Here is a 72,089-nt window from a genome sequence, read left to right on the forward strand (position 1 = left end):
TATTTATCCCTAAACTCTGCATCTTCTGAAACCTGCCCACTTTATCAACCAAAAACACACTTCTTCAATATCTGAATTGTAACTGTTTTACTTCATTTTACTAGTATTATGCTACCATGTATATACTACTACCAACTATGCTAATATGTCTATACTACTACAGTATGTACTCAGAGTATAACACTCAAGCTTGACACTGACAAACAATACTACTTATCCTTGGCTGCTAGATATGTACCACTCCTGCTGACTTGTTGTACACAATTTGTAAGTTGCTTTGAATGAAAGTGTCAGCTAAATGACCAAATGTATTTAAATATGTAACTCACAAAACATTCCATGGCCCCAAAATCATGTGGGGACCCCCCCTGGGGGTCCTGTCCCACAGGTTGAGAACCACTGCTTTTCCCTCTTTTTTCTTTTCTCCACCCCCATAATATTGTTCATTTTCTGCCTACAGTGAAACATCATCATGATAGCAGCTATCTGTTAGTTAAAGCTGTTGACAAAAAGTGTACTGACTTGTGTGCTGTTTGGGAACAGTTGATTTTCATCAGCTCACCTGAATGTGTTCTCAAGTTAGTGCTGGGCGTGTGGGAAGTTGAGAGCAGCATATGTTTTAGCCGTTTTTTCAGTCAAACTCATAAATGTGTCCAGATAGGGCCATGGAGAGGCATTGTTGTTATTGACATCATCATCTTCATCAATGCCATCGAACCCCTCTGCCGCGGACTGGTTCATGTAATCCGTTAAATTGCATTCATTCATTCAGTACGTCTGTGTTTTGATTTTCACTTCCTGATTTGCGGGTTGGAGTCCCGCCCTATCCTGCCTCTGATTGGCCTACCCGTATTGTTTTGGCCTACCATACCCAATCGTGAGTCGTCATACTCTTATCTAAACCAACCAACCAATCATAGTGGGTTTTTTACGGGGATTTTTTTTTCTCCTCACAAATCTTTATACTAGTCTAGTCTGTTTCTCCCGACAGTAGCGTGTAGCGTTTCCTCGTTGCTACGTCACTACTTCGTTCTATAAATAGCTCCGCTACAGAGACCGCTACCCTGGTTAAAAAGTAGCGACGCTACCATCACGCTACTGAGAATTGTAGTTAAAACCCTTAGGGGTCACGCTGGAGCTTTGAACCCGTCGGCGGACAACAAAAGAATTAGAATCCCTCTTAAATGCTCAAAAAGGACATCTTTTCAGAAATCGATAAAAATAGAAAAATGGCCATTTCTAGTGCTTTGACATGTAAGGTATATGTCCCCCAACTTGCTAAACCTAATACGACTTGTAAATACGTTTAATTCTTGCTAGATGGTATGATTGTAATAATCTCCATTTGCGATAAGAACTACATCGCGTCACGAAACGCACATACATGGACGCGCGCACACACACAATAGCGGCGTGTGCGCTGTGAATAGGTGTTACACGCCCGCAGAGGCGTGAGACTGGTATCAGAGCCTACCCCCCCATCCAAATTCTAAACATAATATGTATGAATTATCTGTTGCAATAATATCCACGGGACTCGACTTTCGTCGTTTCTCCTGCGTGAGGAGTCTGAGGACATTCGCGGACATTCTCTCAGATAAAGAAAAAAAAAAGCTTACATACACACACACACTCTCGCTCTCTCTCTCTCAATTCAAATGGGCTTTATTTAACATTAACTACTGTATGGCAGAGTGTGTCTGTGTATACGAGGTATGAATGATCACTGGCTGCTGTGTGACGAGTTTGCTCACCCGCGCTGTCTAAACACGGACCGCTTTAGTTGACAAGCTTACATAAATTTCGGGTCATTTCATAATAGCAGTGTGGACCAGCTCTGTAACCAGCTCTGTAACAACGCATCTCGCTAGTTGACAGCTTACGCATGATGTAAAAATTGCAACGTTTCAACTAGAAAGGTAGGCTCAGTAGAGCCCAAATCTCTACCAGACGGGAGCTTTCTCTCTCTCTCTCTCTCTCTCTCTCTCTCTCTCTCTCTCTCTCTCTCTCTCTCTCTCTCTCTCTCTCTCTCTCTCTCTGTCTGTCTGTCTGTCTGTCTGTCTCTCTCTTTCTCTGTCTGTCTGTCTGTCTGTCTGTCTGTCTGTCTGTCTGTCTGTCTGTCTGTCTGTCTGTCTGTCTGTCTGTCTGTCTGTCTGTCTGTCTGTCTGTCTGTCTGTCTGTCTGTCTGTCTGTCTGTCTGTCTGTCTGTCTGTCTGTCTGTCTGTCTGAGAACCCAGGTTGCTTTCTAACCTATACTAAAGACATGCCTGTGAAGTGTCATCAATCACTATGGCAAGCGCACATCCGTGGACATGTACACACACACACACACACACACACACACACACACACACACACACACACACACACACACACACACACACACACACACACACACACACACACACAAAAAAGCTTACATACACACACACACACACACACTCTCGCTCTCTCTCTCAATTCAAATGGGCTTTATTTAACATTAACTACTGTATGGCAGAGTACACAAGAAAGAAAATCAGTACATTACAGAAGGAATTTCTTGTACAGTCTTCTTGTACAGTGGGTGACAATATTGTCACAAGGAAAGATGAAATTACATACCTAGGTTTCATCCTAGAGGCAAATCTTTCCTGTGACAAAATGGAATCCAATGTAATAAAAAAAGTAGAGAGGTGAATACATACCTGTTTTCCAGTTGGAATGTTCTTATTATGATGCCACTGTGAAGCAGCTTAGATTAGACTCTCTGCCCAGCATCCCTCATAGTCAGGCCATGGTTGATGACATGGTCCACCAAAGTTGCTCTTATATCATAATTATGCCCCCCCCCCATAACTTTTGTTTGGTACATTTTAAAGTTAAATGTACCTATACGTTTTAGGCATGGTCATATAATATGCTATCTAGCTTGTGTGTCAGTTTTGCATGATGATGCAGAAGCCCTCGAAGGCTTATGGCGGCACACGATGTGATATTTCTCTGAATCCATCCACGTGGTACTGATACAATAGTGCATATTCAGAGAGAGATATAGGGAGAGGGAGATAGAGCAAGACACACACACACTCTCTCTCTCTCTCTCTCTCTCTCTCTCTCTCTCTCTCTCTCTCTCTCTCTCTCTCTCTCTCTCTCTCTCTCTCTCTCTCTCTCTCTCTCTCTCTCTCTCTCTCTCTCTCTCTCTCTCTCTCTGTTGTGGGTGTGGGTGTGGGTGTGTGGTATGTGTGTGTGTGTGTGTGTGTGTGTGTGTGTGTGTGTGTGTGTGTGTGTGTGTGTGTGTGTGTGTGTGTGTGTGTGTGTGTGTGTGTGTGTGTGTGTGTGTGTGTGATTTTCAATTGCAAATATAGCACTTATAGTGAAATACCAGAGCCAATGGCCCATGATTAGGTATGCAGATGGAGTTTCTTTTCTTTCAGCAGAGGAAGAAGCAGAGGTTTCCAGAGGCCCATGTCTTCCTGCGGTCAAGCGCGGTGGCCCTCGTCGGCGGCCTGGAGCAAACACACCCAGGCCCAGAGCGACAGCAGCCATACCCTGGAATGAACCCTGGAAAACAGAAAAGGACCACGACACAGCTCCGCAGCCTATACGGTTCACACCAGCAAGAGAACCTGGACATAAACTGAACCCAAGCTGCAAGTATACACCACTGGACCTATTCAAATTGTACATAGACAACGATGCAGTGGAAACACTTGTCAGGAACACAAACAAAAAAGCTGCAAAGAGCAAGGCAAGTGGCAAAAAATATAAATGGACTGACATCAACACCAATGAGTTGTACACATTTTTCGGACTGATTCTCTACATGGCAATTCTGAAACTGCCAGGAGTACAACAGTACTGGAAAAATAACACCATTTTCAGCATATCATTTCCACCCACTGGCATGGCAAGGGACAGGTTCCGAACGATATCTTGGAACGTCCACATGAGTGATCCGGACGAGGATGTTGTGAATGACAGAAAGAAGGGGACAGCAGACTATGACCGCCTGTTCAAACTGAAGCCCCTTATGGAGACCATCAGGTCTGCATGCAAAGCGCTCTACCACCCCAGGCAAAACATTTCCATTGCAAAGCGCTCTACCACCCCAGGCAAAACATTTCCATTGATGAGAGGATGGTTGCAAGCAAGGCCCATACTTCTATGAAGCAGTACATGAAAGCCAAGCCAACGAAGTGGGGCTTCAAACTTTTTGTTTTGGCTGACAGTAGCAATGCCTACACTTTGGACTTTGCTGTTTACGCCGGGAAGTCAAAGTTCAAATCAGGCATTGGACTGGCGTATGACTCTGTCATGTCCCTGATAAAGCCAGCACACCTCAAGCAAGTACCCATGGGCAAGGGATATCATTTGTATGTCGATAACTTTTATACAAGTCCAAAGCTTTTCAGGGATCTGCATAGCCTGGGTGTCGGAGCATGTGGAACGTACAGAGACAACAGAAAAGAATGCCCCCGCACAGAGGTGAATGCTCTCAAAAAGAAGGATGCTAGGGGCACCATCAGGTAGCTACGTGATGGCCCACTGGTCTTTGTGAAGTGGATGGACACACGTGAAGTCTCTGTTTGCTCCACAATCCACGAGTCATTCGCTGGAAAAACTGTGCTGAGGAGAATAAAAAACAAGCGCAGTGAGACCTGGTCCATTGAGAACATTGCATGCCCAACACCTGTCCTGGAGTACAACAAGTACATGGGAGGCGTTGATTTGTCTGACCAACTCATCCAGTACTACTCTGCACACCACAAGACCATGCGATGGTACAGGACTTTGCTCTATCATTATCTGGACATTGCCGCCACTAACTCCTACCTTCTTCACATGGAGCTCTGCAGAGAGCAGCAGGTGCAGCCGATGACCCACCTGGTCTTCCAGCAGGAGCTGGTAGCTGAGCTGTGTGGCGTCACAGTTGTACAGGTGCCAGTGGAAAACCTACCCACGGCAGTGGACAATCTACCCACAGCACCAGTGGACAACCTACCCACGGCGGTGGACAATCTACCCACAGCACCAGTGGACCGCCTACCAAGGAACCATTCACCTGTTGCGATCACGCAACAGGCAGATAAATCCCAGAAGGCCACGGCTGGCTGCCTGTTTTGCGTACATTGTAAGATGAAGACCCCCTGGAAGTGCTGTGAATGTGGTATGGCCCTCTGTATCATTCCAGACAGGAACTGCTTTTTCACATATCACTTAGTGTGATACAGAACAGGCAGATACAACCATGAGGAGACACCTATTTCTTTTTTTTATACATGTGCATCATTACATTTTTTTGTAGATTTTGCCTAAATTCATTGTGGTCGCGCTCTCTGCCAAATATCATATGAGGCACCTTGTATTACTATTGTAATCCAAAAGTGATATATAGGGTTGTTCATTGTACAATACAATTGATACAGTTGATGTTTCTTGTTGATTATTATTCTCTATGTGTTTTTAATAAAATTGTGTGATATTCTATTCCAGTTGTCTTTGGTCTTTGTTTTCTCCCACATTGAGTTTCTCCACCACTCTCTCAACAAAATTACGCATAGCTGGCAATCCATTCCTTGTGCCGTCAGAACCATCTAGAAGGAATACTACATCCTTTCTGGCAGTGTCATGATCAACTATAATGGTGGTTGGTACAGTACTGTAAATACCATCTGAGTAGAGTAGAAAGTAGAGAGGTGAAGACCTGTTCTCTCTCTCTCTCTCTCTCTCTCTCTCTCTCTCTCTCTCTCTCTCTCTCTCTCTCTCTCTCTCTCTCTCTCTCTCTCTCTCTCTCTCTCTCATTCAAATGGGCTTTATTGACATGAAATCTGCTACATGTGCTGTCAGGGTCAAACCAGTCTGGATTGATGTTGTAGTCTGAAAAAATGCCAGGAAATGCTCAGATAATTGTTGCATATATAGAACACAAATGTTCTAGAATGTTCGATTATGAAATCATACTGTGACATACTCCTCCTGTAGTGTGAAAAAACATGCATTCTCATAAATATTACGATCAAATGTATTTTGTACTTGATGATACATTTGAAATTGGTTTGGTTATGATCATGTTATTAGTGTGTGTGTGTGTGTGTGTGTGTGTGTGTGTAAAAAACGAATTAATAATATAATTATTATAAATGTCTCTCTCTGTATATATCTCTGTATCTCTTTCTTTCTTTCTTTCTTTCTTTCTTTCTTTCTTTCTTTCTTTCTTTCTTTCTTTCTTTCTTTCTTTCTTTCTTTCTTTCTTTCTTTCTTTCTTTCTTTCTTTCTTTCTTTCTTTCTTTCTTTCTTTCTTTCTTTCTTTCTCTCTCTCTCTCTCTCTCTCTCTCTCTCTCTCTCTCTCTCTCTCTCTCTCTCTATTTATTACTATACTATTATATATCTATATATATATATCTGAATGTCTAAACTTTGGTCTATCTAGTGTGTGTATACACCAGTATCACTGACTACAACGGCAAGCCTATAGAAAATTATTCTATTTAATAATAATAATAATAATTATTATTATTATAAATGTCTCTCTCTCTCTGTATCTTTCCTTTCTGTCTTTCTTTCTTTCTGTCTTTCTTTCTTTCTTTCTTTCTTTCTTTCTTTCTTTCTTTCTTTCTTTCTTTCTTTCTTTCTTTCTTTCTTTCTTTCTTTCTTTCTTTCTTTCTTTCTTTCTTTCTTTCTTTCTTTCTATCTCTCTCTCTCTTTCTATTATATTACTATACTATTATATATCTATCTAAATATCTAAACCTCTGTCTATCTAGTGTGTGTGTGTGTGTATGCATGGCATCAAATCAAAGTGTGTGTTGCTGTAGGCCTGCCTGTATTGATCAGTCACACTATACCCCCATTCAGCTGTAATTGTTCCCTGCTGGGCCTTTGTTTCATGGTGTGAATTAGTCATTGACATTGACATTGACATCACATTGCATTCTGGGAAGGAGTGTAGTTCCCTTATCATTAGCTGAATTCACTGAATTCTCTTCAGAGGCTCCTGCTGCAAATTGGTAATGACTGTACCAGAATGTTTGATAGGACATTGATTGAAAACTATCGGCTAAAATTTTACAATTGATGGCTTACTTTGAAGGTATGAATCTGTAATTTTATATTATGTAACAAAAAAAGGGGGAAATTCTCAGGAGGAGGAGCTCTTGAGGTTAGACTCCTAAGGGTTTAAGCTATGCAGCGACGCTACTTGTAGCTAGCTACTGCCCATCACTGCTTATACGTCAATTCTACTATAACCGTTGGCGTTTCTTGCCTGGACACGCTACTATTCCCAAAATCAAATCTATATAGTAGGTATTATGTTTCATCATGAATGCCTGAATGGGGGGGGGGTAGTTTTTTGATGCTTTGATCGTCACCAACAGCATATGTTGTGGAGTAATGTTACACATACACGTTGCGATCGAGATGAAGACATGGTTGGATCAATACAGGATGTATATCATATAGTCCTTACCTTCAATAGGATGTACCCCAAAACAATATTCCATACATACAAGGTTTCAAAGGGTGCTCGATACCGCCGTCTAGCTGGATGCGGCCGGTATTGCACTTTGGCGATCTCAGACTCATTCCCTATGGTAACACCAAGGTCCCTGGATGAATAATGAATAAATATCTTGGGTCTGGCAGCCAACGCATGTCGAGTTAACCCATCAAACATTAACATCAAACATCCTGACGCGGCGACGATCGTAGCTGGTGATTTCAACCAAGCGAATTTGAAAAAAGTGATGCCGTCCTTTTTTCAACACATCGCCTGCTCCACTAGAGGGGGAAACACACTCGACCATTGTTACACCCCGTTCAGAGCCGGCTACAAGGCTGTAGCGGCTCCACCATTGATGGGTGCTACAAGCTCAAGCGATCACGACTCCATCTTGTTAATTCTGGCTTACAAACAAAGATCACGTGACGCCGTCGTGTCACGTGAGACAAAAGAATGGACCGGCGAATCAGAGGCCACGCTTCAGGACGCGCTCGCAGACACGGATTGGAATATGTTTCAAGGAAGCGCCAGTGACGTCAGCGAGCTCGCGGACACCGTGGTGAGCTACATAACAACAATAGCTGATAGTATTGTCCCCACGAAAAAGGTGCAGGTTTTCCCAAACCAGAAACCGTGGGTGGACAGTACTATCAGAGCAGCTCTGAACTCTCGCACCACTGCTTACAACTGGGGCAGATAGTCAGGAAACATGGAGGAGTATAAGGCTTCAGTCTATACTCTGCGCAAGGCTGTAAAACTTGCAAAACGGACATATGCTGATAAACTGGAGACACAAATGGCACAAAACGACACAAGAGGCTTATGGCGGGGACTGAGGACAATAACTGATTACAAAGTCAGCGCCCCCTCAATGGGGAGCGACAACGCCTCTCTCACGGACAAACTCAACTCTTTCTACGCTTGGTTTGGTGTAGACGGTGGCGCCGCTGGCTCAACGGCTAGTGACGTCACTGGCGCGCCGGCTGTTGTGGAGGGGGGGGGCAACCGCGGGGGGGGGGGGGGGGACGCTCTCTCGTTGTCGGAACACAGTGTGAGAAGAGCATTTATGCAGGTGAACACCAGGAAAGCGGCTGGCCCAGATGGTATAACAGGACGCATACTTAAGTCCTGTGCCAACCAGCTAGCCCCGGTGTTCACCGCCATATTTAATCAATCCCTGGCGGAGTCAGTGGTCCCTGCCTGCTTCAAGATGTCTACCATCATCCCTGTACTGAAGAAACCCTCCCCAACATGTCTCAATGACTACAGACCGGTGGCACTCACCTCTGTGGTCATGAAATGTTTCGAGAGGCTGGTCAAGGATCACATTTGTGCCTCCCTCCCCAGTGGTATGGACCCTATGCAATTTGCATACAGGACAAACAGGTCCACTGACGACGCGGTCTCCCAGGTACTGCACAGCACCCTCTCTCACCTTGACCGCCAGAAGGGGGGCTATGTGAGACTGTTGTTCATTGACTACAGCTCAGCGTTCAACAACATAGTCCCCACCAGACTGGTGGACAAGCTGATCGAGCTGGGTCTGAGCTCCGCCCTGAGCGCCTGGGTACTGGAATTTCTGAGTGAAAGACCCCAGGCGGTCAGGGTGGGGGGTCAGACCTCCAACACCATCACCCTGAGCATCGGGTCCCCCCAGGGCTGTGTTCTGAGCCCCCTGCTGTACTCACTCTACACACACGATTGTGTGGCCAAGTTCAGCTCCAACTCCATAGTGAAGTTTGCAGACGACACGGTGGTGGTGGGGCTGATCTCGGACAACGACGAGAAGGCCTACCGGGAGGAGGTTGAGGTACTGGAACGCTGGTGCCAGGACAACAGCCTGCTCCTGAACATTGGTAAAACCAAGGAGCTGATCGTGGATTATAGGAGAGGACAGCAGGAGACACACACACCACTGATGATAAACGGGGCTACCGTGGACAGGGTGAGCAGCTTTAAGTACCTGGGGGTCCACATCTCAGAGGATCTGACATGGTCAACACACATAGACACAGTCGTAAAAAAGGCGAAGCAGCGCCTCTACCACCTGAGAAAGTTAAGGAAGTTCAGAGGGAAGATACTCCAGTCCTTCTACTCCGGAGCTGTAGAGAGCATCCTGACTGGAAACATCACTGCCTGGTATGGAAACAGCATGGCACAGGACAAGAAGGTCCTACAGAGAGTGGTGCGCTCAGCCGAGCGTACCACGGGTATTGCACTACCTCCCCTGCAGGTTCTATACAACAAGAGGTGCAAATCCAGAGCCTGCAGAATAATGAAAGACCCCCACCACGCCAATAACAGCCTGTTCCAGCTGCTGAGGTCAGGCAGACGCCTGCAAACCCCAGCTACTAGGACAGAGAGGCTTCGGCTCAGCTTCTTCCCCCAGGCCATCAGAGCCTTGAACAATGAACACTGAGTGCCACAGAACACTGAACTCTCCACACACAAGCACACATGAGCACACACACGACACGCACACACTGTACACACTCACACACTAGCAGCCACTTGAGCAAGCACACACTCATGCTGCACACGCCCACACTTATGGCCACTAAGGAAAGGTCACTTTAAAAATAGTATAGTAACAGTAACAGTGTATTGCATTACCAAAGGACCTAGCATGTCCTCCATGCTCTGTAAATAACTTATGTACAAATACCGATATGCCCTACTATGTTACCTGTTTATTGCACAATGTTGTTTTATTGGATTCTATTATATGTTGTTACTACTGTATTGCACATCATTGCGGGCAAGACCACCCACATTTCATTGTATACTTGTATGCCGTGACAAATAAAACTCTTGACTTGACTCATGCCAATCTCTGCCACCACTCTAAGCCTATGGAGATGTTCACCTTCTTTGCAGGGCTATAACTTTTTAAATTGTATTGCTAAATTGACATTACTATTACTTTTTCATTCAAACATTCATACCAAAATACCGTCTAGAATATAAGTATGTTTTTATCGTTTTCTGTAGTAATTCCTAGAACGCTAGTTATAGGCCTAAACGCATATATAGATTATCGATTGCCGTTTATTCGCGATACACGCTATATTAAAAAATCCAACTGAATACGATCCTATACGTTATGACTCATCATGCGCGGATGAACGGGGGGGGGGGGGTCGTTTATAATTCCGTGATCGTCAGTAAATGCTTTATGTAGTATGGGTTGATTTATTGATCAGATGGTTTGTAAATAAAGAAATGTACAATCGCCTTGAAAATAACGTTACTGTCCTCTTACCGTTCGCCGATGAGACTGGAGGAAAAAGATTCCACTTATTTGACGTCGATCAACTAAATCCATTTCCGGTTTGTATGGCGCAATAAACGCCCAAATCATATCGATTATTGAGTTACATATACACGGATGTGTGTCTAGAGTCCCGCAACGATATTTGACTGCCGGACGGATTTCCCAGATGCACCGAGATCACCAGATCCAATTCCGGTTGTAACTCGCCCGATCATCCACCAGGCGGCAGTATTGAAGCGTTGCACTGTTGTGCAGGCTCCCACTGTATCAGCAGAGGCTGCGTGGCGGAATTATGAATGCCATGGCGAAAAAATTTAATATGATCTCAATAACGTTGTACAGCGTGGTTTGGCAGAATTAGCATGGACATCAAACACGTCGTACGCCGTTTTTGGCGGCGGATGTGTTAAACAGAATGAAAAAAAAAATGTATGAACAAAAAAGAATTTGAATGTTGATTTAGTTAATGGGGAAAGAGTAGGAGCCATATGTTTCTGTGAGTGTGTGTGTGTGTGTGTGTGTGTGTGTGTGTGTGTGTGTGTGTGTGTGTGTGTGTGTGTGTGTGTGTGTGTGTGTGTGTGTGTGTGTGTGTGTGTGTGTGTGTGTGTGTGTGTGTGTGTGTGTGTGTGTGTGTGTGTAGGGCCGCCTGGGAGAAATGCGAGGCCCTGTGCGAGATTTAAATAATAGCGCTGCCCGAGGCTGGGCATGATACAGTCAACATATAGCAAGAGAGAGAGAGAAAGATAACGAGAGAGAGCTCCCTTTCTACAGTCAATATACAGTGTTATCGCTTTGTAACACTGTACAAATTTCTCCACAACACACATGTACAGTGGCAGTAATGCAGAAAATCCAGCAAGGGAAGAAGCAGTGTAGAAAACAGGTGGAGTTTTTGCCTAACAATGGAATGCTTTGGCTGTACTGTGTAGATAGAAGTACACACTCTAGTGTTGATGTCTTTGTTTACAAGGCTTCAGGTATGGTTGCTCTGCTACAAACACAGTAGAGCAGCTGTGTGCACATCCAACCTGTTTTAGGCCAGGTGCAGGATAAAACTAAATGTGACTGAAGGAAAAATTGCAATGTCTGACCGACACAATTGACAACTATAAGCAATGCAATGCTCAGAGAGAGAGAGAGAGAGAGAGAGAGAGAGAGAGAGAGAGAGAGAGAGAGAGAGAGAGAGAGAGAGAGAGAGAGAGAGAGAGAGAGAGAGAGAGAGTCTGTGATCCAGACAGAGAGAGTATGTGGTCCAGAGAGAGAGAGATGAGTCTGTGGTCCAGACAGAGAGAGAGAGAGAGAGAGAGAGAGAGAGAGAGAGAGAGAGAGAGAGAGAGAGAGAGATGGGTCTGTGGTCCAGACAGAGAGAGAGAGAGAGAGAGAGATAAGCAAGACAGCTAAGATGAGCCCCTGAAGGATATTCAACTTTTAATGGAAGAACAAAACAGAAGGAAAAGATAACTTCACAAAGGCAACATGAATATACATAGATCCAAAAGGACAAAGATCAACACTTAAATCCAAAGAGAAGAGGGTCTATACCAGAGAAAACAAAGTAGCAAGGATCCAACGGCCGACATCAGCTAAATAGGCTAACTGCAAATAGAGTAGCCAGGTACTGACACCAGGTACACACCGTTAGCTACGACAGCTAGCCGGCCCATTTGGCTCAATATAACGTTAGCTACGTTAGCTAGCCGGCCCGCTTTGGCTCAATATAACATTAGCTACGACAGCTAGCCGGCCCGTTTGGCTCAATATAACGTTAGCTACGTTAGCTAGCCGGCCCGCTTGGCTCAACATAACGTCTACGACAGCTAGCCGGCCCGCTAGCTCAACATAAGGTTAGCTACGATAGCTAGCCGGCCCGCTGGTCCAACAGAACGTCAGCTACGATAGCTAGCCGGCCCGCTGGCTCCACATAACGTTAGCCAACATAACGTTAGCCTTAGCCACGATAGCTAGCTGGCCCGAGAGAGAGAGATATATCTCCACGGCGGGAATAGAATAGAGTGCATTAAAAACTCACCAAACGTCCAAGAGGATGGAGACAACCGCGTGGAGTTGACAAAGTTCATCTGCCGAACGACCGTCCTCTTCATCTTGGCATAACAATGCTGCACGCGCTCTCTCTAGGTTAGCTAACGCTAGTTAGCCTTTAGCTAAGCTACTAGCCGACCTGGCTATCCCGACTGAACCACACGTTAGCACTCGATATTATAATGTAACTAAAGCTAACTAGCTGTCCCTGCCTTTAGCTAAGCCGACATGGCTAGCCTGACTAAACTTTCTAACATGCAACAACTTTCATCTTCAGTCCATCTGCCGAACGACCGTCCTCTTCGTCTTGGCTGGCATAACCTCCAATGCTGCATGCGCGAAATAGTCAGACGCAGCTGACGCACGCCGGCCGACTGTACACATGTAACCTCTCCCTTCGTTTAAACCAATATTATGTCTGCTGCAGAGCCCCAGAGCTCCAATCATAGACGCCTGCGTAATGGAGCATTCGGAGCATCTGCTCTTCCACTATTGAACTTGGGGGAGCAAAGGTATGCTCTTGCTCCACCACTTTTTTGATCAAAATATGATATATCCCCCCCAATATATAAATGTAACCATAACTACGTAATTTCAATCAAATTAATAATACGCAATGACACTTAATAGCAAGTTTCCAACGATTGCGATCCCCCCCGTGCCCCCCCATATGGTTTGATCCAGTGCCTCTCCCACCCCCAGCAGAGCAGACAGTGGCGCACGGCGCTGGCACTGCAGGTAGGCTGAGTGTAAATATCATGACCGTGAATCCTCTATAATAATATAATAATAATAATAACAAAGTTTCCCTCTGGTTGGCGTTAGCTTTAGTGCTAGCCGCTAGCTAACGTTGTCATATTATCTAGATATGTGGTGTCAGCTGGATAACGTTGACTTCGTTTGCAAATTTTAACGTTCGCTATCTATATGGCAGACGAGCAGGGCCGGATTAACGACGGCCGCGGCCCGTGGGCCTCTAGTATAATTATAATAAAATAATAATGCAATAAAAGTCTGAAAATGAAGGGATTATGTCCATGAGTGTCATTTTTAGAAATTAAGGCCTGCCTCTTATATAAGCCTCTCTAATAAAGGCCTGGTGCTCTTTGCAGCTGAGGTAAATAGAAGACCCGTCCTATATTTGAGGATTTACGGTAAATCAAGATGTTCAATTATCTTAAGGTACAATACCTGAAATGAAAATGTGTGTGTGTCCAGCCAACCAGGTAACATGGCAGAAAAAAGAAAGAATACAGACATCAGAGCATTTTTCAGTACACCAAAACGCAAAGTAAGAACCCTAGTAGCCTAATAGCTCAAAGACTTAAAGGGCGGGCTCCACAAATAATGGATTGCACGGTGTTAATTGCACCCTTACTTACAATTCATTATGAATTGAAAATGGGGGACCCTGATGTAAACAAAACAAAAGTCTTTCTCTGGTCTGCATCCACTTAACAATTGTGTGTATTGAGCTGTACTATATTGTACCCATTCTGCAATATGTTAATAACATTTTTAATCAATCAATAACAGATTGCAGAATGGGTACAGTACAGTACGGCTCAATACACACAATTGTTAAGGAAAATAGGCTATATTTACAGCAGACCCTGTTATTGTTCCTTGTTGGTATTTTTTCTCTTTCTTATTAAAAACTTTGCCTATTTGAAAGGAGATTGATTTAATAAAAATAAAAGAGCGAAAAATCAATATACAGTATATATACAGTATATATATATTAATATATTATTATTATTATAGTAATTGGCTATCATACTGCAATATAAACTGAGTTTTATAGTGAAAAGAGCAGCTTTATTGGTCAAGATTGAAGGCTCTATATTGCAGGAAATTGCACGTACAGGTTCATTAAATGAAAGAAATATCTGCCGTGGAGGGGGTCATGCCGGACACCCTCCAAACCACCCATTGCCTGTCCCAAAAAAAAAAAAAAAAAAGAATAATAATATTAAAAAAATAAATAAAAAAATAAGTTAAAATAAAAAAAAATGCACCCCCACTTTCAACTATAACTAGGCGGCCATGGCTCCAATAGTCTATCTGCAGAGCCTCTACAAACGTGTCTAATGTGAAATATATAAGCAAAACTAGATTTTAGGTCTGTGATGAAAAAGGTCCTCGCGGGAAGGTGGGCCTTATTATAAAAAAAATATAAAAAAAATATATATATTTTTTATTTTTATTTTTATTTTTTGTGCGAGGCCCCCCTTCCCGCGAGGTCCTGTGCGACCACACTGCTCGCACACCCCCTGAGGCGGCCCTGTGTGTGTGTGTGTGTGTGTGTGTGTGTGTGTGTGTGTGTGTGTGTGTGTGTGTGTGTGTGTGTGTGTGTGTGTGTGTGTGTGTGTGTGTGTGTGTGTGTGTGTGTGTGTGTGTGTGTGTGTGTGTGTGTGTGTGTGTGTGTGTGTGTGTGTGTGTGTGTGTGTGCGTGCGTGCGTGCGTGCGTGCGTGCGTGCGTGCGTGTGTGTGTGTGTGTGTGTGTGTGTGTGTGTGTGTGTGTGTGTGTGTGTGTGTGTGTGTGTGTGTGTGTGTGTGTGTGTGTGCGCACGCGGCCGGTCGCAGCTGAATGCTGGGGCGCACCGTTCTTAACATCGCAAACACCTGTCGTAACTGCCGCCGTTAACATAGTAATGTGCAATATGTTCTTGTGGAGATTGTTCTCGACTATGTGTCTGGTCTCTGCGGTCAACGTTGCCTACAATCGAGCGCTCCAAAGTGGGAGAATCTAGCAACAACAATGGATTCCCCATGATGACCCGACGCCAATCCACCTGTCGGGCCTGAAGCTGCCGCGCCACACGGACTTCTCTGACGCGGCCCAGCCCTTGGACGAGCAGCGGTGGTCAGAATATCAAGCCCGCGAGAGAGCCTTCAGGAAAAGCCTGGATTCGTAACACCGTGACGAGAAACACCACTACGTTTCATCGGGAGATCCTGGAGTTTGGATCCGACTCTTTACCATCTCATGAACAGAATAGTTTTCAGGAACGGGGACGCCCACGTGGATGCCCTCTTCTGAAATACGTTGCTCGGGTTCTGAAAAGGTTCCCGGTGAAAGAATCACTCCCAGACGCACTAACACCCGCACTAGTCACCACCTGGATTGAATCGCAATTGCGGTTTATCCGAGAGACAGTGCAGCCGTCATCAACATCAGTGGGAGGCGACCAACGGAGGAGGAAGTGTGGGCTAAAATCTATTTATTTATGTCCCTAGATACATTTATCCATGTCTTTTATTATCATGTCTCAGCCTGTATACATCTACATACTACTGAGGTGGTCAAAATCTATTTGTGACCGGAAGGGTCAGTGCAGCTGTTGCTAAAAGCCACATGCCCACAGGCCCAAGAACTGATGAGGTGACGATTTTGGCTGACCAGGCAGAATTATCAGGATCTACAATATGTATAACTAGTCAAGCCATTCAATTGTAAGAATGTATAGACAAATATCTACAAATGTGTGTACTATATTGTGTAATGTGTGTTATTATATTGTATTAAAACAAGCAAAGGCCTATGTGTCCCCATGACTCCTGCCTGTCCTTCTGGAACCACCAGGAGACAGACGTAATTATAGATCCTTGCTATTTCAACTGTTTACCTTATATAGTCATTTGTTAAGCCGTGAACCATGCTGCTAATTTGGAAGAGAGCCACCTCATTCGCTTAAGAACACCAACCAGGAAAGTATGAATGGCAGTGTGATGGAAGGGGCTGGACACCCTTCTGCCGTGCCCCACAAGCTAAGTAGAACCCGTGTCCACTCTCAGCTGTTTGTGTAAATACTCTGTAATATTGAATATTCACTCTGTAATCAATATTTGATTGCTAACACCCTCTCCTCATCTTTCAAGGTCAATTAAACGAACGCGACAGAAGGTGAGCCGAAACAAACTGTCCTGCCTCTGGCAACACAAACGTTCTAAAGCCATTCAGATTGTGTTAAACAACAGTGAATATCCCAGCCCCGCTCTGTGCCCCAGTAACTGTGATCCCAGCCCCCCTCTGTGCCCCAGTAACTGTGTTAAACAACAGTGAATATCCCAGCCCCCCTCTGTGCCCCAGTAACTGTGTTAAACAACAGTGAACATCCCAGCCCCCCTCTGTGCCCCAGTAACTGTGTTAAACAACAGTGAACATCCCAGCCCCCCTCTGTGCCCCAGTAACTGTGAGCAACTGCAGTCTTATTATGTCAGGGAGAAATGCGCATTGGTGACCCTCTCCCTTTACCACCATGGCATCACACACTATCCCCCACGGAGCTGGCCTGTTCCCTGAACACCGCGCATGTTACACAGGAGGAGGTGGAGACAGCACTCTCCCTAACAATAAATCGAGTGGCATGGACGGTGGCACTTATGAGTCACTCCAAAGCCACGCAGCCAGGTATTTTAACATTCATCTTTAATGCCTGCCTGGAAAACAAAAAAGTGCCTGAGTGATGGAAGGGTGCTCTCGTCCACAGAATTCCCAAAAAGGACAATATCCCGGACAATCCATCAACCTGGAGAGACATTTCACTTCTTCCTACCATCTACAAGGTATTTATGAAATGTATCATTGACGGTGTCTTGCCTTGGCTTGTGGATGAAAACATACTGTCTCCCAAACAAGAGGCCTATATCAACAGGCAGGGCATGAATAAGCATGTGTTCTGTCTCAAAACAGGCATTGATGATTTCAAACACGAGTCCAGTACATTTTATTCAGTGTTTCTGGATTTCCGTGATGCTTTTGGAACCCTAGCACACAATGTCATGCTGACAGCCCCTGAGGAAATACATCTACCCCAGGTTTTCATTGACATTGTTAGGGATGTTTACTCTGGTTCATACATACAGGTGATGTGTGGCAAACAGCTCACAGACCCAATCCCACTCCAAGTAGGTATAAAGACAGGCTGTCCATGGAGTGCAGTCAACTTTGTACTCGCTATCAACTCATGGTTAAAATGGCTTTGTAGTTGCACTCCCCCCAATGTCATCATCATCATCATCATCATCATCATCATCATCATCATCATCATCATCATCATCATCATCATCATCATCATCATCATCATCGTCATCATCATCATCATCATCATCATCATCATTTATTTATTCATACATGGAATTACCACAGTCCAACAGTACATATTAATATAATCCACCAAATTCCATGGCCGAAAGGAACAGGAAGAAGAAAAAATCGTATATATACCTGCCCCTACACACATACAGCACACCGATAGACTTATTGCGTAAAACCAAACAGAATATACCCATTTTGCAAAAATGGAAACATCAACACAACTAAATTAAATCAACATAAATAAACCCATGTTAGGTAGTCAGTCAAACTACATTATTTAGGTTAATTAATTTACACAGACACACACACACATGTATCTATACATTTATATAATGTATTATTCTATATTATACTTCTATACTATATAATTTTTATTTTATTATAATATAACTAAATCATACTATTTATACTACACCATATTGGTACAGTATTATACAATAGTTTAATTTATTAATATTCCATGTTACGCTGCTACATACTATACTCATACTGGCCTATACTGCAATTCTATGCTATGTTATGCTAAACTGCAATATTATACTAAACTGTGCTATACTGTCTATTTATCTTTTCCCCTAACACCGTCCAGGGGTATGCAGATGACGTAATAATAGCCTCCAGACAGGAGGATGTCATAAACACCATGCTCTCCAGAACCGACTCCTTCCTAGAGTGGTCTGGATTAGAGGTCAAATATGCTAAATGTGCTGTATTCTATGAGAGGCGGAGCGGGGGAAACCGCTGGTACCGGACAAAATCAGATATAATTCCCACATTTACAGTTGATAACAAGCCACAGAAAGTCTACGCACGTCATGAAACATATACCTATCTGGGTCATAAATGTAATGTGGCAGGTGAATGGGAACAACAAGTGAGTGAAATTATCTCTGATTACTCAACCAGATTAGATTTAATTGATTCATCGCCCCTGCCACTCAACATGAAACTTGAAGCAGTCAGACAGATAGCCCTGGTCAAATTTCAGCACTTATTCTCAAATGAACATATTCCTCGCAAATGTCTTTGTGAGATGAACAATAAAACCGTACAGATGGTGAGACAATGTGGACTGGACTGAACACTCACTCAACACGGGACATCATATTCCATACCATGCGGAGGGGCTGCCTGGGTGTTCCCAACTTTGAATGGACGTACATCGCCACGAGACTTAGTCATCTTGTCAACATGCTGAACAGTGATGACCAGCACGTCAGAGAGCAGGCCAGAGCCTCTCTGTTCTTAGACCTGCAGAGACGCAAGGTCCCCCTGGTGTGTGGGTCGGATCCAAACTTCCTGGGTTACAAGAAGAAACCAAGTGGAAAGCTGGACAGCCGCGCCCCCGGATTCGGGGTGTGGTCTGACTGGCCAGACCTGAATGACATACGTGGCCCTGGAGTGGGTGGGGCCGGACTGAGGAGATAATCTCTGACCCTACCATCTCCGTGAAGGCCACCATTGACATATGTGGAACGTGGCATGAACTGCCACTTACCAATGCCCGTGGCCATCTCATGTCGGCACAACAACAGCGCCAACATCAACACTGGACTGAGCTTAAACTGCAAGGGAAGCTTGCCTGTCTCCCTGCCACTGACCACTGTGTCTCGCACGCAGTTTAAAAAAATGTAGCTATTGATGAGAGCATCATCATCTTCACTTTAAAAGCTAGGCTACAGGTTTAACCATCGAAGCTCAAACTTTCCATCTGCTTCCCTGGCAGCCATAGCCCACACTGCATACACCACGGTCATGAACAGACAAGAGAAACCATGTCTCACATAATAATAATAATCTTCATTTATATAGCACCTTTCATACACGGAGTGCAACTCAAAGTGCTTAACAGAGACACGTCTTCTTTAAACAAGTCAAGAAGAAACAACACAATAAGTCAAGAAAAAACAAGAATACCATAAGGTCCAAAAAATGATAATAAACTCAAAATAAATAAATTAATGCATGCATGCAACACTCCCAGACATACCCCACGCGAAGGTAAGGAAAAACTCTCTAAAACCTAACAATAGGAAAAAATGCACCACAGGCAATGTGGAGGAGAGAAACCTCAGAAGGGCCGTTCAAGGGGGGATCTGCCTTCTTAGATGTCGGTGATATTAGTGTTGCATGTTGCATTAAAAACAGGCGAACAGTTGGTAAGCATACATACTCAATGGTTGTCATGCATACAAATGGCTCTACATTTGTAGGCCTGATAGGATCGTGGATCTGATTGCAGACAGTGTCAGTTCCACACTCGGGTCACCTGCAACAGTGCTGTATAAACACACCAGTGTGAAGCCATGTATGTTCAATCTGTTTAGTGACAATTCACTGTTCTCTGATATTTCAGCAAACACCCCCGATGTTGTTGTTGTTAATGAGAATAACAGAGAGGTTCTCATCCTAGAAGTTGGCTGTACGTATGACTACAGTCTAGAAGAAGCCTTTACAACCACAATGCTGAAGTATCAACTGTTAGAGCAGCATACCATGGCACAACTGGGCTACAACAGTCTTCATATTTGGAAGCCTGGGTCATGTTCATAAGTTGGGTGTTAGAGGCCTTCAGAGGGCCGGTCTTCCGAAGGGAAGAGCCAAACAGTTAGCAAGATATTGCTCAGTGTCAGCTATTATTGGCAGCAGCGCAATTTGGAGAAGACACTGCTATCTGTACCCATGAGCTGTGTGTTGATTGTCCGGTTCATCATCCTATGTGTGTGTGTAACTGTACAAGTGCACTGATGTACAAGTGCACTGATAATATTTGTGATAACATATACTTTTTCAAGGGTGATCTGGCCAAGAAGGCAAGCACAAATCATGTCAATATACATAACAAAGCAAAATACACTTACAAGTTGTCAGTAGAGACTACCATACAAGTGAAATTGAAAAATAAAATTCAGCTTAATACAATACAGAGGTCAGAGGTAAAGTAGAAAAGTGCTACAGATCACAGCAGGAGCAGCAGGTGGCGATGATTTCAGATATGTTGTGTCTAAAGCAACACAAAGAGAGGAGAGGTCGATTTGAGACGTGGCTGGAGGTCCTTCCAGGACCAAGAACCGAAATAAAATAGGCTTCTTTTACTTGCCTCAGTCCGCATTTTGAAGCGCATCCAGGTGCTGGACAACTAGAAATACATGACCCCATTTCCGGGTAGCGGTGGCCAGGAGGTTAGAGAAGTGGGCTTGTGACCTGCAGGGAGGTCGCCTGTTCCATCCCCCTGGACCGGCAGGACAACTCTGGGTGGGAAAGTGAATGAATAACTCTGTCCCGTGTCTCAATACCAACCCCTGAAGCAGATGTGTGGACTCGAGTCACATGACTTGGACTCGAGTCAGAATCGAGTCACGAATTTGATGACCTTAGACTTGACTTGACCAAATCAAAAAAGACTTGCAACTCGACTTTGACTTTAATACCAATGACTTGTGACTTCACTTGGACTTGATCCTTTTGACTTGAGAAGACTTGATACCTTCCCCCATGCCCAACGATTAAAAATGATGTATTAAATACTGAATGGTTCGTTATAGATTGGTAGCGGAAAAACTAGCGTTTCTACAGATGGATATTCTCACTATTTCTCTTTTGTCGAGCACAAAGAAAAGAACGTTTTAGTTAAATGTAATTTGTGTCTTGGCTCAAAGATCCTATCTACTGCCCATGCGTCAACGAAGCTAGTAGCTGAGTCTAACGTTAACAGGACTCATCCGAAGCCTTCAGGGATCTAGTTGGCATGTGATACCAGGTGCCACACGGCAAATGGGACGGAACACTTTTTCCAACTACTTGGAGAGAGAATATACTAAATGGAAATGAGCTAAAGAAAATGTTTGAGGGGCTGGACTACATCTCGACAGAACCACAGAAGAAGAGCTAACATTACAATTCAGAACGACGGATCCAGTGGAAAATTATACCAAAAGATTATTTTGTTTACTTATAAAAAACTACGTGGTGGTCAACAAAAAATGTATTGCAATATGCAAAACGTGCGGGTCGAAAATCACAGACGGAGACGCAACAACTTCCAACTCCGTTCGTCATTTGAAGCTGCACAAAGAACGGTAAGTAACTTGGCTTGCTACTGTAGCTACAGTAGTTAAAGCCATCGACACAGTCAGTGTGGTAACTTTATCATTGCATCCAACATTGATACACGGCAGTTGGTAGTCATAGTCTGGTCTTATAAAATAAACAATCAGCAATGTCTCACTTAACATTACTGCTCCTCCAAAAAATATATACAATTTACAAATGTTAACGAGAGAGAGAGAGAGAGAGAGAGAGAGAGAGAGAGAGAGAGAGAGAGAGAGAGAGAGAGAGAGAGAGAGAGAGAGAGAGAGAGAGAGAGAGAGAGAGAGAGAGAGAGAGAGAGAGAGAGAGAGAGAGAGAGAGAGAGAGAGAGAGAGAGAGAGAGAGAGAGAGAGAGAGAGAGAGAGAGAGAGAGAGAGAGAGAGAGAGAGAGAGAGAGAGTAACCTATCTTACCTGTAGTAGACAGCAGCAGGTGAACAGCAGTGGTGGTGGTTGGGAGAGGGAGAGAGGGAGAGAGAGAGAAAGAGAGACACAGTTAGTTAGGAACTTTAATGCATGCATTCATTTTGAGGAGGGAGCTGAAAGAGAGAAAAAGAAAGAAAAAGTACTCACACACAAATTCAGCCCTACCTAATTCTATTACCTAATAAACTGCCTAATATACGAAATATTTGACATTTATTTGAAGGATAAACCCCTTGAGATATGCTATCTCGTTTTCGAGGGGGTCCTTAACATAGGATACAAAACATACAATACAATACAATACATAACAAAACAAAAAACAAGACAACAAATGCACTTATACACTGACAGACGCTCTCCCAAGCTCACTTCCACAATCCACACTGTTTCCTCCCAAGAGGATCACCAATATATATATATATATATATGTTCCCTTATAAAACACAAACAAAATTATAATTTGATCTGAAAACGACATTTAAGCCCTAACACAGTAAATCAATAACAGGTGCAAGTAGTCTGTAGATGAGTGAACAAAGATATCTTGAATAACCGGTAAGAAGTAAGAGATCTGAGTGAACTAGGCAGTTTGTTCCAATCAGCTGGTGCTTTATATTTAAAGGCAAGTCGACCGATAGCTTTGATGGTTCGAGGTATACTAAAGAAAGGAAGATCCGTGTGTCTTAAATTATAAGTTGAACTATATGGTGTTAAGAACTGCTTTAGATAGGGGGGATAATTAAAGTAAATACATTTGTAAACAAAAAGCAACCAATGAAAATGTCTTCTGAATTGGGGAGAAAGCCAGTTTAACAACTCAAACATAAGACAGTGATGGGTTCTATAAGGACACCTCAATATAAATCTGCAAACACTATTATAAGTAACATTTAAAGGACGGAGATTTGTTAGTGTGGTGTTTTGATAGACTATGTCTGCGTAATCCATTATTGGAAGTACCAGCTGTATAATGATTCTTTTCCTAACCTGAAGAGAAAAACAGTTAATAGAACGATATAATATTCTCAGGCTACAATTTGTTTTCTTCATCACAGCATCAATATGTGACTTGAAGGTGAGTTGAGAATCAAGCCAAAGACCCAGATACTTATATTCATCGACATTTTCAAGAGGAGCATCATCTAAAAACTTAATCAACAACTGATTTGATATTTGCACCAGATTTGATCTAGTACCAAACAGCATACTATAGGACTTCTTCTTATTTAATAAAAGTTTGTTAATAGATAACCATTTCTGGACAGCATCAAAATGAGTCTGTAAAGAGTACTGAATTTGTTGAATATCAGACTTAGAAGAATAAATCACTGTATCGTCAGCATACAATTGAGTAAGACAGTCAGATGGTATCAGGGTGAGATCATTAACAAATATAGAAAATAATAATGGTCCTAAAGATGATCCTTGAGGAACACCTTTATCCATAATCAAAAAAAATCAGACTGTTTACCCTGATATGATACACACTGACGTCTCTGGTGGAGATAGGAATTGAACCAAAGTAAATAATTATTAGAGACACCAATAGCACACAGTTTGTCAAGAAGAAGATAATGATCAACCAAATCAAAAGCCTTTGTGAGATCTATAAATATTGCACCAGTAACCATGTTATTGTCCATTGCTGAGTGAACATCATTGGTCAACTTCAGAAGGGCTGTAGTTGTGGAGTAGTTTGGCCTGAAACCAGATTGGCATGGTGATAAAATATGAGAATCATTAACATAATGGGATAATTGATTACAAATTTGTTTTTCAAATACTTTTGCTATACTATTAATAATTGAAATTGGTCTATAATTATTGAGATCAGAAGGATCACCACCTTTATGCAATGGAATTACTTTTGCACATTTCCAGCTTAATGGAGTTTCATTAGTTGTTAAAGATAAATTAAATAAATCAGACAAAGGATATGATAATACATGAGGTGCAAGTTTGATGAATTTGATCTCCATACCATCTGAACCACAGCTAGTACCCAATCTTAATTCATCAATGACCTTCTGAACATCAAGCGGACGGATACTTCTAAAGGAAAAAGAGCTGTTGCATCTGGTGTTATTAAGAGGCACATTGGAATATGAGGAGTCATTAAATTTGAGTCTGCAGACAGAATTAAAGTGCTGATTAAAGGCAAGTGCAATTGAGGAGGGATCATTGACAACTTCATTATTAATTCTAATATGAGTGGGATTTATAGATGACTTCTTAGTAATGCTGTTGATTCTTTTCCAAAACTGTTTTGGATTGCTAAATTCATTGCTTAAACAATCTTTGAAATAGTTGGATTTAGTATTTCTTGTTTTAGTTGTACATAAGTTCCGTATTTGTTTATATGCAATGAAGTCGGCAGAATCCTTTGTCAGACGATGCTTTTCCCAAGCCTTATCTCTTTATTTATACAGATTTATAAGTTCACTATTAATCCAGGGCAAGTGTCTACCCTTTACTTTGAGCATCTTCCAGGGAGCATGATGGTCAATAACATTAGTAAGCTCAGTGTAGAAGAAATTCCATGCATCTTCAACAAATGGAATCAATTTAAACCTGTCCCAATTTATAGATGTTATATCTTGAATAAAGTGCTCAATATTCAAATTCCTACATTGTCTTATCCTGATACATTTTGGTGGTAGTCGTGGTAACTTTATCTTCCAAATGCAGAAGATGATAGAATGGTCGCTGAAACTATCAGGTAACACACCAGAGTTTGAAATTCTGTCCGGGTGTGAGACGAGAATCCAATCTAGCAGAGACTTGGATCTAGTATCAACTCTAGTAGGCTCACTAATGAGTTGAGTTAAATTGACACTGCCAAATAGGTTTCGAGCATTACTAGATGATCGATCTAGCCAGTTGATGTTAAAGTCACCCAAGATAATAATTTCATTTGGACGATCTAAAGAGTTAATGGTGGATAATATATCATTTGTAGATTCAAAGGGAGAATCAGGAGGTCTATAAATATTTCCTATGGTCAACTGCTTATTTTCATGAAAAGAAATTTTAATAAAAAGACACTCAAAGTTTAAAGGGTTTACCCTTGGCCTGAGGAGCTCAGATGTCAGATTTGATTTGACATATGTAGCCACTCCTCCACCTCTAGTACCCCTATCAGCTCTGTACAGAACATAGTTGTCAAGTTCAACTTCACTGTCAGAGATTGCACTATGCAACCACGTCTCAGACACAGTAATTACACTGGGATTATTGTAGACAAGCCAAGCTCTAAGTAGATCGATTTTACAGACTCCTTATATTCAGGTGAATAACATTTAAACCTTTAGAAGTATTCATCATACCAGAGTTGTATTAAAAGAAGAAAAAAAAGAAACAAAAACAACGGGATATATAATCTTGTGCAAGGAGGAACAATGGATAATGAGCAGGGAGCAGGAGAGCGACATACATTCAAGTACACACACACACAACATAACATAAATACATAACACAAAACTAAATCCCAGCATGTCCCAGCAGTACCTGGCATGTCTATGGGAATTCACTAAACTCAAAGCTCTGTCTGTATTCTTAGAGAAAGAAAAAGAAAAGAAAGTTTGTAGCCTGAAATTTACAGGCGGCATCAAAGACTTTAAATCTTTCATTCTGATAAATCTCTACTATGAATTAGTCACAGTATTAACGTGACGTACGCACGTAGGCGCTACCGGAAGTGACGCATTTACGCTACGGCATTCAGAATGTAAACACAACAGCATGTAACATTAATGAAGCCAGAAAGAAAAAGAAAAAGAAAATTTGTAGCCTGATATTTACAGGCGGCATCAAAGACTTTAAATCTTTCATTCTGATAAATCTCTACTATGAATTTGTCACGGTATTAACGTCACGTAAGCACGTAGGCGCTACCGGAAGTGATGCATTTACGCTACGACATTCAGAATGTAAACACAACAGCATGTACCATTAATGAAGCCATGTAGTAAAAAAAATAGGCAAAACGGCGTTACAGGGATAAAGTTGAACTTCAGTTCGAACAGGCTGACTCTAGAGGCATGTGGCAGGGCCTCAGAACAATGAAAGATTACAAAGGCACCTCCCTCAAACTGAATAATGACATCTCCTTAGCAAATGATCTCAATTCCTTCTATGCGAGGTTTGAGGCTGTGAATAAAAACACCAGCCTACAAACCACGGCAATGGGGGGGGGGGGTCTGCTGATGGAGACTCAGTGTTCAGGGTAACAGAGCATGAGGTGAGACGGATCTTTAAAAAAGTGAATATCAGGAAGGCAGCAGGACCGGACGGCATCCCCGGCCGCGTCCTAAAAGTCTGTGCCGACCAACTGGCCCCGGTATTCACTGACATCTTCAACCTGTCCTTGGAACAGGCTGTCATCCCCACCTGTCTGAAGAAGTCCACCATCATCCCTGTACCCAAAAAATCTACGCCCGCTTGCCTCAACGACTACCGCCCTGTAGCCCTCACCTCCATAGCCATGAAGTGCTTTGAGAAGCTAGTGAAGGGCTACATCTGTTCCTCCCTCCCCATCAACCTGGACCCTCTGCAATTTGCATATCGCCCCAACAGGTCACAGCAGCATCACACCTGGACAAGAGGCAGGGGAACTATGTGAGAATCCTGTTCATCGACTACAGCTCAGCATTCAATACCATAGTCCCCTCCAAACTCATAGCCAAGCTCAGGGACCTGGGCTTGAACTATGACCTCTGCCAGTGGGTCTTGGACTTCCTGACGGGCAGACCCCAGGTGGTAAGAGCAGGCAACTGCACCTCCTCATCCATCACGCTCAACATAGGGGCCCCCCAGGGCTGTGTTCTGAGCCCCCTCCTCTACTCCCTGTACACACATGACTGCGTAGCACAGCGGAACAACAACACCATCATCAAATTTGCTGATGACACAGTAGTGGTGGGCCTGATCTCTGCCAACGACGAAAGGGCCTACCTGGAAGAGAGAACTGTCAGGAGAACTGCCTCTCCCTGAACGTCAGCAAAACAAAAGAGATGATTGTGGACTTCAGGAGGTCGGGGGTCAAGGACTACAGCCCCCTCAGCATTGACGGGGCACCGGTTGAGAGAGTGAACAGTTTCAAGTACCTCGTAGCCCACATATCCGAGGATTTGACATGGACCACACACATTGACAGTGTTGTGAAGAAGGCACGACAACGCCTCTACTTCCTCAGGCGCCTAAGGAAGTTCCAAGTCAGTCAGAAGATCCTTAGGAACTTCTACTCATGTACAATAGAGATCATCCTGACTGGCAACATCACCTCCTGGTTTGGGAATAGCACTGCACAAGACCGTAGCAGACTACAAAGAGTGACACGTTCAGCCGAACGCACAATTGGAGGGGGGCTTCCCACCCTCCAGAACATTTACAACAAGCGGTGCAAGGGGAAGGCTAAGAGAATTATTAAGGACTCGAGCCACCCGAACAACTGCCTCTTTGAACTGCTGCGGTCAGGCAAGCGATACCGGAGTCTTAAGGCGAGCACAGAAATACTCAGAAGAAGCTTCTATCCCCAGGCCATCAGGCTGCTAAACGAACAATAAACACTATGCAACAACCATCAAATGCACACAGCACACACACCCACACGCACACACTCACTTAAACAAACAACACACTGCAGCACCCACTCTCCACACTTTAGATCACACAAACACACCTTATATTTATTGATAAAGGATTTGCACTACAACTTGTACACCTACTGTAAATTGTACCTAAATTGCACCTCATCCTATTTCTGCCTTGCACTATATAGTATTGTATATTAGTACACTACACACCAATATTGTATATTATATGGTAACTCAGTTACGTCTACTCTGCATCGAACATTGTACATATGTCTATACTGAACACTGTGACCTCATTTTTTTACTTCTAATTTACATGCTATACTATGTTATTTTATTTCATACTTATCTTGTCTTGCACAGTCTCTGGAGCGTAACAGTAAGAATCATTTTGTATAAAAGTATTCTGTACTTCTGTATGACAACTATTAAAGAAACTTGAAACTAGTAGGCTCACGCTAACATTGAGCACATATTTCCAAATCATAAACATGGCACAAATAGAACAAAACTCATAATGCAGAGGCATCACTTCATATGAAGGAACAAAGGATAATTAAGAAGAAGAGAGGGCACGGCCAATTAATTAATACGCCGGCTCGGACCATAAGAAGAGTTACCGAGCACTATCTCAGTCATAAACATCATCATTCGTACCGCATATCTTCTGGAGAGTTCGGTAAAGATATCAAGGCATTTTCAGCAAGCTTGGGACAGTTAAATCTTTCTTCTTTGCCATCAATGGTGACACACAATGTACATGGATAGCGAACAAAGTTTCAAGTTTTCAAGTTTCAAGTTTCTTTAATAGTTGTCATACAGAAGTACAGAATACTTTTGTACAAAATGCTTCTTACTGTTGCGCTCCAGAGACTGTGCAAGACAAGATAAGTATGAAATAAAAACATAGTAAAATTAGAAGTAAAAAAAAAGAGGTCACAGTGTTCAGTTTAGACATATGTACAATGTTTCGATGCAGAATAGACGTAGTTACCATACAATATACAATACTGTGCAGTGTACTAATATACAATACTATATAGTGCAAGGCAGAAATGGAGAAATGGGACGAGGTGCAATTTAGGGTACAATTCACAGTAGGTGTACGAGTTGTAGTGCAAATCCGTTATCAATAAATATAAAGTGTAAGTGTGTTTGTGTGATCTAAAGTGTGGAGAGTGGGTGCTGCAGTGTGTTGTTTGTTTGAGTGAGTGTGTGCGTGTGGGTGTGTGTGCTGTGTGCATTTGATGGTTGTTGCATAGTGATTATTGTTCGTTTAGCGATTATTGTTCGTTTAGCAGCCTGATGGCCTGGGGATAGATCTTACGCTCGCGGAGCTTGCGTTTGATGGTGGCGAAGCTCTTGTGACACCTCGCCAAGTCTGCGCTGAGGTCTGGGTTGAAGTAGACACGAGACCCGTTGAATTCCACTCTCTTACTCTCTCTGGCAAGTCAAAGGATTTTCACCTTGTCCTGGAAGTAGAGCAACTTTATGATGATGGGCCTAGGCGTGCCACGCTCGTTCTGATGATTTGTCGGTGAGCGATGGGCTCTTTCAATGATTGGAGCGGTGGGGAAGTTATCCGGACCCAGGAGCGATGGAATTACTTTGGACATGAACCCAATCACATCGGTGCCTTCAGCAGACTCAGGGATTCCGACGACACAAAGATTCAGTTGACGACTCCGATTCTCCAGGTCATCAGTCTTCTCACGTAGGTAAGCATTGTGTTCCTCTAGAAGTTTCACCCGAACAAGTAGATTATCGACATTACTCTCGTTCTTGCCGACTCTCTCCTCAATTAACTCGACTTGACCTCCCAACATCTCCAGGGAGTTCTGAACATTAGTCAAGCCAGCCTGAACTGTATCCACTTTTGAGTCAATGTGTCTCAGCGTTTGAAGCGTTTCAGTCTTGCTCTTCTCGATGGCGTCCATCAAACTTTGCAGTGTAATAATTGTCATTTTCACGAACAAACGAGGAAAAAAACCACCGCAATTAAACTGAAATGGTTAAACTGCTCAAACTAATTAAAGTGGATCAAATTAGTAGTATTATCGGCTACAAACTGCGACAAACAGACGAGCAATTGAGACACAGAGAGATGCAGAGATGCCTTGTCATTTCAGTACAGATTTTGTATACCCCAAAATGGGTTAAGGTAGACTAGTCAGTTGAACCGAGGTCTGCTATTTGTTTTTGTTGTCAGATGCCTTTCTCATGGCTACCCATGTATTTCCATGGAATTATTGGAAGTTTATTTGGAAAGTAATAAATACACATTTTAAAAACCATTCATGCACTACATTGTGTAAATGTAATTATTACTCTGTTGTTAAAATGGTACTACATTTGGTGAAGCGCGCATGACATGACTCGGGACTTGACTGTCTTGACTCGGGACTTGAGTATCAAGACTTGAGACTGACTTGAGACTTGCAAAACAATGACTTGGTCCCACCTCTGCCCTGAAGTGCCATTGAGCAAGGCACGTAAACCCCCAACTGATCCAGTGTAATTTATTAGTGGTCAACAGTGTCAGACTGTGGTTGTACTGAGCAGCTCCTAGTGGTCAACAGTGTCAGACTGTGGTTGTACTGGGCAGCACTTAGTGGTCAACAGTGTCAGACTGTGGTTGTACTGGGCATCACTTAGTGGTCAACAGTGTCAGACTGTGGTTGTACTGGGCAGCTCCTAGTGGTCAACAGTGTCAGACTGTGGTTGTACTGGGCAGCTCCTAGTGGTCAACAGTGTCAGACTGTGGTTGTACTGGGCAGCTCCTAGTGGTCAACAGTGTCAGACTGTGGTTGTACTGGGCAGCTCCTAGTGGTCAACAGTGTCAGACTGTGGTTGTACTGGACAGCTCCTAGTGGTCAACAGTGTCAGACTGTGGTTGTACTGGGCAGCTCCTAGTGGTCAACAGTGTCAGACTGTGGTTGTACTGGGCAGCTCCTAGTCGTCAACAGTGTCAGACTGTGGTTGTACTGGGCAGCTCCTAGTGGTCAACAGTGTCAGACTGTGGTTGTACTGGGCAGCTCCTAGTGGTCAACAGTGTCAGACTGTGGTTGTACTGGGCAGCTCCTAGTGGTCAACAGTGTCAGACTGTGGTTGTACTGGGCAGCTCCTAGTGGTCAACAGTGTCAGACTGTGGTTGTACTGGGCAGCTCCTAGTGGTCAACAGTGTCAGACTGTGGTTGTACTGGGCAGCTCCTAGTGGTCAACAGTGTCAGACTGTGGTTGTACTGGACAGCTCCTAGTGGTCAACAGTGTCAGACTGTGGTTGTACTGGACAGCTCCTAGTGGTCAACAGTGTCAGACTGTGGTTGTACTGGGCAGCTCCTAGTGGTCAACAGTGTCAGACTGTGGTTGTACTGGGCAGCTCCTAGTGGTCAACAGTGTCAGCCTGTGGTTGTACTGGACAGCTCCTAGTGGTCAACAGTGTCAGCCTGTGGTTGTACTGGACAGCTCCTAGTGGTCAACAGTGTCAGACTGTCGTGTAATGGGCAGGGGGGGGAATTGGAAACACGAAATTGGGATGGGAGAAAAATAGAAAATAAGGAGAAAAAGTGGATAAAAAAAACATATTCTGTACATTCACTCACTAGGCATTCGTGCATCTATAAAAAACAGTGTACAGGGTGCTGCAGTATGATATTATAGAGCATGTGTACAGTATGATATTATAGATCGCTATATTTGATTTTAGCGATGTAATCTACCGCTTGGCCCGTAAAGGTGATCTAGAGCGCTTAGATATTCTATATCACTCCGCCATTTGCTTCGCTACCAATGCCCCCTACAGGACCCACCACTGCGAGCTATACTCCCTAGTAAACGGGCCCTCCCTGGAGATTAGACGCAACATCCACTGGCTGGCCTTTGTATATAAAACACTTCTAGGCCGTACTCCCCCTTACCGTACTCGCCTAGTCCACCCTCGTCCACTCCCGAATTACCACACCCGGTCAGCCACACATATCCTGGTAAACGCCCCCGATGCCAACTCCTCACAAGGCCGTTCCTCCTTTCAGTACGCAGCAGCTGATAGCTGGAACACACTACAAAAAACCTTAAATATGGAAATATTTATTTCAATTGGATTGTTTAAGGAAACTTTAACAAACTCCCTAGCGCACTCATGTAGATGTTTCTCCGTGTGTTAACACCATGCTGCCACTATTGTTCTGTTCTCCGCCAGTTGTTGTTCAGTTCAGTTGTTGCTCTGTATGTATGTCCTGCCTTTTTAATAATGTTCCTTTGTGTTTTATTTTTATTTATTTTATTTTATCCCCCATCCCCTTTCCCCTAGGGGGCTTTTTACCCCCAAATAGGCCATTATTGAAAATAAGAACTTGTTCTTAATTAACCTGCCTATTCAAATAAAGGTTTGATGATGATGATGATAGAGCATGCGTACAGTATGATATTATAGAGCATGTGTACAGTATGATATTATAGAGCACGTGTACAGTATGATATTATATATCATGTGTACACTATGATATTATAGACCATGTGTACAGTATGATATTATAGAGCATGTGTACAGTATGGTATTATAGAGCATGTGTACAGTATGATATTATAGAGCATGTGTACAGTATGATATTATAGATCATGTGTACAGTATGATATTATAGAGTGTGTACAGTATGATATTATATAGCATGTGTACAGTATGATATTATAGAGCATGTGTACAGTATGATATTATAGAGCATGTGTACAGTATGATATTATAGAGCATGTGTACAGTATGATATTATAGAGCGTGTGTACAGTATGATATTATAGATCATGTGTACAGTATGATATTATAGAGCATGTGTACATTATTATATTATAGAGCGTGTGTACAGTATGATATTATAGAGCATGTGTACAGTATGATATTATAGAGCATGTGTACAGTATGATATTATAGAGCATGTGTACAGTATGATACTATAGAGCATATGTACAGTATGATATTATAGAGCATGTGTACATTATGATATTATAGATTGTGTGTACAGTATGATATTATAGAGCATGTGTACAGTATGATATTATAGATTGTGTGTACAGTATGATATTATAGAGCATGTATACAGTATGATATTATAGATTGTGTGTACAGTATGATATTATAGAGCATGTGTACAGTATGATATTATATAGCATGTGTACAGTATGATATTATATATCATGTGTACAGTATGATATTATAGAGCATATGTACAGTATGATATTATAGAGCATGTGTACAGTATGATATTATAGAGCATGTGTACATTATGATATTATAGAGCATGTGTACAGTATGATATTATATATCATGTGTACAGTATGATATTATAGAGCATGTGTACAGTATGATATTATAGAGCACATGTACAGTATGATATTATAGAGCATGTGTACAGTATGATATTATAGATCATGTGTACAGTATGATATTATAGAGCATGTGTACAGTATGGTATTATATAGCAGGTGTACAGTATGATATTATAGAGCATGTGTACAGTATGATATTATAGAGCATGTGTACATTATGATATTATAGAGTGTGTACAGTATGATATTATAGATCATGTGTACAGTATGATATTATAGATAATGTGTACAGTATGATATTATAGATCATGTGTACAGTATGATATTATAGAGCATGTGTACAGTATGATATTATATATCATGTGTACAGTATGATATTATAGAGCATGTGTACAGTATGATATTATAGAGCACATGTACAGTATGATATTATAGAGCATGTGTACAGTATGATATTATAGATCATGTGTACAGTATGATATTATAGAGCATGTGTACAGTATGGTATTATATAGCAGGTGTACAGTATGATATTATAGAGCATGTGTACAGTATGATATTATAGAGCATGTGTACATTATGATATTATAGAGTGTGTACAGTATGATATTATAGATCATGTGTACAGTATGATATTATAGATCATGTGTACAGTATGATATTATAGATCATGTGTACAGTATGATATTATAGAGCATGTGTACAGTATGGTATTATAGAGCATGTGTACAGTATGATATTATAGAGCATGTGTACAGTATGATATTATAGAGCATGTGTACATTATGATACTATAGAGCATGTGTACATTATGATATTATAGAGCGTGTGTACAGTATGATATTATAGAGCATGTGTACAGTATGATATTATAGAGCATGTGTACAGTATGATACTATATAGCATGTGTACAGTATTATATTATAGAGCATGTGTACAGTATGATATTATAGAGCGCATGTACAGTATGATATTATAGAGCACATGTACTGTATGATATTATAGAGCAGGTGTACAGTATGATATTATAAAGCATGTGTACAGTATGATATTATAGAGCATGTGTACAGTATGATATTATAGAGCATGTGTACAGTATAATATTATAGAGCATGTGTACAGTATGATATTATAGAGCATGTGTACAGTATGATATTATAGAGCATGTGTACATTATGATATTATAGAACATGTGTACAGTATGATATTATAGATCATGTGTACAGTATGATATTATAGAGCAGTATGTATGATATTATAGAGCATGTGTACAGTCTGATATTATAGAGCATGTGTACAGTATGATATTATAGAGCAGGTGTACAGTATGATATTATAGAGCATGAGTACAGTATGATATTATAGAGCATGTGTACAGTATGATATTATAGAGCATATGTACAGTATGATATTATAGAGCATGTGTACAGTATGATATTATAGAGCGTGTGTACAGTATGATATTATAGAGCATGTGTACAGTATGATATTATAGAGCATGTGTACAGTATGATATTATAGAGCATGTGTACAGTATGATATTATGGAGCATGTGTACAGTATGATATTATAGAGCATGTGTACAGTATGATATTATAGAGCATGTGTACATTATGATATTATAGAACATGTGTACAGTATGATATTATAGAGAATGTGTACAGTATGATATCATATAGATCATGTGTACAGTATGATATTATAGAGCATGTGTACAGTATGATATTATAGAGCGTGTGTACAGTATGATATTATAGATCATGTGTACAATATGATATTATAGATCACGTGTACAGTATGATATTATAGAGCAGTATGTATGATATTATAGAGAATGTGTACAGTATGCTATTATAGAGCATGAGTACAGTATGATATTATAGAGCATGTGTACAGTATGATATTATAGAGCGTGTGTACAGTATGCTATTATAGAGCATGAGTACAGTATGATATTATAGAGCATGTGTACAGTATGATATTATAGAGCACATGTACAGTATGATATTATAGAGCATGTGTACAGTATGATATTATAGATCATGTGTACAGTATGATATTATAGAGCATGTGTACAGTATGGTATTATATAGCAGGTGTACAGTATGATATTATAGAGCATGTGTACAGTATGATATTATAGAGCATGTGTACATTATGATATTATAGAGTGTGTACAGTATGATATTATAGATCATGTGTACAGTATGATATTATAGATAATGTGTACAGTATGATATTATAGATCATGTGTACAGTATGATATTATAGAGCATGTGTACAGTATGATATTATATATCATGTGTACAGTATGATATTATAGAGCATGTGTACAGTATGATATTATAGAGCACATGTACAGTATGATATTATAGAGCATGTGTACAGTATGATATTATAGATCATGTGTACAGTATGATATTATAGAGCATGTGTACAGTATGGTATTATATAGCAGGTGTACAGTATGATATTATAGAGCATGTGTACAGTATGATATTATAGAGCATGTGTACATTATGATATTATAGAGTGTGTACAGTATGATATTATAGATCATGTGTACAGTATGATATTATAGATCATGTGTACAGTATGATATTATAGATCATGTGTACAGTATGATATTATAGAGCATGTGTACAGTATGGTATTATAGAGCATGTGTACAGTATGATATTATAGAGCATGTGTACAGTATGATATTATAGAGCATGTGTACATTATGATACTATAGAGCATGTGTACATTATGATATTATAGAGCGTGTGTACAGTATGATATTATAGAGCATGTGTACAGTATGATATTATAGAGCATGTGTACAGTATGATACTATATAGCATGTGTACAGTATTATATTATAGAGCATGTGTACAGTATGATATTATAGAGCGCATGTACAGTATGATATTATAGAGCACATGTACTGTATGATATTATAGAGCAGGTGTACAGTATGATATTATAAAGCATGTGTACAGTATGATATTATAGAGCATGTGTACAGTATGATATTATAGAGCATGTGTACAGTATAATATTATAGAGCATGTGTACAGTATGATATTATAGAGCATGTGTACAGTATGATATTATAGAGCATGTGTACATTATGATATTATAGAACATGTGTACAGTATGATATTATAGATCATGTGTACAGTATGATATTATAGAGCAGTATGTATGATATTATAGAGCATGTGTACAGTCTGATATTATAGAGCATGTGTACAGTATGATATTATAGAGCAGGTGTACAGTATGATATTATAGAGCATGAGTACAGTATGATATTATAGAGCATGTGTACAGTATGATATTATAGAGCATATGTACAGTATGATATTATAGAGCATGTGTACAGTATGATATTATAGAGCGTGTGTACAGTATGATATTATAGAGCATGTGTACAGTATGATATTATAGAGCATGTGTACAGTATGATATTATAGAGCATGTGTACAGTATGATATTATGGAGCATGTGTACAGTATGATATTATAGAGCATGTGTACAGTATGATATTATAGAGCATGTGTACATTATGATATTATAGAACATGTGTACAGTATGATATTATAGAGAATGTGTACAGTATGATATCATATAGATCATGTGTACAGTATGATATTATAGAGCATGTGTACAGTATGATATTATAGATCATGTGTACAGTATGATATTATAGAGAATGTGTACAGTATGATATCATATAGATCATGTGTACAGTATGATATTATAGAGCATGTGTACAGTATGATATTATAGAGCGTGTGTACAGTATGATATTATAGATCATGTGTACAATATGATATTATAGATCACGTGTACAGTATGATATTATAGAGCAGTATGTATGATATTATAGAGAATGTGTACAGTATGCTATTATAGAGCATGAGTACAGTATGATATTATAGAGCATGTGTACAGTATGATATTATAGAGCGTGTGTACAGTATGATATTATATAGCATGTGTACAGTATGATATTATAGAGCATGTGTACAGTATGATATTATAGAGCATGTGTACAGTATGATATTATAGAGCATGTGTACAGTATGATATTATAGAGCATGTGTACAGTATGATATTATAGAGCATGTAAAGGTAGTAGGGGTGTAACGATTCGACCTCACAACGATTCAATTCGATTACGATTCTTCAGGCAACGATTCAATGCATCATGAAATCTGTTCATTTGACCACGATTCGATTCGATACATTTTCGATACATTTTAGATACATTTAATTAATCAGTTAATTCCCCCAAAAAATTTGAATACACAAATGTGGCTGGGGGAACTCATTCACTCAGCATGCATGGACTATAGGTCAATAAAAACAATACACACAAAATACAAATATTAACTCACACAGTTTAAAACCTCTAGATGTCCATAACACACTTTTGTCGGTTTTGATTGATTATCCTCTCATTCATTTAGTTCCATTGTAGCCTTCCACACATTGTATTGTATCTCTTGTATATTGTTAATCCTTACAGTCATCCACAATATGTCATGCTGTGCTTGTGTTGTGACTTTGTATTCCTCAACTCAATAGGATACGCCCACCCTTTTTTCAACAGAATATAACTTTAAAATATATTTGTCAGTAAGTCCAGGTTTCTTGCTTCCTGGACTATATAAAACGGTGAGCATAGAAACAATACTGCACAATACAAATGTATTCTAATTTAGTGTATATTTAGTATACTCTGCTACATCCTGCACAATTGTACAGCCCTGTCCTATATTCTATTGTATTTTTTTTATTCAAATTTTGTTTATACATTCAACTTTATTTTATTATACTTTAATTGTAAACGACCAAGACAAAATTCCTTGCATGTGCAAACTTACTTGGCAATAAAGACCTTTCTGATTCTGAAACCAGTAGCAGATTATCGTAATGTTCTCGGGGGCACATAGTTGACAAGATCATTGTAGATGTAGCTCAACCCTGTTCGATTTAGGGCAGGGGTCTCAAACTCAATTTACCTGGGGGCCGCTGGAGGTAGAGTCTGGGTGAGGCTGGGCCGCATCAAATATTCCACAAGGCTGCATCAAAATAACTGTGTTTTGTTTCATAGTGGCGTTTCAAATTGCCACTCTTCACAAGAGCTACCGTTTCTTGGTGCTGGGAGGATGCACGCATATTTTTCAGTCCATGCAGCTTTGAATTGCAGCGATTTTCACTGTCGACTTTTCTTTTACTTTCTTTGAACATGCCACATACTGTACACATACTAACTGCCTGCTGGCGAAACTAGGCTACTAGCTACATTTATCTCACGGGGATACAACTGGGAACGAGGTTACTACAGTACCTGCAGATTAGACTACCTGTCGATGCGCTGTCAACTCGCTCTGACTGGGACCCGCTGAAAGACAACATGCATTCCGTGAAGACCCGCCCTGCGAGTTTGAGACCCCTGATTTAGGGCTTTATAAGGATGAGGACCTTAAAATCAAAAGCTAACACTGGACTAATGTGCTCTCTCTCCTCTCTGTTCTGAGTTTTGAATGAGCTAAAGTCTCTCTCTGCCGGCCAAGAGTACATTACAGTAGCTAAGTCGCCCATGTCCTGCTAAAACCTCCCATGCTGTTTTTGCAAAGACAGAGAAAGACAGCACTTGAAACAGCACTTGAATGAGGCCGTCTGCATATTTATGGGGTTTTATTCCAACATCTTCTTGTTGATTCATGTTTTTTGGAGCTCTTACACTCTGGTTTCTGCATGGCAATGCCGGTGCGTTGAAGTATTCATTCAGGAAGATAGCTTAGCACAACAAATACAAATACAACTAGAAAGGTGTGCACAGTAGAGTGGAAATCTCCTGTGGACAGTTTGTTCAATGTGCTTGCCTGAACATCACAGGATGGACAGAAAATAGTACACAAGTCGTTCAATCAAACCTGGGAGATGAGGGAGCCACCCTTAGTCTCCGTCTCTCTCACAAGCAAACAAACACAGGGTTGCCTCTGCCGTCGGTGTGTGAAGGGGTCAAATGTGAGGAACAAAATTGTAAAGCGCTTTGGATAAAACTAAAAGCACTACATACATGCACCATTTACCAGTTTACCATTTAAAATACCCAGACAACATCCACTGTAAGCGGGAACAAAAGAAAAGAAAAAAAGCCCAAGTGTGTTGATGTTTTATTGATTTGAAAAATATTGGAGAATCCAGGTCATTGGCCTGCTGTCAGCCTATGTGTGCAACGTTTCATCCAAATCGGCACTGGAGTTTTAGCGAGAATTTCTGTGGACAGATACACACACAGACACACGCAAACAACACCGGACCAATCACATGACCTCCTCCCGACTGCTGCCGACATGTTGAGGCCGCTGAGGCAGTGCTGGCACACGCGGAAGACTGGTGTCTTGTAGGGCTGTCCCCGACTAAGGATTTGGATGGTCGACTATGATTGGCTAAAAGTTCCACGGGTCCTGTGGGGAGAGGGGGTCGTCATCCCTGTGTTCCACGGGTCCTGTGGGGAGAGGGGGTCGTCATCCCTGTGTTCCACGGGTCCTGTGGGGAGAGGGGGTCGTCATCCCTGTGTTCCACGGGTCCTGTGGGGAGAGGGGGTCGTCATCCCTGTGTTCCACGGGTCCTGTGGGGAGAGGGGGTCGTCATCCCTGTGTTCCACGGGTCCTGTGGGGAGAGGGGGTCGTCATCCCTGTGTTCCACGGGTCCTATATATTTCCCCTCTTGAAAAAAGGTCTGATATTTGGGCGGCTGGGTGGCACAACGGTCTAAGCCATTGGTCTCAAACGTGCGGCCCGCGGGCCAATTGCGGCCCGCTGGATGATAATTTGCGGCCCCCTACTTGACATCAAAGTTAAAAAAAGAAATGTTTTAATTTTTTTATGTTGTGGGACTTGTACAGCACTTTCTTCAACTTTGTCAGTGCTGTAAAGTTTAAACCTTTTTAAATCTTATACAAACGAAACACTTTCATGAAATATTGTAAGCCGTCATTTGAGGCTTTATAAAAGCAGCACAATGAACACAAATCTGTCAGTGCCGAGTCCGACCTCATCTTAAATAACAAACAGCATTGATTGTTGTAGTTAACAAGGAGAGGAAGAGTAGATTTTGCAAAAAAGAAGAAAAAAATCATATATATTATATAATATTTGATGCGGCCCAGCCTCACCCAGACTCTACCTCCAGCGGCCCCCAGGTAAATTGAGTTTGAGACCCCTGGTCTACGCGCTCGTCACCAACGCGAGAGACACTGGTATCGAAAATCCGGCTGTCAGCGTTGCCTCCGGCTTGGGCCGGCCGTCATACTGGCTCGATTGGCAGAGTCAGCGGGAGGGAAGCCGGTGGGGTGGTATTCTGGTCGTTGTAAACAGCGACTCCTACAGGTCGGTCAGGGCGCCTGCACAGCAAAGAAGGGATAGGTTGAAGGTAGTGTGACCTCCCCCACACGTTACACTTCACCAATTAGAGTCCACGCTGGCAGGTGAAAAGAGGTTGCTGGCTCTCTCCTATGTGATGGATGAAGCATATCTGATAGACTTCAGGGCTCCCTAGACCGACCAGTGCAGGGCACATGCGAGCAACGGCCAGGAAGGGGAGGGGGAAATTGGCATAACGACAAAATTGGGATGGGAGAAAAAACTAAAAAAAAAAAAAAAAAAAAAAGGTCTGATATCTCCCTAAGGTAAAACAGCGCGATTGGCTGTTAGACATTAATACGATAGGCTCAACCGGGGGGGGGGGGCATGTTTAAGAATGCATTTGAATACTACAGCTCAGCTCTTCCCCCACGAAATTGCGTCAGTTAGACTTCAGATAATAGTTATCCCGAAATTAGTTTATGAATATTTAAAGTCCTTTGGGAGAAGGCCGTCATCCTGAAGCAGCTCTGTCAGAAGGTAGAGCCGACGACGAGTGCGTTATGAAGAAATCCATCTCCCCCTGACGTGAATCAGCAAGTTGGCAGCGACGATGTCAGAAACAGCCGACGAACAAACACACAGTGGATGCTTCGCACATTCCTACAGGATTCTATCTTCTTTCAATCCTAGCCCTATTCCTTTACCAACGATGATGTTGATCGCTATGGTCATTTCTCGGCACAATCCATGCCGTTTCTCACGCTATAGCTCTGGCGAGTTAGCCACACACCAATACAAAGTCATTGGGGTCGAGCTACAATTTACAATTTAGTCATTTAGCTGACGCTTTTATCCAAAGCGACTTACAGAGTGTGAACAACACGTCGGCAGGAAGGGTCCAGTACATCTCTGGCAGCTAAGGGCTTCAGTGACATTGTTTGTCAAATAGTATCGATATATAGTCTGTACGAGCTGAACAAGCCGTCTGAGGCAGATCACTAACATCCACTCAGTGCACCGCGGACGACATGTCAGCAAGTGTCATTCGGCTTGTGCAAGACAGGAGCTTGACCCCATTGACTTTGCATTGGCTGAGATGAATAGGAGGTAATTTGGTTATGAAAGCAACTCACAAGTTGAGGAGTACAAGTCAGCAGGAAGGGGACATCTCTGGCAGCCAAGTAACAATGTTCGTCAAATAGAGAGAGAAACAGAGAGAGAAAAACACAGAGAGAGAGAGAGAGATAGAGAGAGAGAGAGAGAAAAACACAGAGAGAGAGAGAGAGAGAGAGAGAGAGAGAGAGAGAGAGAGAGAGAGACATATAAAGAGAAACACAGAGAGATAAAGAAATAGAGAGAAAAACAGAGAGAGAGAGAGAGAGAGCAACACTGGCGCCGCTCTGATGGCTGCCTTTCTGATCGCTCCGACGAGACTGTGCTTTATTTTGTTAATTTTTATAGTATTAGGAGTTTTATTTGCACCAACTGTTGGTGCATTATATGTGTATGACCGTCAGTCAATCATTGACATTGGATTAAGAAAAACTTACCGTTTGGATTGCTCTCTGGATCGGATCGCTGAACAGCAGAAATGGCCCGCCGAGATCCTTTGTTATGCCGGCCATGGCCAAGACGCCAAGAAGCCGCCGCGAAGACGAGGAAAGAGAGCCGGGGTCCGGAACAGACTGAGGTCCAAACGACACAGAACCACATTGCCCAGCATATTGTTGGCCAATGTGCAATCGATAGGAAACAAATTGGACGACATCAGAGCAAGGATCCAATTCCAGAGGGACATTCGGGATTGTAACGTCCTCTGTTTCACAGAAACTTGGCTGAGTCCAGATGTCCCGAATCATGCAATAGAACCGGCAGACCACTTCTTCGTTCTACGCAAAGACCGGACGGCATTAGAGTCATTAAAGAAGAAAGGAGGCGGCATTGCCTTCATGATAAACAAGGAGTGGTGCGATGTAGGCAACACAAAGGAAATGTCTAACCACTGCTCCCCAGACCTGGAGTTTATCACGATAAAATGTCGACCCTTCTTCCTCCCAAGAGAGTTAACGTCCATCATCCTCATCGGAGTGTACATTCCACCACACGCGAACACTGAGGTCGCACTTTCAAAACTTCACGACGAGGTAAACAAACTCCAAGCAGCTAATGTTGACGCTGCCATTTTGGTCTTGGGGGATTTCAACAGCGCGCGTCTTAAAAAGGTGCTGCCGAATTTCTATCAGCATGTGACCTGTCCCACCAGAGGCGAGAACATATTAGACCATGTATACTCGCAATTTAAGAATGGGTACAAGTCACAGGCTCTTAGTCCATTCGGTAAAAGCGATCACGCCGCCATTTTCCTTTTGCCTAAGTACAAACAGAGTCTCAAGCGAACGCCGGTGGTCTCGCGAGAGGTTAAGCGTTGGGCCGTGACGTCAGTGGAGTCACTCCAAGCAGTGCTGGGAAGCACAGAATGGAGTGTATTCCGTGATAACACAGCCAATATTAACGAATACACCGAAACGGTGATTGACTATGTCTGTACTCAGGTAGAAGTAATAATCCCCACCACCAAAATTAATATCTACCCAAATCAAAAGCCCTGGGTAGACAAATCCGTCCGTGAGGCTCTGAAAGTGCGCACATCAGCATACAACACCGGGCTGGTGACAGGCAACATGGAAGAACACAAGATGGCAAGATACAACGTCAGGAGAGCAGTAATAGAGGCAAAACGGCGTTACAGGGATAAAGTTGAACTTCAGTTTGAACAGGCTGACTCTAGAGGCATGTGGCAGGGCCTCAGAACAATGACAGACTACAAAGGAACCCCCCTCAAACTGAACAGTGACATCTCCTTAGCAAATGATCTCAACTCCTTCTATGCGAGGTTTGAGGCTGTGAACAACAACACCAGCCTACAAACCACGGCAATGGGGGGGGGGGGGGTCTGCTGATGGAGACTCAGTGTTCAGGGTAACAGAGCATGAGGTGAGACGGATCTTTAAAAAAGTGGATATCAGGAAGGCAGCAGGACCGGACGGCATCCCCGGCCGCGTCCTAAAAGTCTGTGCCGACCAACTGGCCCCGGTATTCACTGACATCTTCAACCTGTCCTTGGAACAGGCCGTCATCCCCACCTGTCTGAAGAAGTCCACCATCATCCCTGTACCCAAAAAATCTACGCCCGCTTGCCTCAACGATTACCGCCCTGTAGCCCTCACCTCCATAGCCATGAAGTGCTTTGAGAAGCTAGTGAAGGGCTACATCTGTTCCTCCCTCCCCATCAACCTGGACCCTCTGCAATTTGCATATCGCCCCAACAGGTCCACGGAGGACGCCATAGCCCATGTGCTGCACACAGCAGCATCACATCTGGACAAGAGGCAGGGGAACTATGTGAGAATGCTGTTCATCGACTACAGCTCAGCATTCAATACCATAGTCCCCTCCAAACTCATAGCCAAGCTCAGGGACCTGGGCTTGAACTATGACCTGTGCCAGTGGGTCCTGGACTTCCTGACGGGCAGACCCCAGGTGGTAAGAGCCGGCAACTGCACCTCCTCATCCATCACGCTCAACATAGGGGCCCCCCAGGGCTGTGTTCTGAGCCCCCTCCTCTACTCCCTGTACACACATGACTGCGTAGCACAGCGGAACAACAACACCATCATCAAATTTGCTGATGACACAGTAGTGGTGGGCCTGATCTCTGCCAACGACGAAAGGGCCTACCTGGAAGAGGTAGAGAACCTGTCACAGTGGTGTCAGGAGAACTGCCTCTCCCTGAACGTCAGCAAAACAAAAGAGATGATTGTGGACTTCAGGAGGTCGGGGGTCAAGGACTACAGCCCCCTCAGCATCGACGGGGCACCAGTTGAGAGAGTGAACAGTTTCAAGTACCTCGGAGCCCACATATCCGAGGACTTGACATGGACCACACACATTGACAGTGTTGTGAAGAAGGCACGACAACGCCTCTACTTCCTCAGGCGCCTAAGGAAGTTCCAAGTCAGTCAGAAGATCCTTAGGAACTTCTACTCATGTACAATAGAGAGCATCCTGACCGGCAACATCACCTCCTGGTTTGGGAATAGCACTGCAAAAGACCGTAGCAGACTACAAAGAGTGACACGTTCAGCCGAACGCACAATTAGAGGGGGGCTTCCCACCCTCCAGAACATTTACAACAAGCGGTGCAAGGGGAAGGCTAAGAGAATTATTAAGGACTCGAGCCACCCGAACAACTGCCTCTTTGAACTGCTGCCGTCAGGCAAGCGATACCGGAGTCTTATGGCGAGCACAGAAAGACTCAGAAGGAGCTTCTATCCCCAGGCCATCAGGCTGCTAAACGAACAATAATCGCCAAACGAACAATAATCACTATGCAACAACCATCAAATGCACACAGCACACACCCACACGCACACACACTCAAACAAACAACACACTGCAGCACCCACTCTCCACACTTTAGATCACACAAACACACTTACACTTTATATTTATTGATAAAGGATTTGCACTACAACTCGTACACCTACTGTGAATTGTACCTAAACTGCACCTCGTCCATTTATGCCTTGCACTATATAGTATTGTATATTAGTACACTGCACAGTATTGTATATTGTATGGTAACTACGTCTACGAACATTGTACATATGTCTAAACTGAACACTGTGACCTCTTTTTTTACTTCTAATTTTTACTATTTTTACTATGTTTTTATTTCATACTTATCTTGTCATGCACAGTCTCTGGAGCGCAACAGTAAGAAGCATTTTGTACAAAAGTATTCTGTACTTCTGTATGACAACTATTAAAGAAACTTGAAACTTGAGAGCTTGAGAGAGAGAGAGAGAGAGGAGAGAGAGAGAGAGAGAGAGGAGAGAGAGGAGAGAGAGAGAGAGAGAGAGGAGAGAGAGAGAGAGAGAGAGAGAGAGGAGAGAGAGAGAGAGAGAGAGAGAGAGAGAGAGAAGAGAAGAAAGAAGAAAGAGAAAGAAAGAAAGAAAGAAAGAAAGAAAGAAAGAAAGAAAGAAAGAAAGAAAGAAAGAAAGAAAGAAAGAAAGAAAGAAAGAAAGAAAGAAAGAAAGAAAGAAAGAAAGAAGAAAGAAAGAAAGAAAGAAAGAAAGAAAGAAAGAAAGAAAGAAAGAAAGAAAGAAGAAAGAAAAGAAAGAAAGCAGAAAGAAAGAAACGAAAGAAAGAAAGAAAGACGAGAAAGAAAGAAAGAAAGAAGAAAGAAAGAAAAGAAGAAAAGAAAGAAAGAAGAAGAAGAAGAAAGAAAGAAAGAAGAAAGAAAGAAAGAAAGAAAGAAAAAAGAAAGAAAGAAAGAAAGAAAGAAATAGAGAGAAACACAGAGAGGGAAGAAATGAGAGAGAAACAGAGATAGAGAAATAAAGAGAGAGAAACAACTGAGAGAAAGATGCAGAGGGAGAAAAAACTGAAACAGGGAAAGAAAGAAGAAAGAAACGAGAGAGAGAGAAAGAGAGAGTGTGAGAGGGAGCGAGAGAATAGAAAGGGTAATAGTGAGGACATGTGTGTGTGTGAGAGAGAGAGAGAGAGAGAGAGAGAGAGAGAGAGAGAGAGAGAGAGAGAGAGAGAGAGAGAGAGAGAGAGAGAGAGAGAGAGAGAGAGAGAGAGAGAGAGGGAGGAGAGAGAGAGAGAGGAGAGATGGATGGATAGCTAGATGGAAGGAGTGGAGAGTCTCTGTAGAGCCACATTGCAGAGGGGCATTGAGCCATTAGCAGCCCGGCGGCAGGCCCTGCACGCCCAGGCTAAACTGACACCACGGAGAGCCTTCAGACTCAATGGACCCTGCTAACTATAACTCTGCTTTCATGTCAATGACACATCGTACATGGCAACCATCTCTGGCTGCCATCTCTTTTTGCATGTATGATAATGGAACTACACAGATATAGAGATATCACAGTATAATAGAGGGGTATTTATATATCATGGCCAGGGTGAATACTCGATTCTGAGTCTGTCAACTGGCAAGACACAGTAATTGACAACGCAGCGATAATAATCTCTCAATGAGATCAATTCGCCTCATTCACCAAAAACATAATAAAAATAAAAAATAAAAGTGTGATGTAAGTGCACGTGTTAAAACTTAGCTCTAAGAATCCCACTTCAAGAGCCAAAGTAGTCAAAACAGCAGTGAGAATAACACTCTGAATTACAAGCCCATGATCACCTGGGCTTGTAATTTGGACTATTTGTGTCTGTCAGAGACCTGGCTACATAAAACTCTCCAAATGCAGCATTAAGCATCCCCGGCTACAATATTTACAGGAGGGATAGACCTAAAGGAAGAGGGGGAGGCATAATGTGATGTCCGAGACACCATCAGCTGTAGACAAATTGAGTGGCGATGTGATAATGAACTTGAGTGCATTGGACTGAATATCACACTATCTCCCAAATGACCTTCACTCTTGTTGGTTTGTACAGACCACCATCGTCCAAAGTTTCATTTTTTTGACCAATTAAACAAACTTCTAAAAGAATGTGATTTTGGCAAAGAGGTATTACTAATGGGTGACATAAACTGCAATTGGGAAGACAAAAACAGCAGAAGTGCTCTTAAACTAATCACAAAGACCTTTGACATGACACAGTTAGTTAAGGGACCGACGAGAATAACCAGTCCTCCAGCACACTGATCGACCTAATATTCACAAATAAGCCAGAGAGAATTGTTAAGACTCTCAATATGATCACAGGGTTATCTGACCATAATTTAACCCTTATTGTTAGGAAACTGTCCAAAAAGCGTTTTAGCCCAGGGGAAAGAAAGCCTAGCCACCTTAGAATACCTAAAGGGGAACAAACTAATTTTGAAAATGCAATTAAAGGGATCAAATGGAATGAGGTACTGTCCTACTCTGATGCTAACTCTGACTGTCATGCCCTTTTATCTACCGTACAACATGTAATCCATGGATAGGAGGTGATTTGCTTCAAATGATGATGGAGCGTGATCCGACACTGAAAGTAGCCATAAAATCAAAACTGACCACTAATAAACTTAAGTTTATAGGACTGCGAAATAAGGTGGCAAGAGAAATAAGGAAAGCAAAGGCAAATTTCTTTATTAATATCATTGACCAAGCAAAGGGAAACTCCAAATTGATCTGGGAGAACTTGAATAAACTGACAGGGAAACATACTGGGAAAAAAAAGTGCCTAGAAATCTGTGTGAATGGCAATATTACACAGGATGGACCTCAAATTGCAACAAGTTTTAATTCCTATTTTGTAGAGTCGGTGCAGACTCTGCAACAGAGCTCCCCTACTAATCTGACTATGTCTCCAGTGGATCAAAATCAGCCTGTCTTTGAGCTGTGTGAAATCACTGTAACAAAAGTGACAACAATTATAAATTCCTTGAAGAACTCCAAAGCCAAGGATGTGTATGGTCTAAACACTATGCTAACTATAGGCAATTAGCATTTTACCTGTTATTTCCAAAATAGCAGAGAAACACATAGCAGAACAACTAACAAATCACCTTAGCACCAGCTCTGTTGGACTGCACCCCATGCAGTTTGGTTGTAGGGCAAAACACTCAACAGAGACTGCAATCTGCTTCCTCCTGGAGAGTATTAAATCTAAGCTTGATAAGGGGGGAGTTGTTGCAGCCGCATTTTTAGGTCTAAAGAAAGCCTTCGACACTGTGGATCATGGTGTCCTGCTCACCAAGCTTTCTCGGTACAACTTCTCCCCTAATACCATCACATATGAAGTCTTATCTTGAAGGTAGAACTCAGAGAGCAAGGGCAAATGGTGAGCTATCATCTGCCCTTAGCTGTGGTTTTGGTGTCCCCCAAGGATCTATATTGGGACCGCTGTTGTTTAGTTTATACATTAATGATCTTCCAGCTGTATGCAATAAGTCTGACATCCAGATGTATGCAGATGATACGGTCATTTATGTCCATGCAGAAACCAAGCAGCAAGCTGCAAACAAGTTAACAGCGGTGTTGACATCGGTCACTGAATGGTTGACTAACTCATGTCTGCATTTAAACACCAAAAAGACTGTTTGCATGTTTTTTACAAAGAGGCTGATGAATACTGTCTCACCTGATGTCTATGTCAGAGGAGAAAGGTTGACAGTTGTATCCGAATATAAATACCTTGGGATAAAAATGGACTCCAACCTTACATTTAAAAAACAAATCAAATCGGTAGTAAACAATGCAAAGTTTCACTTATCAAACTTCCGTCACATCAGAAACTCTCTGTCAACAAAAGCAGCAGCACTGTATTTTAATGCCATTATTATGTCACACTTAACATACTGTCTGACTAGCTGGACACAAGCCTCCTGTACAACATTACGATCTGTACAGGTAGTTTACCATCAGGCTGTGAAAGTTCTGGACAGGAAAACAAACAGCCACCACCATTGTCATAGCATAGCAAACCAGAACCTACTGAGCTGGGACAATCTTGTCAAATTCAAAGATGCCTGCCTTACCTATAAAATCCTACATGGCTTGGCTCCTCCCCCCCTCTGTACTTTCATAAAACAGAAAGCATCTGCTGATAGATATACCAGGTCTGTAGTCAGAGGGGACTGTGTAGTCCCAAACAGGAGGTCTGCTTTTAGTCAGACAGCCTTTTCCGTGAGAGCAGCCCACACCTGGAACAGTCTGCCAACACGGCTCAGGGAGTATCAAAGTTACATCTCATTTAAAACTAACTTAAAATCATGATTGAGAGATGATCAAGTGTGCGACCATTTTAACTGAGGGGTTGTATTTTAATGTATTTATTTGTATGTATTTTAGTGTATTGTAACCTATACTGATTCCTACTGTGTTTTAATTACTGTACTATTTTTTTAACTGAGGGGTTGTATTTTAATGTATTTTTGTATGTATTTTAGTGTATTGTAACCTATACTGATTCCTACTGTGTTTTAATTATTGTACTATGTTTTAATTATTGTTGTGCTCATGTCACCTGCCCCAGAGACTACAGTTGAAAATTAGCCAACTTGGCTAAACTGGCATATTTACAGTCAAATGTTCCTTAATATGCACAGTCTCTGTATTTTAAACCAATAAATACAAAAAAAATACAAATACTCAGATTGTGTTTCACCGCCGTGGGTTTCGTGTTTTGAAACACGTGTGAATTAGTCATCGGCTCAGTGAAATGCGTTCACAGCAGATCTACGAAAACAAAGATGGCGGCCAAGTGACTATGGCGAATGGATGCCATTCAGAAGCATCACATCAGAGCATGGGTTTAAAACAGACGTTTTCTTTTGCGCAGACTGAGACATTTATCTTCTGTTTGAAAATACATTTAAATTTTTTTTACCTCAAATCATAACGGTTAAGAAATGGCAACAACAGAGAATTCCAGAGGTCTATCGGAGCTACTTCATCAGTCACGACTCGCCAGGACACAGATTGCACAAACAAACTTTCATTTCATTACTAATAATCAACTATGCCCCATTAAAGCTCTTGCTAATTAAAATAGTCGCCGGTGTGCTGTCTGCGGTACAGGAGGACACTTCATGTATTTATATTTAATCTATGCCGGTCGTTCAAAACATTGTGTTTTTTTTCACTCCACTTCATCTGAACCCATTACTAGTTAAAAGAAAATGATTTTGCGTGGAAGGCGTGGCGAGAATTGATAAGATAAGATAAGAATGGATGAGAATGGGCAACTTTTACTTTGACCATTGTGTATCTGTGTATTTCTACTTTTACTTTAGAAACAAACGGTGACCCCAGCCGCCTTCCATAGCCTCAACATCCAGCCGCGGTGGCTGCTGTGTGTACGATCCTGATGACTCTGACATGCAAACAGGGAGCATTAATGAGTGACCACACGTACCCTGTGTGTCTTATTTCATTATGCAAAGTTTCCGAATGGACTTTTGGATTAAACCAAGTTGTATAATGATGCAGTGATGAATGGCCATTCCCGACGGAGCGACGTGTATTAAGTACACAGGTCGAGCTACGCTATGTTTGCTAATTATACTAGGTAGCAGTGATGTTAACAGAGCGGGTCTCATTCTCCAACGGACTTAAGACAAAAGGTTTGCTCTTAGGGCCATTTAAGACATCTTAGATTTTGGGATTCCCCAACCATGTTAAATATCTGTTTTATTGATTAATTATACATTTGAAAGAATGCAGGTTATAGCCAACATGCAATATATCCCATTGATTGGTTCAATGGGACAGACATTTGTCGTTTTATATAGCTATAACCTGCATTCTCCACCATTATCCCTATACCCAAAAAATCTACGCCTGCTTGCCTCAATGACTACCGCCATGTAGCTCTCACCTCCATAGCCATGAAGTGCTTTGAGAAGCTAGTGAAGGGCTACATCTGTTCCTCCCTCCCCATCAACATGGACCCCCTGCAATTTGCATATCGTCCCAGCAGGTCCACGGAGGACGCCATAGCCCATGTGCTGCACACAGCAGCATCACACCTGGACAAGAGGAAGGGGAACTATGTGAGAATGCTGTTCATCGACTACAGCTCAGCATTCAATACCATAGTCCCCTCCAAACTCGTAGTCAAGCTCAGATACCTGGGCTTGAACTATGACCTCTGCCAGTGGGTCTTGGACTTCCTGACGGGCAGACACCAGGTGGTGAGAGCAGGCAACTGCACCTCCTTATCCATCACTCTCAACATAGGGGCCTGTGTTCTGAGTCCCCTCCTCTACTCGCTGTACACACATGACTGTGTGGCTCAGCGGAGCAACAACACAATCATCAAATTTGCTGACGACACAGTAGTGGTGGGCCTGATCTCTGCCAATGACGAGAGGGCCTACCTGGAAGAGGTTAAGGTTCTAGCGGGATGGTGTCAAGAGAACAGCCTCTCCCTGAACGTCAGCAAAACAAAGGCGATGATTGTGGACTTTAGGAGGTCGGGGCCAGGGACTACAGCCCCCTCAGCATCGATGGGGCACCGGTTGAGAGAGTGAACAGTTTTAAGTACCTCGGAGTCCACATATCCAAGGACTTGACATGGACCACACACATTGACAGTGTTATCAAGAAGGCACGGCAACGCCTCTACTTCCTTAGGCGCCTAAGGACGTTCCAAGTCAGTCAGAAGATCCTTAAGAACTTCTACTCATGTACAATAGAGAGCATCCTGACTGGCAATATCACCTCCTGGTTTGGGAATAGCACCGCACAAGACCGTAGCAGACTACAGAGAGTGGCCCGTTCAGCCGAACGCACAATTGGAGGTGGGCTTCCCACTCTCCAAGACATTTACAACAAGCGTTGCAGGGCCAATGCTAAGAGAATAATCAAAGACTCCAGCCACCCAAACAACTGCCTCTTTGAACTGCTGCGGTCAGGCAAGCAATACCGGAGTCTCATGGCCAGTACAGAGAGACTCAGAAGAAACTTCTATCCCCAGGCCATCAGGATGCTCAATGACAATAACACTATGTAACAAACCATCAAATACACTCACAGCACACACATCCACACGCACACACTCACTTTAAACAAACAACTCACTGCAGCACCCACTTTAGACACTTAACACACTTTATATGTATTGGTAAAGAATTTGCACTACAACCCATACCTCATTACACCTTACTGTAAATTGTACCTAAATTGTACCTCATCCCATTTCTGCATTGTACTGTATATTGTATTGTAACTCAGTTACTTTTTCTACTCTGCATTGTATATTGTATATGTGTACATTGGACACTTTTGTAATTGAACACTTGTTTACGTACTTGACTTCTATGTTTATCTTTTTTATCTAGCACAATCTCTGGAGCAAAACAGAAAGAAGCATTTCATATAAAAGTATTCTGTATTTTTGTATGACAACTAATAAAGAAATGTGGAACTTGAGATACCAGTGACAATCAATCCATTATAGATTTCAATATAGTTTTTGTTTGGTGTTCAATTGGATTTGATGTCGCTGCATCTTCTATACGTTTGCTGCTGTTGTTTCATCTGATAGTGTGTGTGCGTGTGTGAGTGATAACATGTGCGTGTGTGTGAGTGATACTATGTGTGTGTGTGTGTGTGTGTGTGTGTGTGTGTGTGTGTGTGTGTGTGTGTGTGTGTGTGTGTGTGTGTGTGTGTGTGTGTGTGTGTGTGTGTGTGTGTGTGTGTGTGTGTGTTTGTGTTTGGATCACTGTCTCTCTCTCTGTTTCAGAGCGAGCGATCAATACCCTTCAGGAGGCTGTTCATCTGTCCTGACACACTGTTTAAACTGCTCCTAGGTGAGGTGAGGCGTCCACATGGTGTCCCACCTGTATTTTTGTCAATTGAAATTGTTTCAGACAGTATTATTATTATCATTATTTGATATTTATGTTGTCCGGCTAGCTCAGAGAGTTGAGCATGTTTTAGCAGTCAGAGAGCAACGTTGAAAATAGTTAACCTTTTAGCAACTGGTGGGTTTTGAACAGTCGCCTAGCAACAGCAGCAGCCCCGAGCAGCACTCAAGAAGCACTCACCCTGAGAGCCGCCGACCACACACGCTTCCTGCTTCCCTTCCTCTACACTCTCATTCAATTTGACGGCCGCAGGTATATTTTAAAAGCCAGTAAACACACCTTTAATAGAAGTCCAACTCATCTAATTAACTCCCTTACTAAACACACTCAAAACCAGTGATGCCGGTAACGCGTTACTAAGTAACGCGTTATTGTAATCTGATTACTTTCCCCCGAAAATAGTAATCTAACGCGTTAATCTTTAAAAGCCAGTAATCTGATTGCAGTTACTTGTCCAAGTGGCTGTGCATTACTATTTCGTTACTATCTCATCATAAATTCATAATGCAGGCGGAATGCAGTATTTTATTTCATTTTCGACAGTCAAAAATACATTTTGAGCTGTTTTTCTTTTGGGAGTGACGTAGTGTGGCAGTGAAAGGGTTACACAAGAATGTGTCCCGTGGGCCGCGGCGTGACTGGACACTCTGTCTGTGAGTGACTCTGCTTTGGTACAATCACATTCCCCATCCACAGTCTGCGAATCAGAGGCAGAGTAGGGCGGGTCTTCACAGCACGTCATGTGACATATGCGCCAATCGTGTGACAGCAGGGCTCCGTCGTCGGAGAATTCCACCCCAAAACGCTTGGCAAAATTAAAAGTGAGTTTCTGTTCAGACTTCCATCCCAAAACGCTCGTCAGTCACTACTTCACGTTCATATGCGGAGGAAACAAAATACTGTCTACCGCTAAAAACAGCACATCCAATTGCATTGAAAGCATCTGGAATCACAACACTAGCCGACGCTTCGACTAGTAGGTACAGGAGGACTCGGAGGCCAGCCAAACAGCAAAAGAGAGAGATTGTTTCTTTCCCTTTTGATTAATGTATATTTGATGGTGGCAGAGCAAAAGCTCTTATTTGCTAGATTTACAGTTAATTTACATGTTAAAGAGAGACTGATTGTATGTTTATAGAGAGACATTTATAAAAACAATTTAATAGTTACAGTTGATATAATTGAATAGTTCAGCCTGCATTTGTTAGATGTGAATGGATACACTGGTTTTGTAAAACCACTGGCTGGCTGCTCTAATGCTGTGAGCATCATAGACTGTTGCTTTACCATACTTGATGGTACAGAAGCTGAAGCACTAGTTTAACAATTTACGTTATGTGCAGAGAAACAAGTTAAAAACAATTTATGCACTTTCAATAAAGCGTTTAAAAAAAACGGTTGGGGGAACGACGACGACTTCGTAACCTAGTTACTTTCAAAGTAACTAAGTTACTCTGATAATCAAGTAATCAGTAAAGTAACTTGGATTACCTTTTAAAGGAGTAATCAATAATCAGTAATCGGATTACTTTTACAAGTAATCTGTGGCATCACTGCTCAAAACACAAGCGTCTTTCTAATCTCTGATCATTATGTCTTTGTATTTAATTTTTTTTTACTTTGTTGTGTTGTTCCTTTGATTTGGTTTTTCCTTTTCTGTAAAGAATATTTGAGGTCCCTGACATACATTAGTAACTGGATGATGATGATGTTGAAGTTATTTTTTTTCCTTTTTGATCCACTTTTTCTCCTCCTGTTTTTCTATGTTTTTCTCCCATCTCAATTTAGTCGTCGTGCCAATTCCGACCTCCCCTTCCTGGCTGTTGCTCGCATGTGCCCCCCCGCTGGTCGGTCTAGGGAGGGTTGATAGATACCATCACATGTCCCCTCCGATACATGCAGAGTCAGCCAGCCACTTCTTTTCACCTGCCAGCGCGGACTCTCATTGGTGAAGTGTAACGTGGTTATGCTTGAAAAAAAATTCGCTCTGTCTCTCCCTGTCATTCTGCTGAAGTCAATCAGTTGTATGGCCTGGTCCCGCATCCACCAATAGCATGCGGCTCACTTTGTGTGTGTGTGTGAGCGAGAGAGAGAGAGAGAGAGAGAGAGAGAGAGAGAGAGAGAGAGAGAGAGAGAGAGAGAGAGAGAGAGAGAGAGAGAGAGAGAGAGAGAGAGAGAGAGAGAGAGAGAGAGAGAGAGAGAGAGAGAGATAGTTCTCCAACTTGTGTGCGTTTAGACCAGGGGTCAGCAACCTTTTTGACATGAAGTGCCAGTTTGAAATATAGTTGTAACTAGTGTGCCATATCAACAATATTCCATGCATCGTAATAATTATTTCTCATAATCAGGTCTTTTTTATGATACTTTTTACATTATTACATCATGATTGTTATTGTTATTATTAACAATATTATTATGATGGTTGTATCAACCCTAAATCTGAGTTGGGGCGGGGGTGCAATGCAGACAAACAGTTTTGCTTTACTGAGCTCCGTTATCTGGGGGCTGTAGTTGGTCCCTTTAAGCTGCACACCGGAGCATCTTTTAATCCAGCTGTTTGCTGTTCTCTGATATTTTCTGACATTTCGTTGATGCGTCGCTCGACACTTCGAGCTGACATGGGGATATCTTTTATCCTTGATTTGATTGTCTCTTTGTTTGGCAAGCCTTCAAACAAAACATCTGAGCTACAGAGAAAAGCCTCCTTGATATACTTGCCATCAGTGAATGGCTTTCCACATTTCGCAATGCAATGAGCAATGCGATAGCTTGCTTCAGTTGCATGGTTTTTAGCAGTCGTGAACAACAAAGAAATTGACATTCCCTAATAGATAGTGTGTACGTAAATTAAAATGTATGTGTCTGATAAAGAGATAGGTATATATGGATGAAAAGGCATGTGTCTGATAGGGATATATTATTAAAATATTGTATAATTTTGTATTTTTATATTGTATTATGAATTTGATTAGGGTTTTTATTGTTGTTTTAATTGTCTGTATGACATGTAAATGTTATGAGTGTATAAGGGTTTTTATTGTTGTTTTAATTGTCTGTATGACATGTAAATGTTGTGAGTGTATACGTCTGTAACTGTATTTTATGTGTTATGGACCCCAGGAAGAATAGCCCCAGCACTGCTGTGGCTAATGGGGATCCAAATAAACTTAAACTTAAACTTAAACACTTTGAGGGTGCTGGCTTGCTTTCCATACCTGGCCACGGCACGTTTAATCGATTCTGCCTGATCCGCCTGATCTTTGAAACTTTTTTGATGCTTCGTCTCAAAATGGCGTTTCACACCTGACGTTCTGCAAACTACATTTTCTAAACATAAAGTACACACAGCACGGTCCTTCTGACACACAAACCCGTAGTCGTCTGTCCACGAGGGCTGGAATGCCCGAATATCCTTTGCTTTAACTTTCTTAGCAGGGGTTGCCATCATGAAAGACGGCACATACAGAATGCAACCGCAGTGTGATTACCTGGGAACTGCGCGCGGGCGGCCAGCTGACTGCTGAGCACCATGGGAACAGCTGTATAGCTGTCATAGGGGTGTGCAAAACAGTCGACTTACAAAAAAGAACCTGTAGGAGGATTTCAACAAGATAAATGCGACAACAGTGCAAAATATTTTACTATAATATTTCAAAGCAAACATTCAAATAAAAAAGTATAAATTATTATTAAAAAAAATTTTATGCTGCCCCCTGTGCCAATGAAAATGCCCCGCGTGCCAATGCGGGCGCGCGTGCCTAGGGTTGCCGACCCCTGGTTTAGACTGTTACCCTCAGAGCAAACTGTGAGACAGCATGTGGAGTGTTTTTAACACTAGCACAGCCATGGAAATATAGCTTATAGAGAAATATGAGAAAAATAAACAGTGTAAACTATATAATTACCTCTGAATATAAAAATATGAGGTTTACCACAATGAAATGTAGGTTTGAGTGACATAAAAAATAATTATAATATTTTTTTTTTTTATTATTTATTATTATTATTTTTTTGGATGGAAGAGCCACACATTGACGGGCAAAGAGCCACATGCGGCTCGCGAGCCACGGGTTAGGCATCCCTGCGCTAGACGCTCGTAGAGTGCTGCGACTTTCGTCTGTTCTAATTCCATTTTCCTGAAGTCATTTGGAAATTTCAGAAACCGTGCCAAATAAAACGGGTACTTTTAGGAAAAGTCATTGAGTGACAGAGCTGGAGCTCGACAGAGTTACAAGGATACATTTATTGTAAATGCCTAGGGGTCATGTGACCCCTTGTCGGCTGTGTTAGTGGTAAAGAACTCAAGCATTAAAAACAGCTGGTGAGGAAGGCCACACCCCCCAGCCCCACCCCCCACACCCCCTACCACATATCACACCAGTCAGTCCGTTCTGCCAGCAACCATCAAGCTCCACAACCAAGGACAAAAAGTGACTTGGTTAACAGCTGGAGAACTGGAGAACTGTTAGAACTAACTAGTGAACCCTGCATGGACACTGACAGGCTCTTTACACAAGGACTCACATATCTTCAATCATATATTCACACCTTCAATTACACTCATATATACGTACATTTATATTTACTGTTTGATTTGTTTATCTAGCACACTCTCAGGAGCAAAACAGAAAGAAGCATTTCCTACAAAGTATTCTGTATGGGCGGCTAGGTGGTGTAGTGGGAAAGGCGCTCGCCACCAATGCAGGAGATGCTGGGTTCGAGCACAGCTCTCGGCGTTGCTACCAGCTTGGCTGGTCGTTCATACTAACACAATTGGCAGTATTAGAGGGTGGGAAAGCCGGTGGGTGGGTCCTGGTCGTTGTAAACAGCGACTCCTACAGTTCGGTCGGGGCGCCTGCTCAGCGAGGAAAGGATCTAAGGGGGGTAGTGTGATCCTTCCACACGTTACACGCTCTCAGTGAGAGTCCGCACTGCCAGGTGAAAAGAAGCGGTTGAAGGAGCTCCAGTAGCTCACCACGTACCGCAAGTGCTATTTCAGCGCCGTGGACAACCGTGCTCGTCACGGATCTGGGGCTGAGCGCGTTCGAATCCCGGACTGCAGCCGTGCCTTTCCCAGAGTGTCTTCCCCCCCATCTGAACCCTTTCAGCCTGCTTCTGTCGGTCGAACTTGACCAAGTATAAATGCGATAAACGTATAAAAGAGCCAGGGAAATGGCCAAAGTTAAAAAAAATAAAATAAAAGAAGCGGTTGATTGGCTAGACGTGTGTCGGAGGAAGCATGTGATAGCCTCCACTCTCCCAGACCGACTGTGGGGGGTAGGTGCGCAGCAACCAGGAAGGGGATTGGGAATTGGCATAACGACTAACATTGGGATGGGAGAAAAACGGAGGAAAAAGGAGGGGGAAAAATATAAAAAAAATTAAAATAAAAAAAAATTATTCTGTATGACAACTAATAAAGAAACTTGAACTTGTTTATTTATACCAGACTAGGACTTAGTACAAAGTGGTGTGTATGGGTTGGCTATTTACAGTATATTAGGATATAGAGAGTCTGTATTTTATACCAGGGTGGGCTGTATATGCACATAGTGATATTATTGATAGAATATATAGGATCTTTCATCAGATCTTTTCATTTGTATCATCTATATATTTTTCTTATTCTTTCTTCTCATATTGTATTGTATTATTTATTATTATATTGTATTCCTATTATCCTGCCTGCACCTCTTCTCTTGCTGCTACAGTAAGATACCGGCATTTCCCCCACAGAGATGAATACATGTCTACTGTCTTATCGTATCATTACAGGAGGACTAAAGAGCAGTCTATGATTGATCAAAGAGCTCAAGACAAAGTCACGCCTAGGGTTAAAGAAGTGCATCAATACTACAGAGAGACAGAGACAGAGAGAGATAGAGGGATAGAAAGAGAGATAGAGAGAGAGATTGCACTTTTACTGAGAGATAGATAGAGATATATATAGAGAGAGATAGAGAGAGGGGGATATATACATTACACTACTACTGAGAGATACATTACACTACTACTGAGATAGAGAGACAGATAGATAGAGATATACATTACACTACTACTGAGAAAGAGAGAGAGAGAGATAATACACTACTACTGAGAGAGATACATTACACTACTACTGATAGATACATTACACTACTACTCAGAGAGAGAGATATAGAGACAGCGAGAGATAATACACTACTACTGAGAGAGAGAGAGAAAATACACCACTACTCAGAGAGAGATATAGAACATACACCACTACTCATAGAGAGGTATAGAAAATACACCACTACTACTGAGAGAGATATATAGAGACAGAGCGAGATAGATAATACACTACTACTGAGAGAGAGAGAGAGAGAGAGAGAGAGATAGAGAGAGAGAGAGAGAGAGAGAGAGAGAGAGAGAGAGAGAGAGAGAGAGAGAGAGAGAGAGAGAGAGAGAGAGAGAGAGAGAGAGAGAGAGAGAGAGAGAGAGAGAGAGAGAAGATAGATAGATATAGATAGATAGATAGATAGATAGATAGATAGATAGATAGATAGATAGATAGATAGATAGATAGATAGATAGATAGATAGATAGATAGATAGATAGATAGATAGATAGATAGATAGATAGATAGATAGATAGATAGATAGATAGATAGATAGATAGATAGATAGATAGATAGATAGATAGATAGATAGATAGATAGATAGATAGATAGATAGATAGATAGATAGATAGATAGATCGATCGATCGATCGATCGATCGATAGATAGATAGATAGATAGATAGATAGATAGATAGATAGATAGATAGATAGATAGATAGATAGATAGATAGATAGATAGATAGATAGATAGATAGATAGATAGATAGATAGATAGATAGATAGATAGATAGATAGATAGATAGATACACACACACACACACACACACACACACACACACACACACACACACACACAACGACGCACACACACACACACACACACACAAGAGAGTGACATAGATAGATAAATAGACAAAGAGGCAGAGACAGTAAGAGACACAGATACAGTAACAGAGAGATATAAATAGAGATAGGCAGATAAAGAGGGATAGAGAGACAGAGAGAGAACGAAACATACACAGAGAGTGATATAGAGACAGAGAGATATAGAGAGAGACACACAGAGAGATAGATAGGACGATAGAAAGATTACATTTCTTTAAGAGGAGGTTCAACAGGGGCTAAGTGATGCATTTAGTCAAATCAATAGATTGGGCCCTAAGAAAGTTATTAAAATACCTATGGAGGTAAGGCTTTTATAAGGAGCTTCTTAAAGATCATACGGTAGTGCCTGAGTTGTTAAGATTATTCAAGACACGTTTCTTATAGTATTATCACATCACTTTGGTATCCGTCTATTATTAAGCCAATCCCTACAGTCTCATAGTACAGTCTATAAAATAATATGAATGTATTCTGAACCCTTAGTGAAAGCATTAACCGTCTGTGGTGTGGTAGTGAAAGGTTAACCTTCTGTATAGTGAAAGGGTTAAATGTAGAATATGTAATGTTGTCAAACAGTGACCTCTAGGCAAACGATGACAACACCTCATACAACAGCCCAATCTTGCTTAAAATATGTAAATAAAGTTCTTATCAACCACAGGAAATGTACATTATGTTATAGTCATACGTAATATATTAACATATTATATAATATGTAATATATTAACATTTTGTGTCGACAAAAGTAATACAAAACAATTTGCAAAACAGTGGAACCAGGAGTCTATCTAACAATGCCTGTGGGGGGGGGGGGGGGGGGTGAGTGTGCCCACCACTAGACCAAGACACCCACACCAATACAAACACAGCAATACATCAAAGAGAAGCCACCTATTCTCTGTCCTCGCTCCACAATGGTGGAACCAACTTCCCACCACAGTTAGGACAGCCGAAACACGTCCAATCTTTTGCCGTCGACTAAAGACACACTTCTTCAATTAATATCTAAAAAAAATAATAATAATAACCTTCTTACCGCCCTCTACTATCATGCACTCTTCCTAATATACTAACATGTCTCTACCACTATGCACTCAACACTGCAGCACTCAAGTTTCAACACTTTGATGAACATTGTTACTCAGCTGATAGAGTCGTGCCCTTCCTGCTGACTTGTCGTACAGAACTTGTAAGTCGCTTTGGATAAAAGCGTTCAGCTAAATGACCAAATGTAAGCTTTTCCGCAATATACCATTTTGACACTTTTTTTTTTCATCTGCACATTTTGGCAATAATCTGGAATTGGATGAGTAGTTATTATTTCTTTTACTTTTTCTCCTCCTGTTTTTCTGTGTTTTTCTCCCATCCCAATTTAGTCGTCATGCCAATTCCCCCCTCCCCTTCCTCGTTGTTGCTCGCATGTGCCCCCCACTGGTCGGTCTAGGGAGGGTTGATAGATACTATCGCATGTCCCCTCCGATACATGCGGAGTCAGCCAGCCACATCTTTTCACCTGCCAGCGCGGACTCTCATAGGCGAGGAGGAGTAATGTGTGGGATGATACACTACCCCCGCCACTTCCTGTCTCTGCTGTGCAGGCGTCCCCAACCAACCTGTAGGAGTCGCTGTTTACAACGACCAGAATACCACCCCACCGGCTTCCCTACTGCTGACTCTGCCAATTGAGCCAGTATGACGGCCGGCCAAGCCGGAGGCAACGCTGACAGCCGGATTCGATAGGATGAGTAGTTTTTAATAAAAAATGGTATGGTCCCACTTGTTTGTCAGGGAATAACTCCTCTGAACGGCCTCCAGTAGGTGGTTGTAAAATTCAATGGGGCTGTGCTGATCCTAGTGGTCACAGGAGGGCATTGTATTCAGTGGGATGTAAAACAATGCTATCATTCAGAGCTTTACAGCCCCACCCTGCACAAGTGTCCCTAAAGCAATACTGTTTACGGACCATGATATGTAGACATGTACAGCTATATAATATATTCATAAACGGGCAAAAATCACAACTCATCTCTGCCATGCAAATTTTTTGCATCAAGATTAGCTTAATTTTGGAGCTAAATGTAGCCCCCTTCCCCAAAGGACAGCATGGCGACAACATGACTATGGTTCCTACAGATTGTTCCTGACGTCTAGTTTCACACGATAGTGTGGTAACATTGACTGTGTATTTCATAAATCCATATGTCTATAATTAGAAAAACCACTGTGCTAAACTGTTTGTGTCACATTCTGTGAGAGTCTCTAGAGAACTACTTCACAATTTCACTATGCTTAGTGTGGCAACCTCAGTTGACTGTAAATTCTCAGGATAACAAGACAATGAAGATGTTAATGTAATCAGCACCAGAACAAATACTAAAGGTCACACCTTAATGTTAGCAGATTTCAGCAGAGACCAGCCTAGACTGGCTAACAAGAAGAATGTGCTTACAGAATGATAAAACAAGATCATATTAATTAAACCATATTAGATAAAAGATAGTTGAATATCATTTAGAAATGTCAATCTGGTTATGAAGGTAATAGGGTGTCATTTCACTCTTGTTATAAACCACATAAGCTTTAAATCATAGTTGTAATACAAAGTGTCAGTCCGGAAAATAAGGGTTGGTGCTGGCTCTTGTGGACTATTTGGTATTAACCTAGAAGCAATGACTGTACTGGGTTAATGCTAGATAGTCCATAGATTCATTACACAAACCATGAATATGGGGAAATCAAATAATATAAAGGGTTAAAATGTCTGATTTATCGCAGAGGGGAGAAAAGGGGCCTCCCTCCTTATCAAGCAAAGGATGGGGCCACCAGCAGACCTCCCCTCTGTTTACTGAAGGACAACACCCCGAGAAGACACAGACGGGGGCTGCAGGAACAGGCCCACACACAGACAGGAGATCGATTGGGGACCGCCTCCCAGAAGACCAACCTGATTGGACCAAAACGTATTATTAGACTGTTATTATTGGTGGAAATTATAGTATTTAAGAGAGAGAGCGGTGTTTGAGAGAGAGGCCAGAAACCCGACAGGGGGGTACTGCGTCCTCTCTCAACCACTTCCATCCAGACTGCTGTTTACATGTGAGTAAAATCATGGACCCATGGTTGGTTTAGTATAACATGTATACAGATACCTATCTGTTTTACCAGATTTACTCATGTGTAATGCTCACAGTAGATTCTATTTTATTGATGTTAACATGACATAAACATAACATGTTTTATGTGCATACTGGGTTTGATGTGCAAACCTTATTAATCCTTTGTACAACATGTGTTAATGTGCTCTGAAATAATCCTTGTATGTGAAAAGCAACCTTCTAATTCACTCTGAGCCCCGAGGCAAAATAAATAATGAGTTTGAACCATAGTTCCTCTTTGCCTGGCCTGCACTCAGTGGAGAAAGACCATTCTATCGTGATGACCTTCTTCCTTTTCCAGATACCAATCTCATTGTACTGCAAATCACCTTAGATATTGATTAGAATATACCACAATAGCAACACGTCCGACCGGCACATCCGGGTACTTTGGCTTTTTTTCGCGACCTCGTCTACTTTTGGGGGGAAACGCAGACACTGTTCCTATTGATTGACATAGCATTTGACCTGTATAAAAAAACCTGTATGTCAGCAGACAGCTCACATTCTTTGGAAAGTTTGTTTTGTTTAGTGCATCACATTAAGTCAAGCAGATACTTTCCATCGCTGGCCACCGCTGAGCTTTCACACCGTTGTGTGACAATCAGTGTTCAGGCTTTTAGAGGTCTGTTCCCAGGAGTCCCATTGTGTCATAATCCCTCCATGATATCAGGCTCCTGTAGCGTGTGTCCAAATTAAGTATTTTATTTTTTATCACAGGTTGGTTCCCGATGCCCTAATGGAGTGAAACAGGTGGATGTTTTACCCCCCTATGCTCTTTGCCATTTGTGATCATGATACAGTAGCCCAGGAGGTCAAACACTCTGACCTAGGTGTGATAGTGGATGCTGTCGTTCTGGGTCGTTTACTCTAAGACTGCCAATTTTATTTCTAAACCCTGGAATAGAAGGCAATCTCGGATATCTTTTCGTTTTTTTTTTTTTCATCCATTCCTCTCGCTGGCTCTCCTGACACGATATGAGTGAGTTCACATATTCAAGATTAAAGAGTTTTATTGATCACATACATACCAGGGGGCATACAGTGAAATGCGGTTGGCCATGCCCGCTTCGATTCTGCAATAAAACAATAGTAATAGTAATAAATTAATAATAAAAAGATAACTAGAATTATCTTAATGATGTGGTTTTGGTGTGTCATATGTTGTATTATAGATACCTCGTTGTTGTATTTGGGTTAGGGTTTGATCGCCGTTTATGAAAACTGAAAAGGAACAGGGTCTCATGAGCCCATACGGGCTGCCGAGCTTCATGTGAAGCACAACACTTAAATAATGGAATAAATCCATTCAGATGGATCTAATCAACACTGGCAATGCCTTCTCGACCTCTCCTGTGTAAAGCCGAGCCCTTACGTCTCAGCGCCGGGGTATAATACTCACTGTTCTAAGTGCAACAGTCAAGGGACCAGAGCTCTGGCATACCGGGTCATTCGTTAGGACGCAGCGGCGGACAGGTCATTGGGAGCGTATGGCTGCGATCTAATCCCCTCGCAGGCGAGGAGCAGCAGGACGGGGATCATTGTACAGTAGAGCAGGAGCTGAGCAGCGTGACGGGGATCATTGTACAGTAGAGCAGGAGCTGAGCAGCGTGACGGGGATCATTGTACAGTAGAGCAGCCAGGAGCTGAGCAGCGTGACAGGGATCATTGTACAGTAGAGCAGGAGCTGAGCAGCGTGACGGGGATCATTGTACAGTAGAGCAGCCAGGAGCTGAGCAGCAGGACGGGGATCATTGTACAGTAGAGCAGCCAGGAGCTGAGCAGCAGGACGGGGATCATTGTACAGTAGAGCAGCCAGGAGCTGAGCAGCGTGACGGGGATCATTGTACAGTAGAGCAGCCAGGAGCTGAGCAGCGTGACGGGGATCATTGTACAGTAGAGCAGGAGCTGAGCAGCGTGACAGGGATCATTGTACAGTAGAGCAGCCAGGAGCTGAGCAGCGTGACGGGGATCATTGTACAGTAGAGCAGCCAGGAGCTGAGCAGCGTGACGGGGATCATTGTACAGTAGAGCAGCCAGGAGCTGAGCAGCAGGACGGGGATCATTGTACAGTAGAGCAGCCAGGAGCTGAGCAGCGTGACAGGGATCATTGTACAGTAGAGCAGCCAGGAGCTGAGCAGCGTGACGGGGATCATTGTACAGTAGAGCAGCCAGGAGCTGAGCAGCAGGACGGGGATCATTGTACAGTAGAGCAGCCAGGAGCTGAGCAGCGTGACAGGGATCATTGTACAGTAGAGCAGGAGCTGAGCAGCGTGACAGGGATCATTGTACAGTAGAGCAGCCAGGAGCTGAGCAGCAGGACGGGGATCATTGTACAGTAGAGCAGCCAGGAGCTGAGCAGCGTGACGGGGATCATTGTACAGTAGAGCAGGAGCTGAGCAGCAGGATAATAAAAAGCAGCTCCGACGAGAGAAGAAGGGTGTCATCAGCGTACGGTGCCGCCGATAATTACGAGTTCATAATTACCTGGCCGCCGACAAGAGACTGAAAGTGGGGTGGACATACAAGGAATAAGTACAAACGCTCCTTCAGCTAAGATGCTGACACTGTTGAAATGCATTTGTTTGGGCAAAGAGGCTACTCAGGAAAAGCCCTTTATAGCTCGAGAGAATGGTAAATGGATGGACCGTACTTTATAGAACGCTTTTATCCAAAGTGCTGTGCAACTTTCGCCTCACATTCACCCGCTCACTCACACACTCACACAGCGGCGGAGGAGCCACCATGCAAGGTGCACCGGCCTGTTCACCGGGAGCAGTTAGGGGGTTAAGTGTCTTGCTCGAGGACACCGAAGGAGCCGGAATCTAACCAGGAACCTTCTGATTACCAGACGACCGCTCTATCTATCGCTGAGAAGCACTGCTGGAGTTGTTATGCTAAGATTTTCACACAGCAAGGCGTGCGTGGATTAACAAAAAATAATAATCGTTGATTTTCCCTTTTTTTCGATTTTAATATCCTATTCAATGTCACAGAGCTGTATTTTGCCTGGAAAAGGCATATTGGGACTCCGAAGGTGCGGTACCGGCCATATCCTGGTAGTGGCGCTGTCTCGAGAATGCAGTAACCCCTGTTGCAGACCGGGTGCCACACTGAAAACGCTCCGGGCGGACTTTTCTACTAATATGATCTAGCACAGGGGTTCCCAACCTTTTTTCCCCCAGGGACCCCCAAACATCTCTGATGAAATTCCTGGACCCCCCTCCTAATAAAATACCATAAAATACTTTTTTTTGTCATTTTTATACTTTTTTTTGTCATTTTAATAACAAACTGCTTATACACAGGCATATGCATCATAATTAGACCCACTATGCTTCTTTGACTTGTGCCTTCAATCAACAAATCTCATCTTGCACCATATGTATTTAAAAATGTTGGCCAATATTCAAATCCTGTATTCATCCTCTCAAATCAGGCCCTAATGGTGAACGGTTTGCATTTATGTTGAATGAAGTAAGAATCCACTGCAGTAAAAATATCCTCATGTTGACTGACATGAGATTGTCCTGCTTCAGATCCTCATTTTTGATATACTGCACATAAACGATGAGCACAGCCTCGTCTGCGACAGTTGTAGTTTCATCAAGTTGTATGGCAAATGGACCCTTTCTAAGCTTTTCTGACAGCTGCTGCTCGCAATCACTTGACATCTTATCAATTCGGTCTTTCACTACATTGTTCGAGAGTGGTACTGATTTTAGTTTATCCGCCACCTGTGGGCCGCACAGTTTCTAAACCATTTTGATGCAGGCTGGTTTGATGAGCTGCTCGCCAATATTGTGCGGTTTCTTTGCTTTTGCAATTAAAAGCGAACACTCAAAGGAGGCTTCGGTAGCCTTCTGTAAATCACTGCCACCCCTGCTCCACGCTACTCTAACATCAACGGGCTTGTTCGCCTTGAGAGACTGTTCTTTCCTCCATAAAAAGTCCGGATCCTTCCCAACGGTTTCTGGGTGCTTAGACGCCTGATGTCTCTTCAGCTTGCTGGGCTTCAGGCTCGAGTTTGCCAACTTTTCTCCAAAAATATCGTTTGTCTGGTCCCTCAGTGAAGCCCATGGTGATGTAATTTTCGCGATTGCTGTAGGTCCTAACTTTTTTTGCAGATGAGCTGCCGTCATCTCCTTTTCGTTTGTCACACATTTTCGCCTCTGGCGGCTGACTGCAGACGAGCCGAGAAAGTTAACTAGCGTGCTAGGCTAGCTACAGAAAGTGATACAGTCAACTGATTCGCGTTTTAGCGGCTACCCGGTAGCCTACTGTTAACGTTCAAAAATCATGTCTAGATGTTTATTTATTTATCTTTATTTTTTATTGTAGTGGAGAGACTATTCATGCTTCTGATGATAAAAATATGCTAATTAAATATTTCTCTGAAAGAAAAAAAAAAGAAAAAAAAAGAAGAAAAAAAGAAGAAAAAAAAACTCAAATCATCTGTGAATCTGTGATTCCCAGGTTGGGAATCACTGATCTAGCAGATGGCAAATAATTTGAATATTCTTTTTGTAATCCAACCGGCCACAGGTAAGGACAATTTAACGTCAATTTCAGCTTGATCATGCAAGCATTTCATAGCCATCCCCCTGATCAGCGTATGTTGTGGTAATAACGAATGCCGTTATTGGCAATCAATTAATCATAAACCACCCCCCCACCCCCCCACCCCCTTTCATGCATTCATGATGGAACATAATACCAATCATATGCATTTGGATTTTTTTAACTCTAGCGTGTGTATGGACGAAACACCACTGGATTTAACGTTATTAGCATCGCGCCTTATAAATAGCCTCACAGGAATTAGCCCCGATCATTCCGAAATAACACTCATATTCACCATGGTATAAAACGGGAACGTATTGATGGATTTTTTTTTCTTTTTTGCATGTTGAACGGAAGGTTCATACTATCAAATGACCATGATATTGTATCCATAGCTATAATATAAAATATAGATTTATCTCTACAAACAATGTGATGCACAGTGAACGTTTGTAATGGAAAGCTGGCATTCCAGCCACATTCCAGCCACATTCCAATGGCGATGAATGTGTTAACAGGGACACCTAGTTGTATTGATGAGCTAATATCCAGTATAGTGTTACATGGCGGGACACTGCACATGATAACCACTGGTAGGTTGAAGTACACGTTTATTTATTTGTATTACTCAGCTACTCGTTCGATCGATCCACACATACAGTATCTAAATCTATCTATCTGTATATATGTATCTATCTATCTATATATTTATAATATGAATAACCCTCGCTCCTCAGTATCTACGATGTAGTGCCCTTGAGCAAGTGATTTTGATCAATGACAAACAATGTCAGACTGGTGTGAATGTGTGTGCATGTGCGTGTGTGTGTGTGTGTGTGTGTGTGTGTGTGTGTGTGTGTGTGTGTGTGTGTGTGTGTGTGTGTGTGTGTGTGTGTGTGTGTGTGTGTGTGTGTGTGTGTGTGTGTGTGTGTGTGTGTGTGTGTGTGTGTGTGTGAAGCAGGGCATTGTCAGCAGATCTACGTGTGGATAAATAAAGGTTAATAAAAAAAGACTGCTTTGCTGCCTACAGCAGTGATAGACGCCTAATAATCAGTTCATTAAGAGTTGGTTCACTTCACTCTGGCATCAGTTCATCAAATCCATACAAGCTGATCAATCTCACAACAGAGGTCACAGTGAGAGAGAGAGAGAGAGAGAGAGAGAGAGAGAGAGAGAGAGAGAGAGAGAGAGAGAGAGAGAGAGAGAGAGAGAGAGAGAGAGAGAGAGAGAGAGAGAGAGAGAGAGAGAGAGAGAGAGAGAGAGAGAGAGAGAGAGAGAGAGAGAGAGAGAGAAATACACAAATGTACAGGTCAACCCCATGACCGACAGATCTCTGACCGTGCATCAGATATTCAGCAAGCTTTACTGAATTGTGGTCCAGGACAAAACCACTGGAATATAACACTGTAATAATGGAATACAAATCGTTTACCATATCAAGCTGGAATATACAAGGTCTGAGGTCAACTGCCCTTGGAACAAAGAGCAGAAACCCAGATTTTATCACAGAAATGTCAAACACAGACATCATGGTCCTACAAGAGACATGGCACAGAGGAAATAGTCCTACTGGCTGCCCTGCAAACTACAGAGAGCTGTTGGTACCATCCACCAAGCTAACATGGGGTCAAACAGGGAAGAGACTCTGGAGGCATGCTAATATGGTACAAATCAGAACTAACCCACTCCATAAAGCTAATCAAAACCGGAGCTTTTTTCATCTGGTTAAAAATAAATAAGGAACTTACATCAACTGAGAAATATATCTACCTGTGTGCCACCTACATCCCCCCAATCGAATCCCCATTTTATAAGGAGGACATGTTCCCAATCCTACAAGACGAAATCAACCAGTTCCAGGCTTACGGTCACATTAGTCTGTGGGGACCTCAATGCCAGGACAGGACGAGAACCTGACACTCTCAGCACACAGGGTGACAAACACATACCATGAGGTGAAAACATCCCCTCCCAAATATGCCCCCCCAGAAAGAACTATGACCAAACAACAAATAAACATGGGTCACAACTTATACAGCTCTGTCGCTCGCTGGGACTGTACATAGTTAACGGTAGGCTCCGAGGGGACTCTTATGGTAGGTACACATATAGCTCATCTCTGGGTAACAGTACAGTTGATTACTTTATCACTGACCTCAGCCTAGTCTCTCAGAGCGTTCACAGTCAGCCCGCTAACACCCCTGTCAGACCACAGCAAAACCACTATCTACCTGAATAGATCAACACCCAACCAGGAAATACCAAAACCAAACAAACTACACACTATTAAAAAACACTACAAATGGAAAGAAAGTAGTATGGAAGCATTCCAATCAGCTATTAAGCAACAAAAAGTCCAATAAAAATTAGACCAATTCCTGGAAAAAAAATTCCAACACAACAGCAAAAGCGTAAACGGGTGCGGTAGAAAACCTCAATAACATATTCGACATTACAGCTTCCTTATCCAACCTAAAGGCCTCAAATAGGAAAGCGAGGAAAAATCTAAATATGCATGACAAAATTGGCATGATAATGATTGTAAAAATCTTAATTAAGGAAATTAAGGAACCTATCAAACCAAAAACACAGAGACCCAGACAACCAGAACACACGTCTCCAATACAGTGAAACACTGAAACACTACAAAAACACATTCAGAAAAAAAGGGACATACATGTTAGAAACCAGCTACAAGATATAGAGGAATCCATTAAAACAAACAACTTCTGGGAAAACTGGAACAAACTAAACAAAGTACACCACGAGGAGCTACCCATCCAAAATGGAGACGTATGGGTAAACCACTTCTCCAATCTCTTTAGCCCAATACAAGAAAATGAACAGCAAAAACCATTACAAGATAAACTACAAAGCCTAGAGTCAACCATAAAAGACTACCAGAACCTGCTAGACTCCCCAATTACACTAAAAGAACTACAGGAACAAATAAAATCACTTAAAACCAAGAAGGCCTGCGGAGCGGATGGTATCCTAAATGAAATTATCATATTCACAGACTCCAAATTCCAATTGGCTATACTAAAACTCCTTAACATTGTCCTTAGCTCCAGGATCGTCCCCAATATTTGGAACCAAGGACTCATAACACGGCTCCACAAAAAGGGAGACAAATCTGACCCAAACAATTACAGTGGGATCTGTGTCAACAGCAGTGGTGCAGTGGCAAATTGACAGTAGGTCAAACGCTCCACGCGCGTGCGCGCGCATGTGCACGCGCATGCACAGTTTTTTTTGGCACAGATATTTTTTTTTATTTTTTTTTCTGCATACTTATACATTTTTTTTTAACGATTTTTTTTTTTTACAAACCGCTTGAATCATAGCCACGTTAATAATGCTTGTAATAAACCAAACCGTTTGTAAATCCGTCAATATTTCAGCGAGTTATGAGTATTTTTGTCTGTGCAGCTCACTCACTCTCACTCAAGGCTAACTGGAGCAAGATGGCGGCGGTTCAGTGACGTCGCTCTCCATTGGCCGGCAGCGCGGGCAAGCTATCTAGTGTTCTATATATATCTATGCCTTAAAGTGTTGCGGTCCTGAGAGTGTTGGTGCTCTCGTCCTGCAGCTGGATACTATTGCCTCACAGCGCGGCCGTCAGCGCGCGGCCCAGAGAGCGCCGCTGGCTCTGCGGCTCTGCAGCTGCATGCTTCTCCGGGAGTCCGGTTGGATAATGCCATGTAAAAAGTCGCATGCCTGACATATCGGCATATAACTCGAGAACCGAGGCACGGATTTTGGCGATCCAGATGGCATTCGAACGGCAACGAATAGCGCTTTATTCAGTAATTTATATGTTCGGCGAAAAATGCAGCCCCGAGCCTTCAGATGCTCGCAAAGGGCCGTGAAACTGAAACTGAAACTGAAAAACAGTGAAACCCCGGACATTTCGATGAATTAATAAACACCCCCCGGACGCCCCGGACAGGGCGTGAAAAGAGGACATGTCCGGGCAAAAGAGGACGTTTGGTCAGCCTACTCTACCTGTGCTTTTGTTATGTAAAAACGGTGGCCGCGCCGAGCCGGTACTTAGTTACAACGAATGGGAACAGCGGATTTTTGTGTGCGTGACTGCGCGTACACGCGGGAACATTTCCGTGCGCGATTGCGCGTACTTCAGCCTCAGTGAGCGAGGTATAACGCCGTTATACCGAGTTATACCAGCACTGCAACACTGGTCAACAGCAACCTGGGAAAAATCCTCTGTATGATCATTAACCACAGACTCATACATTTCCTCATAAACAACAATACCTTGAGCAAATCACAGATTGGCTTCCTACCAAATCACTGTACAACCGACCACATTCTCACCCTCAGCACCCTAATCGACAACCAAATAAATAAAAATAAAAGC

This window comes from Notolepis coatsorum (assembly GCF_963971535.1).
Source record: "Notolepis coatsorum genome assembly, chromosome: 11".
NCBI classification, from domain to species: Eukaryota; Metazoa; Chordata; class Actinopteri; order Aulopiformes; family Paralepididae; genus Notolepis; species Notolepis coatsorum.